Source organism: Manis pentadactyla, chromosome 10 (genome assembly GCF_030020395.1).
Source record: "Manis pentadactyla isolate mManPen7 chromosome 10, mManPen7.hap1, whole genome shotgun sequence".
Classification (NCBI taxonomy): Eukaryota; Metazoa; Chordata; class Mammalia; order Pholidota; family Manidae; genus Manis; species Manis pentadactyla.
Window position 1 is genome coordinate 38688586 of NC_080028.1, and position 60948 is coordinate 38749533.

At 40.6% G+C, this 60948-nt stretch overlaps 1 protein-coding gene and 2 pseudogenes across 1 annotated transcript; 1 reads left to right on the top strand and 2 right to left on the bottom strand.

Annotated features, from left to right (window-relative positions):
• Positions 1-27153: 27153 nt before the first annotated feature.
• On the bottom strand, positions 27154-40944 carry GTSF1 (gametocyte specific factor 1). Its single transcript, XM_036915057.2, has 9 exons — positions 40864-40944; positions 38874-38918; positions 35004-35104; positions 33014-33140; positions 32458-32541; positions 31946-32009; positions 30810-30904; positions 29849-29885; positions 27154-27882 (listed from the first exon to the last, which is right to left on the bottom strand). Exons 2-8 carry the CDS (start codon positions 38887-38889, stop codon positions 29869-29871), a joined length of 504 nt encoding a protein of 167 aa, XP_036770952.1. The 5' UTR covers positions 38890-38918; positions 40864-40944; the 3' UTR covers positions 27154-27882; positions 29849-29868.
• On the top strand, positions 35825-35926 carry LOC118927314 (small nucleolar RNA U3; annotated as a pseudogene).
• A 14017-nt stretch (positions 40945-54961) lies between the features above and the next one.
• On the bottom strand, positions 54962-57374 carry LOC130679261 (gametocyte-specific factor 1-like; annotated as a pseudogene).
• Between the last annotated feature and the right edge of the window lie 3574 nt (positions 57375-60948).

Consider the following 60948-nt stretch of genomic DNA (forward strand, 5'->3'; position numbering starts at 1 on the left):
GGGTTCTCATGGTGTTTCAGGGCTCTGAACCTAGGGATTGAGACAGTGACCAGATATCTCTGTAGGAACCAAAATTGGGGTTTTTCCAGGCTGGGCTAGGTTGGGGAGGAACACAGGGACAGGGATTAGGGGAAGGACACTAATGGGAGAGGGACAGGGATAAGGGGACCCTGGGGTAAAAATATAAGATCCAGGGGTCCAAAACAAGCAGATCAATGGGAAGGAATTTCCCCATCCCAACTAGGGTTTTTTCTTCCAAACCCACTTAAGTTTTCTATTCTTTTTTTTTGGCAACACAATTCTACAGCAAAATGTAACAACCCCAGATAAGAAATTAAAAGGAAATAAAATTCTCTGGGGTGTCCTAAATATTGACCTCATTTTATTCATTCACCTACCCAACCTCCATTACTTTCCATCCTTTTTTCTCCCCCTACTATGTACCCACCTCTGGAGAAGAAAGGGGAGCCTGAATCTTCTGGGCTCGAGGGCCTGAAAGCTAGAAGAGAGATCCATCCGGGGTGGGAGCAGTGGGCAGGAGTGTTAGTTCCTGGGATGGCCTTCCCAGATGTAAGCACATCTGGAGCCCATCAGGGAGGGACCTGGAGCACCAGGATTCCCAATACACATCCGATCGGGGCTGTGAGGGACTGAGGATGAGCCAGGCGTTCCCTCCCACCCCCACAAATTTGCCTGCCATTTCTAGTCCTTCCTTGGGAAGAATTACCCAGACAGGAAGTTAGGGCATTGGAAGGGGCCAGGAGGGGGTCAAGAGGGCCAGGGATCACACCCAAAACCCAGATGTACTGTTTCACTAGCTTCATCTCTTTCTGGTCCTTCAGAAATAACAGTATTTTTGATCAGGTAGGAATTAGGGTGTGTGTGTGTGTGTGTGTGTGTGTGTGTGTGTGTGTGTGTACAGCATAGTATTTGTCTTTAACACAATAAATTTGTGTGTGTGTGTGTGTGTGTGTGTGTGTGTGTGTGTGTGTGTGTGTGTACAGCATAGTATTTGTCTTTAACACAATAAATTTGTGTGGTATTAGGTTAGGGATGGGGGCCAGCATATCCCCCTCCTTGCTCTTCATGAAAAGGTGTAGGTCCTCTCCATGAGTTTTCTGGACCTCTGGCACTCCTCACCCCTCCACACACGCCTTCCTTGGCTGCAAATTCCTCCCTGTCCGTCATCACCTTGTAATGAGCACATTTGTTTTCCAGGGATTATGTACAGGGCTAAGAGTAGGTCTAGCCCCTTGCCCCTCCCTTCAGGGAGATCTAACCTGTTGGGGTGCTGAATTTGGGGGTAAATGGGTTATATAGTGGTCCTTGCAAGGGATCCAGGTGTCCCTAGCAGCCAGCCCCTGACTGTAAAACAGGAAGTCTCTGGGGCTGAGATTCAGGAACTCAGTGATCTGGAGCACTCCTGGGGAGCAGAGCCCTCTCTCTTTTTTCTACAGCTATAGCTTGAGGGGGAACTGACCCTTAAAAGATTATTAAACATCTTCTGGACTCCAAGCTTGTGACTTACTGAGTTGAGAAAATAATATAATAGAAAACAGTGTTGTATACAATTTACAAGTGGTTTATTTCTGGGTCTAATGTACAAAAATAAATTAAATTGGGCTTCCTGCCTTACCTGCATCAAAGGTTGAATGGGCTATGCCCTTTGAGCCTCTGCCCCTTTTTATCCCTGGCCTCAGTCCTTCGTTGGACTTAAAAGCCCCAGGGGAGAAGTCAAGGGATGGAGCTTCCTGTCCTTATAGCTTAGATTCCTTTCAATCTAAGCTGAGGGCTGTCCAGCAACTCAGCAGCTGGGCACCAGAGACCTCCCAACTCTAGTCTCTGATCCAGGCTTGGCTAGAGGGTCCCTGCTGACAGGATTTTGGGGCTGGGGGTTAGGCCTAGGGTCCACAGGTCTGTAAGACAGAGGAGAGATGCGTGATAGAGATTCGCCTGGGAAGATGGGAAGTTTGGGGTTTGGGTAGAGCGCTCGGTGGTGGGGGAAAGAAAGGTGAGATGGAGCCCAGAGCTTTCACCTCCAGGAGGTCAGCCCTTCCTTAGGCCACACCCTCACATCCAGCCTTCCGCGGCTGGCCACACCCCCACAGCTGGCTGGGAAGAGATCTCAACCCTACCCCCCTCCACTAGCCAATTGCTTACAGATGTTCTAGGAAAAGGGGGAAGAAAGGGTGGATAAGGGGTGCAGGGAAGGAAAACTGAAGGAAGGAAGGGAGACACACGGAAGAGAGAGAGAGAGAGAAGTTGTGGTCAGGTGGGGAAGCCTATGAAGATGAGGAAGAGTCAGAGGGAAACAGGGAGAGGAAAGCAAAAAGAGGATCAAATCCCCCCTGCAGAGGGCCCTTCTCGCTGCAGGCAAGCTGTTCTTAAACCAAGGCTCTGCTGATGTTACTCCTCAGCTCAAATCCTTCCATGGCTCCAGGCTTTTAGCCAATAAAGCTCTGTCTCCTCCAAAGTGCCTGGAACTGTGAAAGGCACATAGTAAGTGCCATCGACTCAATTCAGTATGTACTTTTGAGTGCTAACTATGTGGAAAGCTCAGTGGGCTATGCTGGGGGGAATAAGGTAGAAGGAGCACTGGGCTAGGATGCCCATAAATAGGAGCAAAGGAGTGGACAGAGAGAGGCCTCGAAAGAGCGAAGAGGCAGAGTGACTAGGGAGGAGGAGCCAGGGGTGAGGAGCGGTGAGCGAAAGAGAAGGGGTGGAGGAAGCAGGAAGGGGGGTCCTGGAAAGACGGTGGGAGAGAGGGAAGGGGAAAGGGAAGCAAAGGAAAGACAAGGGCGGGGGGTGGAGGGAGAGGCATGTGGACAGAGGGACGTAGGGGTGCAGAGTTGTGGAGAGTGGGTGATGATGGAAAATGGGGGGCAGGCCTTTCCTCCTGCAGGTCAGGGACTCTCCACTGCCACTGAGAGGCCGTTTGGAGCAGCCAGGAGCCTGCGGGCCCCCCCCCTTCCCATTTAGGGCCGAGCTCTCTGTGTCCTTTGCCATTTTGGGGTCCTTGAGTGGACTCTATTCCTTCTCTGGCCCCCTGCCCTCACCACCCTCACCTCTTGGGCACAGGTTTTTGAAGTCCGCTGCCTCCCCACTCATCACCCCGCAGGCTGGTCTCTGGTGTTCCTTCTCTCTGGGTTTCTTTCCCTGAAGTGGGTGGGCAGGGATGACACAGAGTGGAGGTGCTTCCAGCTCTGGTCTGCTCTTCACTCAGTGTCCCCCCTCCTCCGCCAAACCAGTCCCGGGGCTGAGATGTTTGTGCCAGAAGTCTCTTTGGCCCCTTTCCTGTTCCTGAATCTCTGGGGTGGTATTTGGGGGTGGGAGGAGGGGTAAGGTCCGAGGTGGAAAGTCTGACGCCGAGTCCAGGCCCCCAGCCCCACTCAGACTGGCTGAGCTCATCTCTCCAAGCAACCACAGCTGGACATTTTCCATGTGATCACCTCAGGAAGGGGGGTGTGTTCCAGAAATCCAGACAGAGCTGACTGGGTTTCACAGCCAGCAGGCTTGGGGATGGGCACCCTCAGGTGCCTCCACCCCACCTCTGCTGTGCTCTGCAGGGAAAGCCCTGCGGGTGGAGCGAGTGCAGAATACAGACAAGCCCGGGGAAGAGTCAAAGCTGGAAGAGAGTTTGGGCCCAAGTTGGCCCAGGTTTCTTTATCTCTGTACATGAATGCTCACCCTTTGTGCTGGCCAGGCTGGGAACAGATCCTGTGTGATGTGAATGTTTATGTGAGGTGAAAACCTGTGTGAGTGTGTGTGTGTGTGTGTTTGCGTGGTCTGAATACCTGAACATGCTTGTGTCTATGTGCATGTATTGGGGAGGCCAAAGCTGGGGTGCGTGGGTGAGGGTGTGACTGCCCTGCCTTCTTCCCAGTGCAGTGGCAGGTGGCTGCTGGGGGGATGAGGGCTGTCTGCTCTCTCCATCACCCGTGGTTTTCTCCTTCAACCACAGATAACTGGAGGGCCAGAGAAAGAAAGACATAGAACAGAGTGGAGTGGGTTACTTCACTCCCCAGTGGAAGAAATTGGGGCAAGGGGCTTCAGAGACTGGCTGAGGTGAGGTGATCACTTAGCAGTAGATGCAGGGGGTGCTCTGAGAATAGCCCCTGGTCCCCTGCCGTGACGGCTGCTGACCTGGAAGGGTTAGAGGTGTCCAGTATGGGTCTCTCCACACTCCTTTCGTCTCTCCCCAGCCTGAGATGTTGGGACAGGCTGGAGAAGGTTGGTGGGCAGTGTTAGGTGGGGAGGCAGGGAAAGGGGTGGGCAGGAAGCACTTAGCTGTTTGTTCCCTCTCTTTCCTGACTCCTTTGTGGTGGCAGACTGGCTTCCTTCCTCCGCAAGTCACCTTGGCTCCCAGATCATTTCCGCTCTTATGCCCTTGGCACAGCTCTCAGCCTGGCACAGTGGAGTTTTCCCAAGCTTGGTCTTCTGGGAAAGGGGACCCTTAGATGAGTGGGAATAGGGGCTGAGGAATGCAAATGAGATGCCATTGTGCCCCTCTCTGAACCCATTCAAGGTCAGTAGCTTCTCTTGCTTGAATGAACTGTGGGAAGGGCCCACTGGCCAGCAGAAAGAAAGCATCCAAACAACGCCAAGACCCAGGTGTTTGGTTACCTGGGGCCTGCTTCTGCTGCAGCCTGGGATGTGGAAAGAGCTGGGCTGGAGAGATACCCCACCCCTACCCCAGCCTAGCCTCCCTCTCTGTGTCCCTACTTGGCTGTCCTGCCTCAGTCTGCCCCTGCCCCACCTCCCACCTCCATCCACTGCCCTACAAGTCAAGGAATGTAAGTTTCCTCTCTCACTCTCTCATTGATTAGTCATGGGCACCCCGATCCCCACGGGAACCGTTACTCACCCTTGGGCCCCCCTTCATGGGCAGTCATCTCCCCAGAACTGGCTGAATTCCTGTAGGAGGAGCTCAGTGTTAGATATGAGGTCGGGAGGTAGTTGGGGTTGTGGGTGGTGGGCAGTGCCCTAGAGACAGCCACAGTGGGAGCCCCTCCTCCTCTCCTACACACACATATACCCAGGGTGGTCGCACCCCTGGTTCCAGCCACTCTAATGACTGCGGCATTTAGGCAGCACGGGTGGGGATCTGGTAGGGAACTGTGTGCAGTGACCTTGTAGAGAAAGGCCCAAAGCCACTGAGCATCTCATCTCTTCACCGGTGCTGGCTTTGGGGCCAGGACGAGGGCCTGGGGCCCACTCTTTGGACTTGGCTGAGTGCCCAGGCCTGGCCTCTGTCTCACAGAATCAGACAGGGGCCTTTCCCAATAAGGAGCCTCCCAACTCTGGGTCTACTCCCCTGCTGCCCCCACTCCCTCTCCCCTCTAACAGCAACTCTGCCCTAAAATGGCCACATTTTTCTTCCCTTCCTCCTTCCCTCTCGCTCACCCAGGTTTGGGCCTTGGGAGAAAAGGGGACTGGGGAAGGGTAAGAGGCCAGAAGGGCAGGTTTGGAGAAGGGTAATGGGATGTGGGAAGAGAGGGGAATGACCCAGATATGCATGGGGGTGGGAGTGGAGGTACAGTTTCCTGGGAGTTATTGTCTTGCCTAGAGTAATAATAAAAGCTTATGCTATTATTATACATTCCACATAATATATATACGATTGTACATAACATATACTGTGTATTCTAAGAGCTTTACATGTATTAACTCCTTTAATTGACACTGCCACTCTATGACAGAGGTACTGTTGATCTATTTGGTAGATGAAGAAACTGAGGCACAGAGGGGCTAAGTAATTTGCGCAGAGTAAGTAAAAGAGCTAGGATCCAACCCAAGCAGTCTGGCTTCATCCCAGGAGAGACCAACACACTAGCTTTGTCTATGGAATACTTGAACCCCACTGGCGAGGCTTAAGGAAAGGAATGCCCAAGGGGCTTTCGGGTGGTGGTGCTCACAGAAGCTCCCTGTCAAATCTGACTCACTGTGGATCCTTGGGGGTTTGCATGCATTCAGACCAAATCCTCCCAGAGAGCCACTGGTCCATTTTTTTAAAACAAATTTTTTTAAAACAAATCCATTTTTGAGTAACAGGTAAATGATATACAGGGGAGCCAATAGGTGTGACTAGAGGGTGGGGGCTGGGGTGGGGATGAAAGAACAGGCCGAAATGAGAGTTAGGGAAGCCCTGGGAGGATGAAAAAGAAACAAGTGTGTGTGGAGGGACTTCCTTGAGCCCTTTTCCAGCCTTTGCTGATGTTCCAGGCAGTTAAAGACAGTGATTCCATCTACCTACTGAGGGGGAGAATGGAAGAAGGGGATGAGAATTCATGTAGCCCTAACAGCAGATAGGGACCCCCTGGGATGCACCCAGGTGTCTGACTTGGAAGTTTCAGCTTGAGCAAGACTCTGCTCTTCTCTGGCTCTCAAATTTGTCTTTTCTAAACCCAAGGTATTGAACTAGATGATCCCTGAAGTTCCACCTCCAACACATTCATATTCCTAAGTAGGAACTCAGTGGGGAAAACTGGCGTGGGGGCTGGAGTCCTTGTGTGGGGGCTGGGACTAAACAAACACTTGGTAACTAGGATGAGCTCAGGGCTCTGGGGGAGGGCTCTGCTGGGGGTGATGGGAAGGAAGCCAGGCTAGGCCAGGCCAGACCCCAGAATAGTGAATGGAGGATGGACTCATTCATTCACTCAACATGTACATTCAGAAATTAAAATCTAGGAATCTGAGCTTCCCATCCAAGGAGGCTGTAATGAGTATATGGATTCAAGGTGTCTAGGATGAGCAAACTCTCAGATCTTGCCCTGATTTTTGATGTATTATGGGAGAAATTAGCCCACAGTTACCAAGTACCAGGTATAGATCTAAGCATTTTACACATATTACCATGTTTAACCGTAAAATAATCCTACTACGAGGCAGGCAGCATTTTATATCTTTCAAATGGATTTTTCCATTTAATCTTCCCAATAGGCCTCTATAGTTAACAAGGCCATTTGATGCTGTACCTGAAAAAGCAGGAAAAGGGAAATTGATTGCTAATAGGACTTTGTAACTGGTAAAGGTGGGAGATCTGGAAGGAGGTAGGGGATTCACTTCCTAGGAAGATTTTTTTCTGGCTCTGGGTTTCAGGACTGGCTTAGATGGAGGAAGAGTGGGGTGTATTTTTCAGCACTTGACAAATGAAAATGAAGATACGCATCAAAGTCATCTGACAAGTTACTGACAAGGAATGAGAAAATGGCACCCTGCTATCTTTGAGAATATTTCTGAAAAGCCTTTAGAGATAGAATCAGTCATAGCTTTGGGGATTACCTTAAATCTGTAAAAGGACCTGGAGGGGCCAAAGGCAGGATTCTGAGTGAACCAGCTGCCCTTTGTTTCTACCAACTACTAGCCCAACAGCAGGAGAGAAGGAAATTAGATACATAGAGGGACTTCCCTATTGTTTGGGGCTGATAGGGATATCTTGCCTCCTGCGGGTGATTGTAAAGTTAATGCATCCTTCCATCATTGGTTGGCAGGAGGTAAACTTTTGAAGGTAGTGACGGTGGTGGGGGATGGTAGAGGAGCTAGGGTAGTTCGCCTGGATGACCTCTGACAGCTAGAAGAGCCTCAGATTTCTGAGGAGGATTACGTTTGCCAAAAGGGCACTTGGGGGGAGGGTCCGTGTTTGGGCTCTAGCCTGGGGTGAAGTCAGAGACATAAATCACACCTCCCAACTGCCCGTTTCCGCTTTGAGCTCCGTTCCCAGCCAAAAGCCCAGCTATCATGCCAGAGGAGTGAGTGTGGAGCTGGGGGAGGGACCAAGGAGCTGGAAGCGGGTGGTTGGGACTAGGGATCAGCGGGGAATGTGAATCTGGTCTTGTCGACTCATGAAATGGGCTCAATGTCAGGACTGGTAGGGCAGAGATCCCGGAGATCTTAACAGAACTGGGTTGTAGATCCCTCCTTCTACTGGGGACACACCCACAGTCACACCCAATCTGCTGAATTCTCTCCCACAGATTAAAACGGCTGGGCTCTGCCTAGAGGCAGCCACCTACATAGATGACTGTCCTACCCCTGCCCCCCGGCCCGCACCCCCACCCCCACCCCCACCCCCACTCTTCTCCAACCCAGCTGTTGGCTCACTTTTGCCAAAGAACCCCAGATCCTTTGGTGGCAGTGGCAAGCAGGGGTTGAGAGAGAGAAGAGTATCCCGATCTGCATTCAGATCCAGAAACATCCTCCTCTAGTGATCTTCAAGGCCTGTGCTCTGTCGTCCCTTTTGCCCTTCCCCTCTGCTGTCCTCTTGGTGTGCAGTGGCTCCTAACCACAGGGATGGAGGAGTTGGAGCTGGAGGCCTGAGACTGACTATGCATGTGAGGTGAGGTAGGTATTTGAGGGCAGGAAGTTGAGAAAGCAACTCAGACAATGGCGTTTTCCGCTGGCTTGGGTCCCAGTTGCTGGTCCTGTCTGACCCTAACTGAGCCAACTTCCTCTTCCTTTGGTCCCCTTCCCACTCAGTGTACATTTGGGGGAAGAGCTGGGAGAGGTGGGGTTCCTCTGGAGGAAAGGTAGCCCTTACCTCAGCCCTCTTCCAGGTGACTGTTCTGGACTGATCACAGGGATTTGGGGCCATTAAGAACCTCATCCAGCCTGGGACGACCCACCATGCCTAGAGTTCTCTTCCATGTAAAGGAGCCCGTCCTAGTACACTTTAGGGGCTGTAAGCACTTTAACATCTAAGGGACACCATGATGCTTTTATTTGGGGTGAAGTTTGCCCTGTTCTGTTCTCTGTATTGTCTGTTCGCATCCCCATTAGACTGGAAGCTGTAGTGGAACAAGGATTGTGTTTGTTGGTCGGTGCAGCCCACAGACCAGTGTTAGGAAAATAATATGTACTTCTTGATAGTGTACAGTGACAGTATGATAATACTGGGGGAAGGGAGGTCTTCGGAATTCTGGAATATATATTTTTTCCTAGCAAAGGAGAGGGGGTAGGGCCACAGCTACCAGGACGGTTAAATGGGGTAAATGACGTTAAGACTTCCTCCTCCTTGTCCTATGAGAACCAGAAAAATTCTCTTTCAATACAACTGCTATTCCAGTCACTCAAGTCTGTCTTTAAGTGTCTCACTAATTTGCCCAGGTTATCTTTGGTGTTGCTCCTTTGATTCCAGTGTCTGGAATGCAGTGTCTTTTGTACCAGTCATCAAAGGCCGCCCAAGTCCTTCATAAGCTTCCCCAGATCATCCTAACTCTCAGGAATGTCCCACTCTTCTGTGCTCAGGGTCTGGACTACACAGTATAACACTTAACTATACAGGGTATTTAGAAAATCCTTGTGCAATGTAGATATTGAATACATTTGGATGTGCATATGACAGAAGCAACTGTAAATATTTTATTAGAGCATATTCCATAGAATTTTTTTTTGATGAAGACATGTAGATGGTGATCTCTTTCATTAAAAAAAAATTTTTGGTATCATTAATATACAATCACATGAGCAACAACTGTGGTTACTAGATTCCCTCCATTATCAAGTCCCCACCACATACCCCATTACAGTCACTGTCCATCAGTGTAGTAAGATGCTATAGATTCACTACTTGTTTTCTTTGTGCTATACTGCCTTCCCGGTGCCCCCCTTATGTTATGTGTGCTAATCGTAATCCCCCCTTATTCCCCTTTTCCCTCCGTTCCTGCCCACCCTCCCCAGTCCCTTTCCCTTTTGTAACTGTCAGTCCATTCTTGGGTTCTGTGAGTCTGCTGCTGTTTTGTTCCTTCAGTTTTTCCTTTGTTCTTATGCTTCACAGATGAATGATATCATTTGGTACTTGTCTTTCTCCACCTGACTTATTTCACTGAATATAATGCCTTCTAGCTCCATCCATGTTGTTGCAAATATTAGGATTTGTTTTCTTCTTATGGCTGAATAATATTCCATTATTCACTAATTTATCCATTCATCTACTGATGGACACTTAGGTTGCTTCCATTTCTTGGCTATTGTAAATAGTGTTGCGATAAACATACGGGTGCATATGTCTCTTTCAAACTCGGATCCTGTATTCTTAGGGTAAATTCCTAGATGGGGAATTCCTGGATCAAATGGTATTTCTATTTTGAGTTTTTTTAGGAACCTCCATACTGCTTTCCACAATGGTTGAACAGTTTACATTCTCACTAGCAGTGTAGGAGGGTTCCCCTTTCTCCACAGCCTTGCCAGCATTTGTTGTTCCTATTCTTTTCTATGTTGGCCATTCTAACTGGTGTGAGGTGATATCTCATTGTGGTTTTAATTTGCATTCCCTGATAATTAGCAATGTGGAGCATCTTTTCACATGCCTGTTGGCCATCTGAATTTCTTCTTTGGAGAAGTGTCTGTTCATATCCTCTGCCCATTTTTTAATAGGGTTATTTTATTTGCTTTTTGGGTATTGAGGTGTGTGAGTTCTCTATATATTTTGGATCTTAACCCTTTGTCAGATATGTCATTTCCAAATATATTCTCCACACTGTAGAATGCCTTTTTGTTCTTCTGATGGTGTCCTTTGCTGTACAGAAGCTTTTTAGCATGATATAGTCCCATTTGTTCATTTTTTATTTTGTTTCCCTTGCATGAGGAGATGCGTTCAGGAAAAAGTTGCTCATGTTTATATTCAAGAGATTTTTGCTTATGTTTTCTTCTAAGAGTTTTATGGTTTCATGACTTACATTCAGATCTTTGATCCATTTTGAGTTTACTTCTGTGTATGGGGTTAGACAACAATCCAATTTCATTCTCTTGCATTTAGCTTTCCAGTTTTGCCAACACCAGTTGTTGAAGAGGCTTTCATTTCCCCATTGTATATCCATGGCTCCTTTATCATATATTGACCATATATACTTGGGTTTATATCTAGACTCTCCAGTCTGTTCCATTGGTCTATGGGTCTGTTCTTGTGCCAGTACGAAATTGTCTTGATTACTATGGCTTTGTAGGAGAGCTTGAAGTTGGGGAGCATAATCTCCCCTGCTTTATTCTTCCTTCTCAGGATTGCTTTGGCTATTCAGGGTCTTTTGTGGTTCCATATGAATTTTAGAACTATTTGATCTAGTTTGTTGAAGAATGCTGTTGGTATTTTGATAGGGATTGCATTGAATCTGTAGGTTGCTTTAGGCAGGATGGCCATTTTGACAATAAATGTACCATACTTGCATCCCTGGAATAAATCCTACTTGATCATGATGGATGATCTTTTTGATGTATTTTTGAATTCTGTTTGCTAATATTTTGTTGAGTATTTTTGCATCTATGTTCATCAGGAATATTGGTCTGTAATTTTCTTTTTTTGTGGTGTCTTTGCCTGGGTTAGATATTAGTTATGGTGGCCTTGTAGAATGAGTTTGGGAGTATTCCCTCCTCTTCTACTTTTTGGAAAACTTTAAGGAGGATGGGTATTAGGTCTACAGTAAATGTTTGATAAAATTCAAACCTCCATAGAATTTTTAATGCTAATGTTTGCTTTTTGTTAACATGCTTTTAATTTGCACAAGGAAGGTATGTTATACTGGAAGGAAGATAGGTTTGAATGCTGCCTCCCTTATGTAATAGGTATGTGGCTTTGGCAAGTTACTTGACCTCCCTGGACCTCAGTATCTTCATCTGTGCAGATAATACCTTCCTCATAGATTTATTAGGAGAATTAAACCAATATGCTATATATACAATTACTTACCACAGTGCTTGACTACAAATATGAAAGCCTCATTCAGTCTATCTGATGAATCTGAAATCATTCAAATTCTGATGTGTTCTCTGAATGAAATTGATGTGTTTTATAGATCAGTTCTCATAACAGACATTACTTTCCCCAAGAAAAATCCTTCCTCAATTCTCCACCCAGTATCCCAGATTTCACTAGTCATTGCACTTAACCACTGCATTGTATCTCTTTGGGTAATTGTCTCCTCCACTAGACTCAGTGTTGTGGGGTAGGGATCTTGTTTACTTCTGTTTTCTCCATTGCCTAGCACATAGCCTGGGTCAGTAAATATTATTTGAATAATTTGAATTATCCTTTTTAAAAAAGCAACTATAAACATAAACAGTGATATTACAAAACCAATTTCTGAACTGTATGACAACTTTTTTTTTAACAAGATATTCTTCTAGCAAGACAACATTTCCTGCCATGGTGCTTTTAATGTACATCCAGTTCTTGAACTATACCTGGAGATGTGGTTCAATTACTTGTTAACCTTGGTCATCTGACCTGTCCCCACAGAACTATTTTGTAGTTGTGGCAGCGACCCTGTCTCCCAGCATCCAGTCTCCTCTTCTTCCTTTCAGTGATATGACCCCTCCACCCTGCCACCCACACAGAGTTTTAGCAAGGGACATGACTGCCAGCTAGATACTACTCTGCCCAGCCTCTCTTGTAGCAGGGAGTGGCCATATCACTAAGTTCTGGGCAATGGAATGTGACTGAAGCAATGTGTATAACTTATGGGACATGTTCTTAAAAAGGAAAGCTGATTGCCCTCTACTTCCTCTTTCTTCCTTCCACTTGTTGGGATATGGTGACAAACTAAGCAGCAGCCTTTGACCAAGTGACTCAAGCCTTCTCCTCCAGTGAAGAACTATTCATCCAACTCTGTTATTTATTTGAGCCATCCCATAGGTGGGTCTCTTTATTACAGCAGCATGGTCTACATTCTTTGAATAGAGATTAAGATTGCTGTGCAATCAGGAAATCTCCTAGCCTACTCTGAAGAATGTTTTCAAGCAATTCAAAAATAAATTTAACCACATTTCTATGAAACTAGGATCTGCTGAAGTCTACTTTGTGTAATGACATTCTGTGACAAACTATGAAATTTGCTCTATCATGAACATATTTAAATTTCTTGCAGGTTTACATTGTAGAAAGCAGTATGGAGGCTCCTCAAAAAACTCAAAATAGAAATACCATTTGACCCAGGAATTCCACTCCTAAGAATTTACCCTAAGAATGCAGGAGCCCAATTTCAAAAAGACATATGCACCCCTATGTTTATCGCAGCACTATTTACAATAGCCAAGATATGGAAGCAACCTAAGTGTCCATCAGTAGATGAATGGATAAAGAAGATGTGGTACATATACACAATGGAATATTATTCAGCCATAAGAAGAAAACAAATCTTAACATTTGCAAACAACATGGATGGAGCTAGAAGGTATTATGCTCAGTGAAATATGCCAGGCGGAGAAAGACAAGTATCAAATGATTTCACTCATCTGTGGAGTATAAGAACAAAGTGAACACTGAAGGAATAAAAAACAGCAGACTCACAGTACCCAAGAATGGACTAACAGTTACCAAAGGGAAAGGGACTGGGGAGGATGAGTGGGAAGGGAGGGATAAGGGGGAAAAAGGGGGATTACAATTAGCACACATAATGTAGTGGGGGGGGACATGGGAAAGGCAGTATATACAGAGAAGACAAGTAATGATTCTATAGCATCTTACTATGCTGATGGACAGTGACTGTAATGGGGTATGTGGGGGGGACTTGATAATAATAGGGGGAATCTAGTAACCGTAATGTTGTTCAATTAATTGTACATTAATGATACCAAAATAAAAAAAGGAAAAAGAAAAAAGAAAAAAATTTCTTGCAGGTTTATAAACATCCTACCTCTTTTATCTAGTGTTATATATTATTTATGATAATACTAAAAGCCCAGAGGACTTATGTGATAGCTGGCTGCCAAGATGGTATCCTCACCTCCTGGTATTCATGCCCTTTCTGTGCTCCCTTCCTACACTGAATCATGACTGGCCTGATTCAACACAATACCATGGAAGTGACATGTGTAATTTCTAAGGCTAAGTCATAAAAGACATTGCAGTTTCCACCTTGGTCTCTCTTGGATCACTTTCTCTGAGGGAAGCTAATTGCTGTATCATGGGGATACTCAAGTAGCCCTATGGACAGGCCCATGTGGAGAGGGACTGAGGCCTTCCACCAAAAGCCAGCATCAGCTCACCAGAATTTGATTTCATTCATGCAAGTGAGTCTCCCTGCAGTACAAGGAGGCCAACCCCAGTCAAGCTTTCAGATAACTGCAGCCCCATCCAATATCTTGATTCCAACTGCATGAGAGACATCAAGCCAGAGCCACTTAGCATGAACTGCTCCTGAGTTCCTGACCCACAGGAACTGTGTGAGGGAATACATATTTATCGTTGTTTTAAGTCACTATATTTTGGTGGTAATTTGTTATGCATCAGTAGATAACTATTATAGACTAGTAATTCCTTGAAAGTAGGATTCGTGTCTTACACTTATTTCACTTCAAGTTATTGCATCAGCTGCCTCCCTGCCCCCTCCTTGGGGATTAGTGCGTGCTAAATAACTTGCGGGTGTGAGAAGTGAAATGACACTCCCCTTGACATTCAGCGTAATACAACCAGATGAGGAATAACAACATGTTAATCAGTGTGACTATAATGACCATTTTTTCTTCCCTGAGGGTATTGAAGATTCCCCAGGGCGAAGTTGAGGACAAGGGAGTAGAACTCAGGTCTCAGGTGAGTATTGGTATTTGTCATTCTGGAATCTCCAAAGCTCTGTTCTCAATTCTTAAGTGGAATATTTTTTCAGGCCTGAGTATATGGTGAAGCTTTGGTAAATGGGAGTTTCCAGTATCCTATGGAAACTCACCTGGGCAAAGGAAGTGGGACAATGCCTGGAGGGAAAGTCAAGGGATGTTTCTCCTGACAACATAAATTCACACCCGGGTCCTTTCCCAGGCACAAGGCAAACACTGCACAGGCAGCCAGAACGAAAAGTCAGTCAGCCCACTGTGAATCTGAATAGGCAGAAAGGGACCCAAGTGAGCAAGGGCAACCCTGGGGGCAATGGAGCAGAGATCAGAGACAGAACTGCCTTCAGACCCAAACTCAGTACATAGTAATACAGCAGTCCGGGCCTTATCGAGGGGAATACACTCCAAGACCTCCAGTGGATGCCTGAAACTACAGATAGTACCCAACCCTAGATATACTATGTTTTCTCCTATACATGCATGCCTAAGATAAAGTTTAATTTATAAATTAAGCACAGTAAGAGATGAACAACAATAACTAATGATACAATAGAATATTATAACAATGCACTGTAATAAAAGTTATGTGAATGTGGTCTCTCTAAATATCTGACTATACTGTACTTACCTTTTTTCTTCTTGTGATGATGTGAGATGGTAAAATACCTATGCAATGAGATGAAGTGAGATGAATGATGTAGGCATTGTGATGTGCCTTTAGGCTACTACTGACCTTCTGAAAATATGTCAGAAGGAAGATCATCTGCTTTCAGACCACGGTTGACTGCGGGTAACTGAAACTGCGGAAGGTGAAACCATGGCTAAGTGGGGACTGCTGTACCATGGAAATGACCCAGCCCAGCATCACTTTCCTTTTGATACAGTAGTGTTAGATTCTCTTAGTTACAAGGTGGACTAGAGCCTCTGGCTTCTCAGTATACAGAAGATGAGGTCTAGATTTGAAGATCTTCAAATCCCTGTGGTGTTGGGTGCCTAATGTGGGAAGAGAGATATGGAGGAGTAGGGACATTGGGAACTCAGAACTTTCACTTCCTCACTCCTCTAGAACATGGTTCCTTTAGCTTAGCTATAGCTCACATCTGGGGTCACATGGGTTTCTGTGGGTGCTAGACTGGTCACCCTCAAGAAGGGAAAGTCAATCGCTTCTCAAAATTGAATAGCAGATGTCAAATGAGGAAGATATTCTAGATACCATCTTGCTCAGTGTCCTCATTTTACAGATAAGGAAATAGGCCCAGACGAAAAAAGTGACTTGCTCAATGCTGTACAGCTAATGTGGAATAGAATCCAGGTCTCCTTTTATTCCAAGTTAGCTCTTTCCACCATGCACATTTGCCTTCACCCACTACATACAGACATATCTTGGAGATATTGCGGGTTTGGCTCCAGACCGCCATGGCCAAAGCAAATATCACAACACAAATATCGCGGTAAGGCAAGTCAGATGAGTTCTTTCGTTTCTCAGGGCACATACAAGTTATATTTATACTATACTAGAGAGGACAGACTGGTGGTTGCCATAGGGACTGGTGGGAAGATGGGTGAAATAGGTAAAGGGGGAAAAATAGCTAATGAGAATGCTTGATATCTTGATCTGGGCAATGGTTACATGAGTGTATACACAAGTCAAAATTAATTGAGCTGTACACTAAGATTTGTGCACTGTATTTTATAACCTCAATAAAAAAAGTTATGTTTATACAATACTACAGTCTTTTAGGTTTGCAAAAGCATTTTCTAAAAAACAATGTATATACCTTAATTAAAAAATACTTTATTGCTAAAAAAATGTAACCATCATCTGGGCTTTCAGCAAGTTGTAATCACTGATCACAGATCATCATGACAAATATTATAATACTGAAAAAGTTTGAAATATTGTGAGAACTACCAAAAGGTGACACAGAGACATAAAGTGAGCAATGTTGTTGGAAAAATGGTGCTGGATAGACCTGCTCAATACAGGGTTTGCCACAAAACTTCCATTTCTAAAAAACACAGTATTTTCAAAGTGCAATAAAATGAGGTATGCCTGTATTCTGTTTATTCTACTAACTCCCAACTTGAAGTTCTGGGTCATATTCAGAAAGGTCCACTTTCAGACTTTTCAGAAGGGTGAAGAGCCTCTGCTACTGTTTTTAGATAGAGCATTACCCCCTTTCCCTACCCCCTTTCTTCTGTGGCTCTTAGTGAACTGAGTCCATTTCTCCATATGCAGGAGAGCTCTCAGCATTTCCAGACTCCATTCAGTTTGTGGCAGGGGAAGCTCATGGGCACAATGCCCTGAGATGCCCTCTACCTTGGCAGACTGACAGAACCCAACTAGTGTCGTGCCTAATGCCGACTGAGAGGGAAAGTGCCCATCCATGCATTAATTTGATGCCTGGCATCCACAAATATGAGATAGCTGGCTGGATACCTATGCTGCATCTTGCCTGGTCTGATGTCCTGGATTGTGTCACTTTTAGATTTGTATAACTATAGGAGTTTTAGGAGAATGGTTCCTTCATTGATTTAAGATTCTGGCATTTCCAGATTGGCAGGAAGGACACCTAACTGCACATCTTAAAAACTGTGCTAAATAGTATAGGATCTGGACTTCAGGAAAGTCCTCCAGATGTCCCTGATCCTCCTTTTCCCATCTTTCCCCCACTGTAGCGTTTTTTTGTATTTCCCTTTCCTAGCCTGATACTAGAAACTGACAGGTCTTAGTCCCAGGCCAAAGTTTCTAAGAAAGGGAAGGAAGAGAAATGGGTGTATGTGGGTTAGGATGAATGGGGAGTGGGAAGCAGCAAAGGTGCCCTGCTTACTCTCTCCCACAGGCTTCAGAAGACTCTGGAAGCTACTTATTGTCCAATAATTTCCATTGCAGTCCCAGGCAGCCTTAGACTGTATCTCCACCTGCTGGACACCAGGGAGATCTACAACCCTGTCTCAGCTCCTTTACAATATAGAAGACTAAAACCTCACTAATACGCCACCTTTATTCTAAGGTTAAATTCTTTGTCCTCAGAATCTATTAAGGCTATAGTTTTTTTCTCTTAGAAAGCTGCCTTGTCTGGACACTAGATCCTTGGTGTAATTTTCCCCATATGCTGTCCTTTCCCTATCAAAACATCTCAGCGGCTGCATGAAGAGCCTTGACCTCCGGGTTTCAGTGGCTCTAGTTGTAGGGTGATTGAAATCTATGTCCCTCCTCACACCCATTAACTATGTCCACAGATAGCACCATGTAGGTGGAGTTATACTTGGGCATAGACCACAGGGTTCCTGTTAGCCTTAGGGATAGGGAGAAAGGAATCTTAGATAAAGAATTGCCCTTATTTGCCTCTCTGTCAGCAACCTGCTTCAGATATGGGAGAGCCTGGGGGTGTCCTCTACGGTTCTCTTCAGACTCACCTGCTCTTCTCCTCCCATGCCTGCTAGCAAAGACAACTCCATTAGAACCATTAACAATCATTCAGCCCACTTTGAAACTAGGGTTTAGCTAATCCCTAAAGCCCCTGGGCTACATCTTCAGAAGCCAAGGTTATTTATAAGAAGTGACCACTCTCAAATGAATCCTTTGTTAGTGAAATGGTCCAATGTCAATGGTCCAATCTCAAAATTGATCATGATGTACAATAATATCAATCCATGGAGGCATTAGGGCTAGGAAAGCAAGTGACATCAGATCCAGAGATCTACTCTCCTTTCCCAGATGACCTAGTGATCTACCCAGGAGTAAAAAGCATTCATTTATTTTTTCTTTTTCAGATGCCCGACCTTGACTAAAATAATTCCAGTTTAAGTGCCTTTCAAATTTTTGTTTTAAGAGGAAGAAATCAAGGAGTCAAGCCAGTGTATGGGGACAATCTTGTATTGCCTGTACTTCATGTAATCTGTGTGTTAAGTATCCTTACTTCTTTGCAGCTGGGATGTACGGAGCGCTTAAAGTTAACACTCTTAAAAACAGAATGCAGTTTTTCTCCATTTATACCTTTAACTGATCTTATGATTCAGGTGCTATATCTTTTTATCCTTATGTTCTTAATCACGACTATGCTACACTCTTTACTTCGTGATTAATGTGTGGATTTTTTAACGACCTGGGTCCTTAAAAACTCAAATAGTGTAATTATCTTTGCCAATTCTTAAAAAACCTTTATTCAAAGTAATATATGGCTTCAGAAACTTTATTGCACATAATAATTATATGAAGTATATTGTGAAAAATAGATTTCTGTGTGCTGCTTCCAGATATTCTGATTCAGGAAATCTGGACCAAAGCCCAGGAATCTGCATTTTAAAGTAAGTACCCAAGTAATTATGATGTAGGTAATATTTGGATTATGCTTTGACAAACACTGCCTTTGACTATAAATGGCCTAGGGTAGGGCTGTAACTATAACAAATCTTCATGTGTACATCCCATTTAATTTGGCTGCATGGAGCAATAGATGTGACACTGGGTTTTATCATCTTTGGCTAAGAACTAAACGTTGCTCATTCACTCTAAGCATTTTTCTTTCCTGCACCAAGAAGCAGCAGCCCTCGGAGCCTCCCTGTCTGTTAGAGGCTCTTGGAAAAGAAGTTGTATTATATGTTTAAATTGGCTTTTTCTTTGGCTAACCTGAAATATCTTCTCTATGCAAGGTTTGGTGAAAGCTGTATAATTTGACATAGTGGCCCTGGTGATTCTGCAGTCTTTGGGGGAGAGGGCTTTGAAGAAGCTGTTATTTTTCTCTACCTTTTGAAATGCACAATGCAGGGGGCGGGGTGAAGGGAGGGGAGCCGAGGGACTAAGCTACAGTTGATAAACAAGCTTTGAAGCAAACTAAGAAGGCATATTAGCAGGGGAGAAATGAAGGGTTGTGTGCATGGCTGCACCAGTCGCTGCCGGGTGGCTGGTCTCCTGTGTTGGAGGAAATAACAACAAAGAAACAGGACTCGCAAACTGACCCTTGGCTAACATCTGAAGCAGTTTGTCTGGAAGTGGTGTTCTGAAAAGCAGTTTACATCAGAGAAGCAAGAGAATGAAAGACAAGTCTTGAAGGAAAAGAAAATTAGGCCAAAAAATACAGCAAGCACCTCAAATAGCCTAAAGGAGGTTGCAGGGACCTGGGGAAAGCTCTATTTAATCTCTGGCCTAGCTAACATAGCCTAGAGGATGTTTTAATGCACTTTTTATAACAAGCCTGGCTTTTAAAGTTGTGATGAGCCCTTCTAGTTCCCAGAATTAGTGACGGTTCTTTGAAGAATTTCTTTACCTGTTGGCTCCTGGGCACAGATTAACCAAAACCCCAAACTGGGAAATTTGGGATCTCCAAAGTTGCTGTGTTTTAAAAGATTATATTTGATTCAATATGGTGAAGGCAAAAACCCTGCACTTTCTAGGTTAATTTCTCTCCCCACTGTTTCACCTCATCTGGACAGCTTCAGAGAATATTTTAGGGTTGACAGGAAAATTTTACAGAATGATCAAAAGTAAAGCAAGCCCTAGAAATGGTTGCATAATCTTCCTCCTCTTTAGTTTAAAAACACTTTTTTTTTTTTTTCTCAAATGAAGAACTAAAAAAACTAAATTTTAGGGCTGGCCTGAACCTTGGAGGTCATGTAGTCCAATATCCTCACTTTAAGGAAGAGGCACAGAAAGTTTAACTGACATTTCCAAGGTTACAAGGTCTTAGACTCAAGATAAACCTGTACTGACTCCTAGTTCAATGTTACCTCTTATAAATGCTTTCATAACTACTTTTCTCAAGTAGTTTTTGCCTGTCCCTGCCCACTTAGTACTCAAGTGGTGTAACAATGCATTTTTGGCCTTTTTTTTTTAAGGAAGTGGGTGGGGATTGACTTATGCTACTTTTTCTGTGAACTTTGAAAGTAACTGTTTTCCTCAAAAAAAAAAAAAAAAAGAAAAAAGAAAAAGACTGTTATCAATCTTATAATAAAAGCAAACATTCAAGAACCCCAACACACGCTAGAGCAAACTCTCATTGCTCCAGGTATTGATGGTCTGGTTTCCTTTTTCTGTCTTCTGCTGATCATGCATTTGGATGTTTATATTGGTCAATAGCTCTGTAAAAAGTCTGATACTCTATGTGTTGTGGGATTGTTTGTGGCAGCTTCTGATGCCTGGATCCCAGATTGTAGCTATGGTGCTATATTCTCAAACTCAGTATTCCAGGGGCCATCAGAGGCTGTAGCTCTCTTAGTGGGTTAGTTCAGGAGTGTGCTAGGAGTCATTCCTAGAGGCCCTACCCATAGCCTGCTCCTCCAGCTATTCAAATGATTTTGCAAGCACTTAATAATTCTCTGTATTGTTCCTTTCTGCTTAAAAATATTGATAATGAGAGTGGTTTCTGTTTCTTATTCTAAACCTTGATTGTACAGGCATTTAGAAGATAATTACAACACAACTCAATAAATGCTATTAAAAACAGTATGAGCAGAGGACAGTAGGAACCTAAACCAGACAGACTGGAAAAATTAACCAAGGAGTTAACATCTGAGTTGGAACTTGAAGGTGGAATATGCTAAGCAGAAAAACTTTGGGAAGGAGAGGGAATAAGTGCATTTGTGCACAAATAAGATGTGCCAAGGTATGGCCATTAAAGAGCGAAATGCATGAGAGAGATGGTGAGTGCACTATGGCTAGACTATGAACAGGGTGGGGAGTGATGAGGCTGGATCAACTATAAAAGGCAGTGGGATTAAAAATGCTGCCTTTGGGGACAGAAAGCCTGACTCTAAATCTGAGTGCTCCATATAGTAACTGAGGACCTGTGGTCAAATCTTGTATATTCTGTGATCCTCAGTTTCCTTATGTACCAAATGGGAACCTAATGATAGTAGCTTTATACGGTTGTGTGGAATTAAATACGACAAAGTACTTTGAGCCGTGCTTGGCATATACTCAAAGTGCTCAGAAAGCCTTTACCATAATTATTAAGTAAATTGGCAATAGATTACTAAATATGTTGAATACTGTGCTAAGGCAGGCGGAGGATAAACTGAAATGGGGAAAACCTAGTGGCTACCATACTACTTAAAAGGCTGTAATAGCCCAGGCAGGGGTGGTAATCTGAAATAAAGCAGTGGCAGTGGACATACCAAGAACTGGTTAGTTTAAGAAGTCACCTCTGGTATTGAAATGCCAGGATTTGGTGACTAATTGAATGTGAGGAATTCTGAACAGACTGGGTGAGTAGTGGCATTAACAACCTAGATTAGGCATGTATGAGGAAGAGCAGGTCTAGGTGGCAGTGGAAGCTTGAGGCTGTAGGTGTCTTCATGCCCAAAGCCTGTGTGAGGACAGCGGCCCCAAGTGATTCTTTGGTGCGTACACTGATGTGGCTGCTATTACAGGCATCACAGAGACAACCTGTGGCTTCTTGAATGCCCAAGGGACAAGGACTAAAGTAGACCTTTGGTCTTACAAATTAGGAGGTTGAGTGGACATACTGAGGACAGAATGAGCAGACTGCAGTCGATTAGAGTAAGTGAGACCTGGAGACCAAGTACAGACAATTCTTTCAAGAAATCTGGCACTGAAGGGAAGAAGCAAGCAAACAATAGCACAAGAATGTACGTGGAGGGTTCTAAGCATTGGTGTGCTCACATGTATACTCTTCTAGTGTGCAGAAGCCAGAAAGCTAAAGTGACATCTCACATTTCCTTGTAGCTAGGGTTCAGCTGTTATTTAAGTTCTGTCAATCAGATGCACTAGTGCTATCACTTAGATTCTGGAGCCAGGGTACAGGCTAGCCTCTTGGGGATGCTGCGAGTGGCAGAGGTAGTGTGCTTTTTGATCTGGCAGCTGCCATGGCAGCTTCCCAACACTTGCGGAAGCAGCAAAGACCCCTGAGCACTCTGGGAGTTATTTATGGAAGTCCAGTCATTTGTTTCTTCAGCCTTCCCAAGGATTCTATGGTCCCAAGTCCCTTTCTGCTTAGACTAGCACAAATGGATATATTCTATGACTGGACCCGGGGCACAGGGTGTGTGCATGGTTTTAAAGAATGAAGGTAACCTTAGCAATTTTGTTATCTTTAAGACTTAAAAGATTAAAGATGACCTATTTATTAATGAAAAAATATAACACATATAAACAAAAAAAATTAAATAGAACTTTGGTAAGAGAAAAGAGGGAATAACATAGATTTTGGAGAACCGGCTAAGTTGGGTATGACAGCCAGCCTCCAAGATGGCCCCTGCTGATGCTTACTTCCTGGTATTCATGCTCTTGCGAAGCCTGCTCCTGCAAAGAAAAGGGCTCATCAGTGTAAACCGAAATGATAGAGTTTGACTTCTGAAGTTAGGTCATAAAATAATTTACAGCTTACTCACTCTGGGGGAAAGGCAGTTGACATGTTGTGAGGACACTCAAACAGGCTGTGAAGAGTCCCAAATGTGGAAGAAATGAGGCCTTCTGCCACAACCAGCACTGGCTTGCCAAACATATAACTGAGCCACCTTAGAAGCAAATCCTTCAGTCTCATTCAAGTCTTCAGAAAACTGCTTCAGAAGTCCATCTTGGACTTCATGGTCAGCCACTTCAGTGGCCTAGATCAACACCTTGAGTGCCCTTGACCTCACTGCTCTACTGTTTCCATTTCACCAGTTCCAATCAGCCATGGCTGATATCTTGACTGCAACCACATGAAAGAGCCCGAGCCAGGACTAGCAAGCTAAGTTACTCTTGAATTCCTTACCCAAAGAAACTGTGAGGATAATAAATGCTTATTATTTTTAATCCACTGTGTTTTGGAGAAATTTGTTATGAAGCAATAGATAATACACTGGTATATAGTACATATACAAGGATGAGGTTAGCCTTGGAGGGAAGTATGCCTCTGAGATAAGGGAGAAGACAGGTTTTATAAGAGTTAAGTCTAGGGATGTGACAAAGAGGAAGTTAAGTTTGATTACCAGTATTTTCTCTAGAGAGGAAGAGGCAAAGCCACCTGCTGAAAGTGGAGGTGGGCAGTAGGGACTATAGAGTTGAGAACAGTAAGAAGGGTGCCATGGTCACCAGGTAAATCTGAAAAAGCTAAACAGGAATGAGTGCCTGAGCTAAGAAACCATACATTTGCATTGGAGTCAGCTGGCATATTTGTATGATTTTCTATCACTATGCTCAATAACCCAGAAGAAACAGAGTAAGAGATGGTGGTTTTCCTTTGATTTGGGAACTGATGAAATGGAAACAGTAGAGCAATGAGGTCAAGGGCACTCAAGGTGTTGATCTAGGCCACTGAAGTGGCTGACCATGAAGTCCAAGCTGGAAGACATAGAAATGAGTTCAGGAGGAAACTCACAGCCCGGGAGCATGGGAGACTGAACTCAAAGTCAACATTTAGGGAAGCAGGATGGGTACAGAAGCCAAAAGCAGTGCATTAGAGATCAGAACTCTCAGTTATGGGCACAGTTCACTATTAACAAGTTGTGGATCCTCAGCAAAGATCCAATTTTCAAGGCCTGTTACACCCCACTCCCCAACACCAGGGGTAAAAATATGTAAGATGCCAAGTAAGAACAGTGGCTTGCCTATAGTAACCACTATTTTAGCAATTATTTCTAAAAGTTTAAAAATTATATTTAATATACACACGTGAAATGTAAGATAAACACTGGGAAACCCACTATTCAAGTTATTGGGCATACTACTACTCACACACTGTGTATCCCCTGATCCTATCCCCTCCGTTTCTCCCCTAGAGATAACTGCTAGCCTGAATGTTGTGTTTACTATTCTCTCTCCTTTAAAAAATGCCATGTTCCACATTTGTACAGGGCCTGCTTCTTCATGGGTAAGATGAAGCTTTGGAATAGGTGCTCTCTAAGCTCCCTTCCAGCTCTAAGAGTATATGAGATATGATGGGTGGATATCAAAGTTACATACCTAGTGGTACAATATCAATGCTTATTTTTCAAGGGTTTCATAAAGCTAAACCACTGACTCTTCTGCTGAAATCTCCAATTCAGCAAAAGGATATCTCAATGGAGCTTCTAACCTCAAGATCAAGACTTTCCATCACTTTCAATTTGCACCTCTGCTATAAAGTTCTACTCTAGAGAAAACCAATACAAGCTAAATAACCTAAACCCCTGGCCTTGTCCAATGAAAACCTGAATCCCATGTTTAAGGAAAATAGAACTGAAACAGATGAACTGGGAAAACATACTTTATTTCAGTGACAGGTATTTTAATAAAAATTAAGAGGCATGGTTGAATTTATATGCAGTTTTTCATACTTTTATTTTTTCCATATATGTGTGTATATATGTGGAATATATATATAAAACTAAACTTGTCTTCATGTTTCTTCTTTACACTGTTACACTACTTTCCTTTAATCTAAAACAGTCTTTAAATAAGGTAAACACAAATGCAAACCTGTTGACCACATGGTTGTTTTCTGGGGTCACTGTCTGACCTAGGGTACTGTTCTTAGTTATAAATGATCTTAGATTTCACATTTGTCTCACCAGTTACCAAGATTTTATAAATTATTTGAGTTGGACCAGGCAGTGGAATTGCTGTGTAAAGGGCAAATGCTCTGTTCGTACTCAGGTCTGCATTTATCAGATCTTAGCATGGCTGGAACAGAAAGTCAGCTGAGACTGTTGGTATGAGGTCATAGGCAAATGTGTCTTCAATGGCCTCTGAAGAGGCCGTGACTGTGAAATAGGATGTAACTATATTCCAAACCTTAACAGTACCAGGAAAGCAGTGATCAAAAGAACGAATAGTCACTACGGTATTTTTCTCATGGAATTTAGGTAGTTTTCCTTATGCTACCCATTGAACTGATATAAAAAAACGAGTATTTTCTTAAAGCTCTCTTCCCAAGGCCAGTCCTCTATTGATCATTTAAAATATAGTATACAAATCACCTTGATTTTTATAACCTGCCTCTTTGAAAACGGTAATAAGTCTAATGTTACCTCCTTGATTTCTACCTACCTTGGAGCTTTACTATGAACTGTGACAAGCACAACTAAAGGACCCCAAGCATGCCAGTGTAGGTATATACATTTTGTCTAAGAGACTAACATAAGCAGCTACTGTTCTGCCTCACTAATGAAAGTGTAGTTCAGTGCATTATTTGAAATAAATTCAAATACTCTCCTTGTTTAGCTCAGGAGAGCCAAGCATCATTTATTACCTACATTTGTATTCTTGGTAGAACATCTGCAAATCACAATGGCACTTCTAGAACCCCTACAGAGAAAGGCAATCTCCCAAAAAGCAAATCTTCTCCTTGGGGGTACAGCAGGGAAGCCCTGGATAAGATCAAAATGCAGTATTCAAAGGCTCTCTGGGCTAGACTTTTGAAACACCTCTGCATTTAACCTTTAACTGAAATTAAGGTAGAATATTCAACTGTTTATCTTGTATTGTTCACATTCCAAAGGGAGGGTATCCTCTGAAAAAGAGGGTCTCAAAGATAAGCTTCTCTTCCAACTTTCTGTTAGTAGTTGAGTTAAATAGTTATTTTTTTGTTCTAGTTTTTTGAAATCTACAAAAACCTACAGTAAACTAAACCCAGACTAGTGAATCAGAGGCTTAGTAAAAAAATCCTGATCAGTCTCTCAGAGCTCCTGGACCAGACATATTGGCTGTTTTAATCAGCATGCTAAAGAAACAACTGGATTTTCAGTTTTGTGAGCCAACAAAATTAACACAGGCATCCTCCTATAGGGAATGCTACTCACACTCTGAAAGGGCAAATGTTTTGTGGTTAAGTTCTAGCTGTCAGAAAAGAGGTATCCTTCTAAAATAATAAGTTTTTCATTTGTTGTTCATGAATGATATGTTAGCCTGTCTTACCCTACCCTTTAGATATTTAACTATCTTTTATTTAATTCCTTTGTTGAGTTGTATTCAGGTAGCTAATTCTTTGCAATGAGACTCACACTCCTGCCTTGTTTTTCCTAAACTAAGTAGAAGTTCTGGGTTTTAAGTGTAGTATAAAGAGTTTTGTTCTGTCATCACCCAGACAAAATCAGAAGGGTTTTGTATTTTCCAAATATAAGACTATTTTAAAATAAAAGTTGTTGTGAGGTGTTGATTGACACACAAACATAAGTGACCAGAATTAGGGGCATAATAGGTTATTTTTTTCCCCTCCTTAATACAGCAACACCCTCTCCGGAAGAAATGGCCTAATTATTCACTTAAGATCACATAGCTGGAAGCAGAAGTACTACTGGAGTGGGGCTTATCTTGAACCTGTTTCTGGAGATTGGAACTAAATAAACAGCTCTGCTTCATTAGGAGAGAATCCTGTTTTGTGTAAAGCTCGTGGAAGGAGGCATTCCACAAGAGCCCACTCCCGCACAAACAATGCTAGAGACCATTTTTTGAATTATTTGTCAGTATGCTTCATCCAAGTCCCTATCTACACCAGATCCCAAATCCTTCCCCATGCCAGAGAACTTTAAAACCAAACCAAACCAACCAAACGAGAAAGAAAACAAAAATAATCCAAACAAACAAGAACTTGTCTGGGAAAGCTATGAAGTCTCCTTGTAAGGGCCAACAAAATGCAAGGCTAGCCAGAGCCTTGGCTGTTCAGAAATCTAACTTATTACACACACTTCCCAAGGTATTCAGCAGGGCCCTCACACCTTTAAGCTTTGAAGATTAATCAGATTTCACACACAGGTGGAAAGCCTCTCACTTCACATGTACATTGGTTCCTTCCTTCCATTCCAATCTTCACTCTACATAAGCCACACCTCGTTTCAGCCAGTACAGTTTCTAGCCGGAATGTGGCAGTGATAAAAAAAAGAAAGGAGACATACCCTAGGTTGGAAATATTAAGGGAGCAAGATGTCCTAAGATCTACACAATGGGAGTATTTTGCTATATAAATGCTATCAATATCTTGGGAGACACTGGATAGAAAAATGCACTGATCAGAGAAGGCCCATTCGTATAAATGCTAAAAGGGATTTGGTCCACGTGTATCAGAGAACACATATGCACATTTGCTTTTCCCAACCCAAGTATCTTGCCTGCTTTAACTGAATCCTTTAAGGTAATTTTAAATGATTATGTTTCATTAATGTGGAATGGGAAGTGATTTCTGATCTTGGGGCTGCAGGTACTTAACCAAATTGTTAAGTTATCTATCTCAATGGTTTATTTGAAACAGTTCTTGTAGGTATGAAGGTTCCTTCTTGCATAAAATGAGTGAGGACTCAAAGGGGGCAGAAAAAAAAGTACTTGTCAGTTTGAAAGTCAGGCAGTTTATCTTTCTACAATTAGATTAGGATGAAAATGAAGAACCCATTGGTAGCAGGACAAAGCAAGAGTCTTCTAGGGTCTGGCATCTACAAGGAAACAAGAAAATACAAAGTTGTTAGTTCCTTTCAAAGCAACCAACCACATATGACAACAGGCCACACAACTCTGCCCTTCTTAAAATCTCTTGGTTGGCTGGAGGAATCTGCTATTGCTAATGGCAGAAAACCAAGTACCTTCTGACCTTTAGCTCTTTAGTACCACTAAGCACACAGAAGCTTATTAATTGAATGAAAAACATTCTCAAACCAAGATCATTATGTGAACAGTTTGAGGAGGGAAAATCAGAATTGACTAGGCAATTGACTCCTCCAGACAACTATGGATTAATTCCAATTACCTTATGTTGATCTTTTTCTCTTATCAGATACTCTATACACTCATTAACTCAATATTTTTTGAGTTGTTACAATGTATATTAATATACAAAAATTAATATATGACCTGCTTTTGAGGCACAGTTAAGAGTAAACTTATTGATAAAAACACGAATGAGATAAAGCATATTAAGTGCACGGTTGAACAAACCCTTTTCATGTGCGTGCATTTAAGAAATTCTCCACCCACACTTAAGTTCCTTAAGGGAATAAATCATGTCTTCTACTTCATTTGTATCTTTCCAAAGAAGCTAGAGAGTTCTGCACCAGGCTGCCAGGCATTCAAAAAATGATGCTTTACTTTTATTAGAGGAGGAGGTCTGTGACTATTTAAGGATTCTTACATAGGATAACTTTTTTTTCCTGATTACTCAGGGATTACCCAGCAAAATAAAATTTTAGAGTATAGTGTTTAACAGCAAGAAGTTCCAAAGGAGAGAACTGTGTAGTCTTCAATGAGAGCAAAAGAAGCTTCTCCTAGGTTTTTACCTTGGAGTAGTCATTTTTACTAGGTAGCTGTTCACATTGTATGAGCACCAAGCATCTTGTTCAGTGTGTCAGAGAAGCTCACCCTTTATCCAGCTCTGTGTGTGCCTTCCTGACACACCTCAGTGCAGTTGTGTCTCTTTTTTTCTTCTGGAGCCAAATCCAATTTTCTGGCTTCCAGATATATTTAACAACTTGACATGAGAACCTACTGAGAAAAATGGCCAGTATCTAGAGGCAACTGATAAATATTATTGTCTGTAGCTAAGGGGTGTTTGCTTTTAGAATCTCTTTTCTGCTTCTCACCAGAAGAAACGTCATTGTTGGTACAAAATGAGCCCTAACTCACAGAAGATCCGTCTGTTTCGCTGTCCCGAGAAAGTGAATGGACTGGAAGGCAACAGGCCAATTACTCATTCATTCAGTGAATATTCACTGAGGGCCTACTATCTGCAAGACAGTGGGGGTATAATCCCATTCCCAGACTAATAGGATTCCTTTTGCCATCAGCATTGTGGCTGCGTAACTTTAGCCAAGACAGCATATGAAGCACCAAACTTGGCTCTGCTATAGGTATGTAGGGTAATTTTAAGGAAACGCTTCACCTGTGAGAAGTAAAAGATTTCGGTTTCTTCATATAAATTTTATGAGGTTTTGCTAAATCAGATATACAGAAAAGACCAACAGTGCAAGACTGAGAGACTCAAACTTGCAAGTGCTCATTAAAAAAGAATATGAATTTTTTGATGAGTGTTTAACTGTATTGCTCAGGGAGAGAATTGCAGAGCAGTGAAGCACAGTTGCCTGATTAATCTTAGTCCATTAAAGAGGCATGATAGATCTAGAATGAAACTTTGATATAAAAAAAGGGGAAAGGAAAAGGAAAAAGGCAATGTGTACTAACGTTAGGGAAAGCAACTTGGCATGTTAACGGAATTCTAATTTAACCAGTAAATGCCTATTCATTAGTGTGTAAAGCCATAACAGAGGCAAAATACTTAAAAAACACAGGCACACACAAAGCTTTAATTTGATACCATAATCTGAAAGAAAATTGGACCCAAATTGCTTTATGTCTAGTTAAATCTTGCTACCATCTGAAGAGAGAGTGAAATAAAACTGAAACACTTACTTGATGAGATAGATATTCAGTTACTGTGCATTTTCATCTATGGAGCAGAAATATTTCAAAATAAATACACCATGTCAATTGAAATTCATTCCATCCCTATTCTTACTATAAACTCAAATGACTTATTCCTAAGGCATACTGAATTACAATATAAAAGTAGAAGAATTTAAAATTAGTGAGTGGATTCTACTCAAGAGCATGGGAAAAGAAAATAGTCCTTTGCCTCTCAAGCCTTTTGGCATATGATTTGGTGATCTCTTCTTTTGAAAATGTGAGTATCCAAAGGGAAATGTTTTAAAGGGAATCCTCTAGCCACCTAAAAATTCACTCAAACAGTAGCAAAGACTGAAGTCAAGGGAATCTTGGGGGGCAACATTAGGAAAAGAAAGTTTGTATTAAATAAAAATGACAGTATCTTGGGTTCCATATGTTCTGTATGTGGGAATCATACCACCACTGGGGTGGTATATGAATCTTCTACCTGTTTACTCAGCATGGTCTCTGATGTCTGGGGAAGACGTCTGAATACCATTCTGATGCTGGTTCTTATGACTTATGACTTTCATTTTCTTTCTACCCATTTATTTTTAAGCCCCACAATCCAATTTCTAATACCAATTCCCTATTGGTATTATGCCTTGGAAGTCAGGCACGACCTCCTCCTAGCCATACTGGTCCCCAAATGTGCCCATGGTATTTGATATTAGTGCTCACCATAACCTGAAACTATTCTTTTGGCTTCTGTGATCTTGTGCTTCCCTGTTCATAATTTTCTGTTACTAAGCAGGGCCAGGACTAGGTGAAGTGAGTGGGGTGTTTTGGGTTCAAAATTTAAGGATGGATTCACTCTCAGGATCATGTGAATGCAAGGGTTCAGACCAAACAAGTCTTCGAATAATCAAGACCAACTTCAGTTAGCACAGTGAAAAGAGTAAAAGCATTTTGCCTCTATTTCACTTACTGTTTTTCCATGGCAGAACATATGGCAGAGACTTGGGAATGCGCATGCCCGAAGCCAGGTTACTCTTGTGTTCCATAACTACGTTGCTTGCAGGGCTGCAACAAGATGAATTTGACTATGCCAGCATATTTATATTCATCAGGCAGGCACACAGAAGACAATCAAACTGTGTTTTTCATAATTTGGGAGAAAACAACTACCTACATTTTGAAATGTAAATACATTCCCATCAAAACATTCTTGCAATTAGAATGATTACCACTTCTCTGGAAAGCTCACTGTTCTGTGCAGGCATTAAAATGGGTCTAACCATTTTCATTTTCCAGAAATTGAGATAAACAGCAATGCCATCTACTGTTCAATTATATGACAGGCTCATCAACTCACTCAGTAAATATAAGAGATAAAATGCCAAGACAACCAAACCAAAGGCAAAAGATTTCACAGAACTGAGGCAGAATTAAAATCGTACCAGTGGAATTCATCTTTAAATTTTTCTTAGTGCACACAAAAAATATGGTACACTACAATTACTAACTGTCCTCAGGAGCTAAGAAATAAAAACTGAAAAGCATTCTATTTGGTGAAAAAAAATAAAGCCTCGCATTTCATTCCTTCAGTTTCCAATGCAGAAATACTCTCATGTGGGTTGGAAACTTGATCTTCTAAGGTCTAAAGATCAAGTAGTACTGACAAATTTTACAGGTTTAACTTAGAATCAAAATTAGTGGGAAGAGATACATTTTCTTCCCTACCCAACAGGTACTCTCAAGCTCAAATCAAGGAATTTAAAGATTATTTTTTCCTTAGACACCAGTTACCTAGAAACTGATCCACATGGTATAGCTGGAGAATTTTTCCCAAGTATTGAAATAATGTGAACCTAGCAAAAACCTAACAAATACATAAGAATGTCTGGTGCCACTGTCTTCTTTGCTAGACTATAAAGCTAGTATTTTTGTGTTTACACAGTTTTATGAATCAAGGAATAAATAAGGGGAAAAAATCCACCAGAACAATATCTAGACTAAGTTGCCACCAAGAAACGTCATCAAAGAAAGAAGTCAATTCATGCTTTGGTGGCTTCTTTTAGTAATGGAGCAGTTTGATTTTGGGACTGAGACTATTTTATTTACCTGTTGTTGCCACAGTAGTTGGGTGTGCCCCAGACAAATGGGGTGCTGGTCTGTTCCCACAAATCTGCCAAAGGAAGCAAAACACAGTTTGTGATACTACCAGGTGTGACACCAGTTCATCCTAGTTGAATTTGTAGGATGCAAAACAATATACCTAAGTTCAGAGAAACAAGTAAAAATTGATCAAGTACCCTGCCTAAGTGACACAGTAGCAGGAATTTAACTGAAGGACATAAACACAAGCAACATAAATAATAATAAACGTGCCTAGTAACAACCAAGCACAGATGGTACAACACAATTTATGGGAAAAAGCAGATGTAAAGAAGTGCTTTTTCCAATCAAGAGGGATGGGCTGGTTCCACGTGTCTGCACAGAGATATAAATGTGCTCATTTTGGCGTCCAATAAAAATAATAAGGCATTCAGGAACACCATGGTATGTTCATAAAAAAGGAAAATCTTCCTTCTGTCTAAAGCAAATGGCTTAAAAAAGATGAAGAGGCACTTCACCTTTATCCCAGTCTTCATCACAAGGAGGGCACTGCCATGTGCATTCAGCCTGAGTCTCTCGTCCAAGGTTCCTGGTTTGGTTGACTGAAACACAACAGAGATTCTGATTTAAGAAGGGGACACTGCCAAGTTATTGTGTTTAAAGGGATTTGTGGCTTAAAAGGTTAAATTTGTAGGATGCAAAACAATCATACAGGGTAGCCTAATGGGTCTTTGTTTCTGCAAAGTGGATGATATGAAAGTTAAACAGAGAGGACTTATCCCCTTGCTGACAGAAGAAAAGCAGAAACAAAGATGTTCACCATATTTATGGCAATAAATGGATTTTTATTTTTAGGTGAATTATTAGTAAAATGAATCTGGTTGTTGAGAACAGAAAGCAGTCTGACAAACACAACATGACAACCTTTTGCTGCTGACATAAAAATCTCAAAAGGCAGAAAAGTGTCATTTTTCTGAAATGATAAAAGCCAAAATCAAGGTGATAATGTAGCATAACACAAACGTGAAGGGGCTAACCTCTAGCACTGAAACATTCTGGCTAAGTTAGTCTTACCAACATCCTGCTCAATACAACTTTTATCATCACAGTTTGAGATATGATGACTGATTTCTGCCCGAGGAACCTGGTGGCGAGCATTGAAGGGACAAGTAGCCAATTTGTCTGCAACATCAGGATGATTCTGTGGAACAAAAATGAAGGGATCTGTTAGTTCTTCGGCTCTCTTAAAGTCCCCTGGGAGCTGCTCAGCCTTATTCTATAAATGACTCCCCTGTAGTCTCTCAATAAACTTGTGGCTTAACTATGATAGGTAATGGAAAATGAAGAGGGAATTATTTATCACTTAGACAGACCATACAGACATTACCTCAAAATCATCAAAATGTAAGCCTCTTTGTTAGGATTGTAGAGTGATAACATACATATTGAGTTTAAGGTGGCTCAGATGAAAGTGTACAGTGAATTTAGGATAGGGCATTTGAATCCTATCTTCTCCCTGTTGATTTCTCAGGGTCACAAGATTCAGGTGTCACAGTCTGTAATGGCTGAGCTCTCTGGGTGGATGTCTTTGAAAACTGATATTCTGGATGAATAGTAACACTAATACATGCTCAGTTTGCATTGCAGTCGTGCTTCTGCTATTGCAATACAATAGTGATGGAAAATAGCTATTGGAAGGGAACTGCAAACCAGTGGGTTTTCAGATTAACACAGAAATGCTTATTTAAAGTAATGATGCCTGAAATGAGGCGCTGAACAATTTGACGTTTATTTTAGCTCTCTCACTATGGAAAAGCCCAAATGATAAAAGTCCACTCTGTTGACCAAGTTCCATATTTTAAAACAAAAGAAGAAAACAAAACAAAGTGTTTAATGTCACTCAAATCCTATGGTAAACACACCAGCCATTAAGACATTTATTTATTAAGAGAAGGAAAAGATGTATCACAAATGATACTCTTAAAAGTAAAAAATAATGTGATGTGGGGAGAAGGTGGGAAAAAAAAATAGAGGATGGAAAAAATGGTGAGGGCAGTTTATTTCATGATTTTCCTAAGGGATATCAGGCATTCCAAGGCAAAGGCTTTGTGACCAGTGATTAAGAGCATTGGAAGAGGGAATTTATGACAATGTTTTTTTATTATTTGGCTTCATTTCCCAAACTCTATCCTTGGGACATGTTTAACAGCATAGGGGAGTAAGTTGTAGTGGTATCTGCTGGTCTGTATTGTCCAGGTTCAACTTTAAGGGATCCATGCTCTAAAGAATAAAAAGAGCTGGAGAAATAATCAACAATGGCATTACAATCATGTCTTCAGGACTGCAAGAGAAACATCCTTTAAAGGATGTGTTGTTAATGAATACATGAATTGTATGCAGTTTGGACTAAATACCATAACTGTTTTCCAAGCATAAATCCTGGCAGAACTTAGGCCTCTGTATCTGACATCTGTTTTCACACAATCCTCTCAAAGTACCTCAATTAAGATATCAGCATTAAAGTCGTTCACATCAGCTAAGTCTACAAAAGGGTGACCAGAGAAAAACTTGGATGAGTTGACTTTTTTTCCCCCAGAGATGTTTACTGCTGAAATTTGGAGAAAGAGTTATTTTTAGGAGTAATCTTTTTGTGGGATAACTTCTAGCTGTTCAATTTCTCTAAAATTTCTAAAAAAATCATAAGTGTATTAAAGCACTCAATCCTTATCAGGACAATGAATACATTATATTCACAAGGCAAGAGGGATGTCTCATTGCCACCAAAAATTAGTGTTTTCTCTGTTTTAAGAAGGGTGAGAAGACTCCAGAGAAGCTGTTTATAAAGGACACTTTGACACTAGTTAGAATATAAGAAAAAACGTACGCACCCAAGAAATAAATTCTTTTCTATAAATGTTGGTATTAATACAAAACTACATTCTTAAAACAATTCTGGCATTCAATTAGAACATTTATACTAAAATTACCTGAAATTTACAAAATTTGGCTTTTTAAAAGAACTCAGGAGGGCATTACAAGGAAAATTATGAAAATAATACTCTACCTTTCTGCACTTGATAAGATGATAAGGAAACCTGCAGGCCCTGATCTGGTGGTTTTTATCATAGGGGCATTGCAGTAGCTTTTCAGGGTCCAGGGAATCGACTGAAAGAAAGAATAATAGGGTAAGAATAAAGCTTAACAGGCCTTTGTAAAACTATCCAGGTAAATTGGATACTTCAACAGAATCTGTAATAATAGAACAAGATGGTCTAACAACAACTTTTAATTTTAAATAAAGGGTAACTAAACCTTTGAAAATGAAAATATAATTCTTCGGGAAGGTAAAATTTTATCATCAGCTCTTACTAAGACCAGCAAAATCAGCAGTCCTGGGATGGGGTCTTACTTCATATTTGGTTGTATATAAATACTGTTGTCTTTATTGTTGGTCATCCTTACTATAAAACAAGAAGTTAAATGAAAGGATGTCCTCTTTTCTTTTTCTAACAGTACATATTCGGGGTCATTCCCATTTCTAGCTAGTCCAACTAGAACTTCCCAACCAGTATGCTGATCAGAATGGATGGTGTGCCAATATATGGATGTGGGGTCCATGGCATGTGTACCCCCTGCCCCCACCAGTCCTGGGGCAAGTTAAGGGTAACCCCTTGGCCAGCATTCCTATTTATTAGTACGCCAAGACACAATAAAACTTGGTAAGCACTGCTCTGTATCAGTTATATGTTCTATGGAAGCTTGAGAAATATTGATAGATTTCTTTTTCATCTGTCTGCTTTAACTTAGAAAGTAGTTCCTAATCTTGGTTACTCTGTTACCTCTCAAATGAAACCAATACCTTTATCAAATAGCTGGTACCCTTACAAGACTATGCTTTCAGGAATCATTTCCATAGTTTGTTACTAGAGAAGTTTCTCTGCACGTGAATGACTACCTTCAGGCTTTACAAGATGCCCAGGCTGAGCCCCAGATTTTAACAAGCCTGATTAAGGAAGGGAAATTAAATGGTTAAGCACATTCTGAGTATATTATGATGACAAGAGGGAACCTAAGAAAATGCTGTTGCCATCACTGAAGGCAATGATAAAAGTGAAATAAGGTAAACAATTCACATTTGATAAGAACCTTATAAACCAGGCAACTGCTACGAAAATCAGAAGTCACTGGGGAATTGAAACACAGTTTCACTGGAAGAGTGGTAAATATGGAATAAATTGCTAACTATGATCATGATGCAAATGAGCCAGAAAGGTGATTTGAAGGACAGAATGAATAGGAAGGAAAAATCTTAGAGGACAGGCAGGCTTATTATGTCAACTAGGCTCATCCTGACCAGCAATCTTTGTACTTCTGAAGCTTCAGGACACCCATGGAGAGTTTTCAGGTGAAATTATTAGTTTCTCTTAATTTAATCCATTCCATCACTAGCAAATGTTAGGTCACATCAGCAGCTGACAGACTGGATGTACCTTGTGACATACACACTATACTGCCCATACACTGGCATGTATCAGAATTGATAATGATGGCTTTCCTACCATAATGCTTTACTTCCTGTTCTCTAACCTAGGTCAGCTCTAAATTGGTTTTCTAGATTCAAACAATTTTTATTTTTAATTGAAAGATTTTTAATATAAAATTTACCATCTTTTTCATTTCTAAGTGTATTTGTTCAGTAGTGCTAAGTAAATTCACACTCCTGTGCAATCCATCCAGAACTTTTTCATCTTGCAAAACTGAAACTCTATATCCATTAAACAACTCCCCATTCCCTCCTTGCCCCAGCCCCTGGCAAGCACTATTCTATTTTTTGTTTCCATGAATTTGATTATTCTAGATACTTCATGTAAGTGAAAACACAAGTAGTTGTCCTTTTGTGGCTCACTTATTTCACTTGGCATAATGTCAAGGTTCATCCATTTTGTTGCATGTGACAAGATTTCCTGTACCTATTTTGCTATTTGCCTTTTTTACTTAATACATCTTACATTTCTTTCTATGTCAGTATATGTAAGGACCACTTTATTGCTACATATGGATGCACCATAGATTCTTAATTAGTTCCCTTACTGATGGACATTTAGGCTGTTTCCAGTTTTCTTCTATTATATACAATGCTGTAACTAACTATCTAGTATATATTTCTTTGTGTACTGTGTATTTCTCTTGGGCTGATTTCTCAGTATTTCACTTGAGAGTGCTGCAATGAAGTACACATGCATTTGAAGTTGTAATAAATACTACCACACAGCTAGGCAAAAATTGTCTGAATTTCTGGGAATATAACTTAATTTGGAAAATGAAGTAGGCCCTGTGGACAAAGTCCCTCCAAAGGCATAGATTCAGATGTTCCTCAGACTTGGGTAGGGCCTAGAACCCATTGTGAGAAATGGAGGAAACTTCTTGGAAATAAGGAACTAGATATGAGAAAAGTATATGAGGTTGTACCTCATTAGCTAAGAGGTACAGCCCAAAGACAGAAGCTGGAGATCTTCAGGGATCTATCAGATTAAGGTTAGAATTTTAGGTCAATTTGGGAAAAAGGTAAAGTATATCCTAAAGTTGTGCTTCTCAAACTTTCACACGATCCCCAGGTGTTAATTCACTTGTGGACTGTGTTAAAATGCAAATTATGACTCACTAGGTCTGGGATGGGTCTAAGATTGTGCATAGTTCTAACATACTGCCAGGTGACATTTTTCTGAAAAAAGTAAAGAATGAGAGACATAAAGGGGGAAATGTTTTCTAATTTCACAGAGAGCAGTAAGCTTCCAAGAATATGTAAATATAAATAGATTTCATGGGAATTTCAGATTTAATTAGCATATTTTAAGAAAAATTAAAGGGGTGGGGCAGTGAGTCTAGACTCAGCTTTCTAGATCATTGATTTTCAAAATGTGGTCCTCAGATCAGCAGCAGAACACGATAGAGATGCAAATTATTGGGCCCCAGACCTTCAGAATGAGAAATTCTGGGGGTGTGGCCCAGTAACCTGTTTTAACAAGTCCCCCAGGTGATTTTACTGCATTCTAAGTTTGAGAAATTTGTGGATTTTTAATAAATACCATTTCCATGTAGTTTCTATATATTGGTGATGAAGATTCTTTGGATTTTTCCTTGAAGGTAGATGGGACTAAAATATCCTTTAGTTGGAACTTAAAAAGAAATTCTGAATAAGACAGCAAAGTAGGAAACAAAGTAGGTCCTTTTGCCAAATCTTATCTACTCACTGACTCAGATGTTTCTCAAATTGGTCAGATACCACAGTGCCTTGTGTTATCAAGTAGGGAACTACATAAAAACAACATTTAAGCCTCTGGTTCTGATCTGTCCTTAACTGACAATGTAACCTTGGGCAAATCAATGTGGGTTCTATTTTCTCAGCTGTAAAATTTGAGTGTTAAATGAAATGGTTTCAGGTTTCTTTCAGCTCTACACCTATATAATCCTAGATGCTGGCTCCCTTTTGATTTCTAAGAGACCATCTAAGGAATCTCAATCACTTGAGAAATAAGAATCCTCCTCAGAATTTCTGTAATCCTAAAAACAATGTAAAATAACATTATATATATTATACTATATTATCTCTCCAAATGGAAAGAAGACAGAGGTTACTACTGCTTTGTTATTAACAGGAGAAACTGAAGACCTGAGGAATTAAAATGCTTCATTTAATAAAAATATAATTTAACACAGGTGTCCCAACTGCAGCCTTTTCAAAACTCCACGACTTCTCATACCTCTTTATTTAATTTCAAGTGTCTTATTTAAAATTTGGGCACTTCTCTATATTACTACCAAACAGATCTTTTCTCCTCAGCAGTTTAGGGAGAATGTGAATCTTTCCCAATATACTAGAAGTCTTCTCAGCCATAAAACTATAATTTCTTTTCTAAAAGCAACAAGTACATACCGTAAGTTCCTTCCATGTTGGAAATGAAGGAGTTGAATCCAGGTGCTGAGAAAAAAGAAAAAGCAGTGGTTCAGGGACTGAGAAATGAAATGTACCAAAAGGTAGTTCTAAGTAACAGAGTTAAACTGGAACTGAAGCTACCCAAGCTCAGTGTAAGAAACCCTTAGCACCCACTGTCCCCCAATATTTTCACCTTTAAAGCATTCTTTACTACTTTGAAGCATTTTTAACATCATTGACTAATTCACACTCTTTCGGAATAAATGGTAGGGCTCACAAATAGTTAAAAACAAAACAAATAAGACTACTAATTAATACTGTATTCAGGTGATAAGATGTCAATCTTTTTTAAGTGCCATTACAATAGTCTGTTACTGTTTAACCATCTGTTAGGATTTGATGCTATTTAATATTAGAGGGGGCAAATCAAGAGCATAAGAATACTGTTATTTAAACTTCAGGAGAAACTAGGAGTAGGGTACTATTTTAAAGCTCTCAAATTCTTAAAACTACATCCCAAGTCTTGCTCTTCCCTGAGACCTGGGAATGCTGGAAGCCTGTGTCAGACAATATATATTTTACCATCCAATATGCATGGAGACATTCTAGTTTATTATTTCTATGACTTTTCTTAAATATGATGAAGTGTCACACTTCAGTGATGCTTCACCTCCCCACTCCTATCTATTTCTTATGCTAAAATGGATACATTAGTTTAAATAACCAAGTCTCTCTAGTTAATACTCGTTCCCTCATGCAGGGAGGGAAAACTGAATGTTAGGGCTTTAGAACTGTCCATTTTATGGATAGCACAGTAACAAAAGAACAAGTCTGTAACAAATGTGGGAGATTAAAATATAATAAATGGTTTTGTAGCTTGAATCTTCTAGTGGAGATCCCCCCCACTACTGAGCACAGTGATTTCTGGGGAAAAAACTAAATTTATATAAAACCATCCCCACAGGAAACTTCTGAAAATTGGCTAGATTTACAACTATTGTCTCTAGAGCAAGCTCTCCTTTGGCCCCTCATGTAATTCCCACCTGTTCTCCCCATTCTATGACATAAGCAGCCTTGGAACCTCTGATATGAAATACAAGTGATTACCTGGAACTCAATAGTTCAGTAATTTGCTGCAGAGCCCATTTGTTAATGTCCTAAAAATATTTTTCATGTCTCGATTAAGAAATTCTGACCTTCCTTTTGGTGTGTTTTACTTATAGCTATACTTTTTTTTTTTTTTTTAATAATTATTTTTTATTGAAGGGTAGTTGACGCACAGTATTACATTACATTAGTTTCAAGTGTACAACACAGTGGTAGAACATTTATATACATAATTCTAGGTTCCAGTATAGCTATACTTTTTCAATAAAAATAAAAGGTTTGGAAGGAAGAACCAAGTGTTATGTTCCTTGATTTTAAGGCATTTAAAAGAGTAGTCAGCACCATATTCAGCACCGTGTAGGAAGCCAGTCTGCCCTTTGGGGGCAAAAAGACTAAGCACAGTAGATGAAAGGCAGTGGAGCCACAGCCTCATCATTTGGTCGTGCCCATTTAATATCTTCTGCATCAAACTGTTAACAGGTGATTACCTTTTCCCTAGTACTAGGCTGTAGTGAACTATAGGGAACAGTCAAGTTTCGGGGCTGCATGCGGTCTTACGAAATTGGTTAAACTCTTTAACAGAGCTGGATAAAACAATCGTTTTTCTTCCTTTAAACAAAACAAGAGTACATTTAAGCAACGGGACTAAACAGTAGGTGGGTTATGGTGGATAATTTAAAAGAACGTAGATAGAGGAGCCAGGAGGCCCTTGAGGAGGCAGGGCGGTGGCAGAACCGACGGCAGCCGAAACCGGGCTGCTGGGAACCCGCGAGGCCAAAGGCTATGGGCGGAAAAGGGCAGACACTGGAGGATGAAGGCTTCCCGGGACATTAAAGGTGAGTAGTTTGAGGGCTCCAAGCCAGGGCCCAGACGCCTTTCCTACCTCTTGTGTGACACGCTCTCCCACAGGCCGCCCCTCCTCATCCGCGCCCCAGCAACGCTCACTTCCGGCCCCTGACGTTAGGCGTGGGCCCCCACTTCCTGTGACGGCACTCCGGAGGGAATGGGGGCGGGCGGCTCAGCCTGGGCTCTCTGGGCCGCATCCTTCTCAGGCCCGCAAAATGGCGGCCGCCTTGCGTGGGTGGGATTGCGCAGCCTTCCCTGGCTTTACTGCGGCCATCCTACGAAACAACGAACGCATGGAAACGGGCACTTGGGGAGGGAATAGGGCTGGTTAGAGGTGGGAGGCTGCCTGGAGAGGAGCCTTGTTTGTGGAAATTGTCCGGATAGAAGTGTAATTTAGACCTTGAGAGGAGGGAAGAAGAAAATTGTAAAGGAGATAAGCAGGCAGAACAGCCAAAAAAAAAAAAATTAAGGCAAGCATCTAGTTTTTGTTTAGCACTCATTGTAGAATGTGAAAATTCAAAAGCCAATAATAGTATCTGAGAATGTTGGTAGACTGAATGCCCTAGTCAGGTTAAAGGGAGTTTTAGTGTTGAGAGCTCAACGAAAGAGTTGGAGAAGTAAAGAGGGTCAGAAAGTTGTAACTTCATAGTGGAAACCCCAGCATACATTGTGAGCCTTTGTTCTGGTATCTGATACCAAAAAAAGTAAAATAAAATAGTTCTTGTCCTTCAGGTGCTTAGGAGAACAGGCCCCCAGAGAGAATGAAAGGTTAAATGACCGTATAACAGATGCTAAAAAGGTGGCAGAGACTGTAAATTCGTATTAGGAATAAATCAGTGGGGCTCCAAGTTACCTGGGAAGGCTTTATGGAGAAAGGGAACTTGTGGTCTTTGAAGGCTGGACAGGAAACAAGGAAGATATTGACGTTACAGGTAGTTATGGTGATACTGTTTTTCAAAATCAAGAAGTAAAAATGCAATATGACCATTTTTTGTACCATCCAAGGTGTAGGAGGCTGCCTGGGAGATCAGTCTGGGTGATGAAATATTGGGATGTTTGGAACATTGGGATGTTTAGTGGTTTATAGAACCTAAATGTGACTTAGACCAACCTATCATGACAGCAAAAACTGAGTATGGCCTTAGTGAAAAGGATTATGGCTGTGGGACATTTTATTTATATGTGAATAACTTGTAATTTTTGTGAATGAATTGTTATTTTTTAAATTATCAGCCTTTGGACTGAAGACAGTGTTTCACAGTCTTTGGTTCATATTAAGATCCTAAAAAGAACTGTTGATATGAGCTTGCCGAAGCCATTGTTTTAGGCTCATGGCTCTATAATCTTGTCTGTACATTAGAATCATCTGGGGAGCTTTAAAGCTACACTGTTCCAAGTTCCCATCCCAGACCAGTTAATCAGAAAGGGCTGGGTGAAGTTATTTTTAAAAAGCTACCAAGATGATTCTAATGTGCACTTAGCATTGAGAACCACTGACCTAGGCACTGTTTGGAATTTACAAAAGCTATTCTTTCACCTGGGTGGCCTGGATGATTCCTGTGGAGGAGCAAGCTGTTAAAGTGCTTCTTGAAAAATAATTGCTAAAAATGAAAGCTTCATTGCAAGTTTAGCATAAAACATTTTAGAAAAAGCTGCTGTTTTGGCAAATTGGTTTCAGATTGTTAGGAATATTTTAAAGTAATCTTTATGAAATCCTAAACCTTTGAAGCTATCATATTCATGCAGATTGGTCGGGCCAGTGTGATTTAAATTAAAATGTGATTTTTCAGGCTCTAAATTGCAGTAATTAGTTAAATTTTTGACACTGTTACTGTGACCCATAAGGACTTTTCAGATACCTGCAGACTGAAATTTCTGAGGAAGAAGCAGCTAAGTGCTTGAGAGATGGGGAGTTGGGTACCAAGCCAGAATCCAACAGGCTTCACTGCATTCAGTAATGGCTTGTCAGGGTGACAGGATTCTTGACTGATAAAGCTGTTCCATTTAGCACCAGTGAACAAGCCCACCAACTTTCAAACAAACAAAACCCTTGATTGTCTTTCAGTGGAGATTTTAAAATAAAAATGCACCATACATCTATTCTTTCTATTTTTAAGTGCTTTGTTCATTTCTTTGTTCAATCCAGAAAGTTCCTGCTTTATCTAAGATCCCTGCTGAGCTTTCTTTCAGATTGGTTTTCCAGTCATGTTGAATGTATTTGAAAATGAAAAAAACACACCAGGGCATGTATACAGGGCCATTCTAGGAGCTGGCTGGGATTAATACCCTAAACTGAATCTGATGTTTGCTTGTTCTATCTGGTTGTCTTGCCAAAGGGTTTCAGCCCTGGACAAAATCACTATGGATTCAGAGAGACCAAAAAAATAAAAAAAAAAGAAAGAGGCAGTGGAATGTTCTTTTTTAAAATTATTTATTTATTTATTTTTATTAAGGTGTCATTGATACACACTCTTATGAAGGTTTCACATGAAGAAACAATTCACCCATATTACTGTGTCCCCCCCATACCCCATTGCAGTCATTATCATCAGTATAGTAAGATCCAGAGCCATTATTTGCCTTCTCTGTGCTACACTGTATTCCCCATGATCCACCCTACACCATGTGTGCCAATCATAATACCCCTCAATCCCCTTCTCCCTCCCTCACCCCTCCCCTTTGATAGCCACTAGTCCCTTCTTGGAGTCTGTGAGTCCTCTGTTGTTTCGTTCTTTCAGTTTTGCTTCGTTGTTATACTCCACAAATGAGGGAAATCTTTCAGTACTTGTCTTTCTCTGGCTGGCTTATTTCACTGAGCATAATATCCTTCAGCTCCATCCATGTTGTTGCAAATGGTAGGATTTATTTCTTATGGCTGAATAGTATTCCATTTGTTTCTTTCTTATGGCTGAATATATGTACCACATCTTCTTTATCCATTCATCTACTGATGGCCACTTAGGTTGCTTCCATATCTTGGCTATTGTAAATAGTGCTGCAATAAACATAGGGGTGCATATGTCTTTTTTTAAACTTAAGTTTAAATTTAAATTTATTTTTTATTTTGGTGTCATTAATATACAATTATATGAGCAATGTTGTGGTTACCAGATTCCCCCCATTATCAATTCCCCACCACAAACCCCATTACAGTCACTATCCATAAGCATAGTAAGATGCTATAGAGTCACAACTTGTCTTCTCTGTGCTATACTGCCTTCCCCTACATTATGTGTGCTAGTCATAATGCCCCTTATTCCTCTTCTCCTTCCCTTCCCACCCACCCTCCCCAGTCCCTTTCCCTTTGGTAACTGTTAGTCCTTCTTGGGTTCTATAAATCTGCTGCTGTTTTGTTCCTTCAGTTTTTGCTTTGTTCTTATGCTCCACAAATGAATAAAATCATTTGGTACTTGTCTTTCTCTACCTGGCTTATTTCACTGAGCATGATACTTTCTAGCTCCATCCATGTTGTTGCAAATGGTAGGATTTGTTTTCTTCTTATGGCTGAATAGTATTCCACTTTGTAGATGTACCACATCTTCTTTATCCATTCATCTACTGATGGACACTTAGGTTGCTTCCATTTCTTGGCTATTGTAAATAGTGCTGCGATAAACATAGGGGTGCATATGTCTTTTTGAAACTGGGATCCTGCATTCTTAGGGTAAATTCCTAAATGGGGAATTCCTGGGTCAAATGGTATTCCTATTTTTAGTTTTTTGAGGAATCTCCATACTGCTTTCGACAATGGTTGAACTAATTTACATTCCCACCAGCAGTGTAGGAGGGTTCCCCTTTCTCCGCATCCTTGCCAGCATTTGTTGTTTCTATTCTTTTCCATGTTGGCCATCCTAACTGGTGTGAAGTGATATTGTGGTTTTAATTTGCATTTCCCTGATAGTTAGCGATGTGGAGCATCTTTTCATGTGCCTGTTGGCCAGTTGAATTTCTTCTTTGGGGAAGTGTCTGTTCATATCCTCTGTCCATTTTTTAATCAGGTTATTTGCTTTTTGGGTGTTGAGGTGTGTGAGTTCTTTATATATTTTGGATGTTAACCCCTTGTTGGATATGTTGTTTACAAATATATTCTCCCATACTGTAGGATGCCTTTTTGTTCTGTTGATGGTGTGTGCTGTATGGAAGATTTTTAGTTTGATGTAGTCCCATGTATTCATCTTTGTTTTTTTCCCCTTGCTCGAGGAGATGTGTTCAGGAAAAAGTTGCTCATGTTTACATTCAGGAGATTTTTGCCTATGTTGTCTTCTAAGAGTTTTATGGTTATGTGACTTACATTCAGGTCTTTGATCCATTTCGAGTTCATTTTTGTGTATGGTGCTAGACAATAATCCAATTTCATTCTCTTGCATGTAGCTGTCCAGTTTTGCCAACACCGGTTGTTGAAGAGGCTGTCATTTCCCCATTGTGTGTCCATGGCTCCTTTATCATATATTAATTGACCATATATGCTTGGGTTTATATCTGGGCTCTCTAGTCTTTTCCATTGATCTGAGGGTCTGTTCTTGTGCCAGTACCAAATTATCATGATTACTGTGGCTTTGTAGTAGAGCTTGAAGTCAGGGAGCATAATCCCCCCTGCTTTATTCTTCCTTCACAGGATTGCTTTGGCTTTTCAGGGTCTTGTGGTTCCATCTGAATTTTAGAACTATTTGCTCTAGTTCATTGAAGAATGCTGTTGATAATTTGAAAGGGATTGCACTGAGTCTGTAGATTGGTTTAGGCAGGATGGCCATTTTGACAATATTAATTCTTCCTATCCATGAGCATGGGATGTGTTTCCATTTATTGGTATCTTCTTTAATTTCTCTCATGAGTGTCTTGTAGTTTTCAGAGTATAAGTCTTTCACTTCCTTGGTTAGGTTTATTCCTAGATATTTTATTCTTTTTGATGCAATTGTGAATAGAATTGTTTTTCTGATTTCTCTTTCTGCTTACTTCATCATTAGTGTATAGGAATGCAATAGATTTCTGTGTATTAATTTTGTATCCTGCAACTTTGCTGAATTCAGATATTAGATCTATGTCTTTTGATTGGTGCATTCAGTCCATTGACATTTATGGTGATTATTGATGGGTATGTACTTGTTGCTATTGCAGGCTTTATTTGCAGTAGCAAAAAAATATTGCAGAGCAGCCGTATATGGATTTCATAGTTACCAAAGGTTCAAGGTTAACTTCCTTTCTATCTAAGAGTCTAACAACTCACTTATTATGCTATTGCAAACACAATATAAGGGTTCTTTTTTTTTTTCTCCTCCTCCATTCTTTATATATTAGGTATCATATTCTGTACTCTTTGTCTATCCCTTGATTGACTTTGGGGATAGTTAATTTAATTTTGCATTTGCTTAGTAATTAACTGTTCTACTTTCTTTACTGTGGTTTTATTACCTCTGGTGACAGCTATTAAACCTTAGGAACACTTCCATCTATAGCAGTCCCTCCAAAATATACTGTAGAGATGGTTTATGGGAGGTCAATTCTCTCAGCTTTTGCTTATCTGGAAATTGTTTAATTCCTCCAAATTTAAATGATAATCTAGCTGGATAGAGTATTCTTGGTTCGAGGCCCTTCTGCTTCATTGCATTAAATATATCATGCCACTCCCTTCTCGCCTGTAAGGTTTCTACTGAGAAGTCTGATGTTAGCCTGATGGGCTTTCCTTTGTATGTGATCTTATTTCTTTCTCTGGCTGCTTTTAATAGTCTTTCCTTATCCTTGATCTTTACCATTTTAATTACTGTATGTCTTGGTGTTGTCTTCCTTGGGTCCCTTGTGTTGGGAGATCTGTGCACCTCCATGGCCTGAGAGACTATCTCCTTCCCCATATTGGGGAATTTTTCAGCAATTACCTCCTCAAAGACACTTTCTATCCCTTTTTCTCTCTTTTCTTCTTCTGGTACCCCAATAATGTGAATATTGTTCTGTTTGGATTGGTCACACAGTTCTCTCAATATTCTTTCATTCTTAGAGATCCTTTTTTCTCTCTGTGCCTCAGCTTCTTTGTATTCCTCTTCCCTAATTTCTATTTCATTTATTGTCTCCTCCACTGTATCTAATCTGCTTTTAATACCCTCCCTTGTGCTCTTCAACAGTTGGATCTCCGACCACAATTCATTCCTGAGTTCTTGAATATTTTTCTATACCTCCAGGAGCATGTTAATGATTTTTATTTTGAAATCTCTTTCAGGAAGATTAATTAGTTCAGTCTCACATGATGTTTTTTCTGGTGTTTGTGAGATTTTGCTTTGAACCAGTTTCCTTTGATGTTTCATATTTGTATGTGGCTTCCTCTAGTGCCCAGAAGCTCTACTCTCTAGAGCTGCTCAGCCTCTGGAGCGATGTCGGGGGTCGCAGGAGAGCTGTACTGGTGGCTGGGGTGAGGAAAGAGCTGTTTCCTGCTTCCTGGCTGCCATGCCTGTCTACACTGCCAAAACCAGTGGGCTGAACACACAGGTGTAAGCCTCTATGCTTTGCGTTTGTAGCTGCTGTAGGTGAGCCTTCCTTCTGGCTTGCCTGATGCCAGGGCAGTGTTTGTCAGTTTGTGAGCCAGGTGTGGGCTGGCTGGGAGGAAGGCACAGTGGGGGGCCTTGGAGCTGAGTAGCCAGCCAGGGGGATGGAGCGCCTGAAGATCCTGAAAGTTCTCAACATACTGGGCAGAGTGCTCCCGGACAGTTTTATCTACCTGTCCTTTCTCCTGAGCAGTAAGCTCTGTGTAATCCTTGTCCCTTTAGCAGCCTTCTCACTTTAGGAAGTCTCTCAGACTGCCTGCCCAGAGCAGCTGTATATGGATCCCTGTTTTTCACAAGCAGCTGGAATCTCAGTCTCTCCAGGTATTCTGCCTGTGTTTTTCATTGACTTGTACGTAGTTCCTTTTCCCAAAACTGAACAACAAATAGCCCCTCAGACCCTTTCTGGTGCTGGCATCTAAAATATAAATGGTAAGTCAAAGTTTTCAAACTATTGTTAGTATCACTTTGACAAGGTTTAATGAACAGATGTAAGTAAGGAAAGGGAAACTTCTTAAAAGTTTGTTGAAAAGATGGTAGAATGGCAGAACTGTATTAAAGAAATTTTACCCACTAAAAAGTATGTAAAGGACTAACTAGTTTTGCACTGAACAGTTCTAAAATTCCCATACTGCCGTTCTTCTGTTCTGTTGTTTTAAGGAAAGTCAAATGTCTAAAACCCAAGGGTCATTGTCTTTGTGAAGCCGCCTTCTAACCTCTGCCTGGATTAAGATCTTGTGTTTTGTTATAACCTCCTTCCCTCCCAGCACTTAAACTGTGTGTCACACCAGTGGTTCTCAAAATGTGGTCCCAGACCAGTAACATCAGCATTGCTTGGGAATTTGAGGCAATGCTTTTGAGCCTTACAACAGATCTACTGAATCAGAAACTACACTCTGTTTTAATAAACCTCCAAGTAATTTTGATACCCATTAAAGTTTGAGAACCATTGCCTTCTACTATAGTTGTCAACATTATTTCCTCATACTGGACCATGGCCACCACAGCTCTTAACATAGTGCCACAAACACAGTAAATACTTGATTATTTGACCGGAGAGCACAGGTGTATTTTGCCAGGAGCTGAAACAACTATAAGATATCGTCTATCTTGTAAGAGAATATGTGGGAAGAAGAGACTAAAATATTTGAGACTTTTTATTTCCCTGTTTTATAGTACAGCTGCTTGGAAAGCTTGCACAAAAAGGCCCATAAAGTGTGACCCAACAATAGGATAAAGATGTAGAACTAATGGGGTATATTTTGATATATATCTAGGCCATGAGTAATAAGCCTTAGCAATTTTCTCCCCACAATTCATACTGTGAATAAAAGGGTAGAAACCCCAAAACCTGATTTTAGGGAAGAAACTGTATAGCTGGAAAGTCTAATTAAGTTATAAAAATTTAAATTGCCTTGATAGGACTTTTTGGTGAAGATGAATGAACCTGGTTGCCAAGGTTTTTGAAAGGTAATCAGTATAAATCTTTAGCTCAGAGTACTGAGTTTTTGTTTTTTACCTCACCATGTCTGTAAAGTATAGATTCTTCACCTGGCAATTTTGACTTTTTTATGGGTACAGGACTAGTACATAGTCAAGAATATGCCTCCCCTAAAGGATCTTATAGTTTAATAGTAATAAATCAGAATGAAAGGAGGTGGAGACATAAGCCACCTGTTATGGGAACAGGGGGAATAGTCAAGACTTTGAGGAATCTAGGTAAGTTTCCAGGCAATTACTTTTAAACTTTGCTTTTTTCTTTTTTTTAAAGAAAAAGTTTATTTGGTCTTTTTGACCAAATGTTATGGCAAAGGCCAAATAAAGTGATTTTTTTGTTTTTTAGTGTGTTTTCTTGCAAAGGGGCTTGAAGCTTCTTGATGTGAGATTTGACTGGATCTGGTACCTGTATTTTGAATGATACAACTGCCTGATAAGTGATGTTTTATCTCTTAAGACAAGGGTGACTGACCTGGTGTATCTGGTTGTCCCAGAATAATTATTCCCCCTTTGATGTTCAAGAGTACCTTGGTTTGGATATAAAATTATGTGATTATCCCAATTCAGACTACCTGTCTTTTTAGGGAAAGATTCCATATACCTAAAATATGATGAAGGCATATTTGTATTTTTGGGCCATTTTCTCTCTAGAAACATTCTCTTGTTTTCTTATAGTCTGTTAATATAGTATTAATAAACCAAAGCATAATTCAAAAAAATTCCAAATGTATGTAAGGCCTTAGATCAGGAGATAAAAATCTTATGTCAATTTAAGGGAAAAAGTCAGTAACCCTCCTTTGTACAATGTATACTAGAATGTGCTAGATACTAAAAGTGTTTTTTCTCCTTCTATTGTCTGCTTTAACTGAAATAAAAAAAGATCATTTGAAAAGGATCTATAAAACACTTAGGTATGGATACATCCCCTAAGGGCAGAAAATATTCATTTGGTTACAGCTTCTACTTTTTAATTGTTTAAATATACCTAATTAATCAGTAAACTAGCAAAAAACCCCAAAATCATTATTTTAAAATTAGCTAGGTTCGATAAAAAATTTCAGCTTAAGAGGAACTATTTTGGCCAGTTACAAGTTGGGTCTTGGTTGAATTTAAGCACCAAGTATTTGAATATCTACTAGATGCATAGCACCAGGCTAGGGGTATAGCAGATACAGAGCAGCATGTGAATCTGACTTCCTTCAGGAAGGTTTGTGGTATGGTTGAGTCTAGAGACAGGTTTAAATGAGGTGAGGATTAAGATTTAGACAGAAAAAAAAAAGCTAGAAAAGGGAGTTGAATGCTTGAAGGGGTGTGTGACATCTCTGACACCAAATGCAATGGTGTATTTTTTTTCTACATGCATATATAATGATAACAATATTATACACAATGGTAATAATGGTATGACTTCATTTGGGTACCCGGACCTGATTCCAATGTGTGTAAATATGTGGGAGGGTGTCTTCCCACACATACTTACACCAAGCAATTCTCAAACACCAGCATGGTGTCCGAGAACTCAACTCAATTCTGATGCTATCTGCCCAGAGACAGCACCAGATTCCCAGGTTAAGGGCTCTGTGCTATAAGACTGCCCTCCACCTCCCACTCCAGATGCTGGTCACAAGCCCCAAAGCAGTTCCCTCTTCTGACCTACCGGCTACAGATAGGAAGTTCCCACGACCTGTCTCTTAGATTTGATTAATTTGTTAGAGTGGCTCACAGAACTCAGAAAACACTTAACATTTACCAGTTTAATAAAGGATACTGTAGAGGATACAAATTAACAGCCAGATGGAGAAATGTAGGGCAAGGTCCCAAATAAAGAAGCTTCTATACTCGTGGAGCTTGGGGCCTGGCTCAGTGGCACGTGGAGGTGTTCTGGTTCCCCAAGCATAGAAGCTCTCTCCAACCAAGAAGCAGGGGCCAGCCGAGCAAAGCAGGGAGAGCAGAGTGAGAGAGCGAAAGAGTGAGAGCGCGAGAAAGTGCGAAAGCAAGAGCTCTTCTGATGGGTTTTGTGAGGGCTTCATTGCTTAGTCATAATTGACTAAATTATTGGCCAGTGGCTGATTCAGCCTCTAGCCCTGCCCTTGGGTGGGGAGCTCAAAAATCTCTCATTAACATGACAAAACATCTGTTTTATCTTTAAGGCTCTGTAGTGTTTTCAGGATCTGTGGATGAAGACCAGTATACCTGGGAAATATATATTTGGTCATTAAGAATGACCAAATATGTATTTCTTATAACTAATTATATTACAGGGTGACATTTTTTTTAGCTTTTAGTTATTTTTTTAATTGAAATATTGTTGATATACAATCTTGTATTGGTTTCAAATATACGACACTGTGGTTCCACAGTTCCCCATATTATTAGATCCTCACCCTCACTACTGTAGTTACTGTCTGTCAATATAGAAAGATGTTATAGAATCACTGGCTGTATTCTCCATGCTGTAATACCATCCCCATGACCAACTTATATTATGATTGAGAATTTTTGTGCCTCTTTATCCCCCTTATCCTCCCCACTTAACCCACCCCAACTCCTCCCCCATGGTAACTACCAGTCATTTTTCAGTGTCTGAGTTTACTGCTATTTTATTCATTTTGTTTTGTTTTTATATTCCACAAATAATTGAAATCATATGGTATGTCTTTCTCTACCTGGCTTATTTCACTGAGCATAATACCCTCTAGGTCCATTCATGTTGTTGCAAATGGTAGGTTTCTTTTTTTATGGCTGAATAATGTACCATTGTGTATATATATCACTTCTTTTTTTTTCAGAGTATGTAAAGAGTATAGTTTTTTTAAAATTAAGGGGTCATTGATATATAATCTTACAAAGGTTTCACATGAACAACCTTGTGGTTTCAACATTTACCCATATTAAGTCCCCCCACCACACTATTGTAGTCACTGTCTATTAGTATAGTAAGATGCTATAGAGCCATTACTTGTCTTCTCCATGCTGTAGTGCCTTCCCTGTGACCTACCTATATTGTATGTGCTAATTATAATGCCCCTTAATTCTCTTCTCTCTCCCTCCCCACCCACCCTCTCCCACCCCTTCCCTTTGGTAACCAGTATCCCTTCTTGGAGTCTGTGAGTCTGTTGTTATTTTATTCCTTCAGCTTTGCTTTGTTGTTACACTCCACAAATGAGTGAAATCACTTGGTATTTGTCCTTCTCTGCCTGGCTTATTTCACTGAGCATAATACCCTCTCGTTGCATCCATGTTGTTACAAGTGGTAGGATTTGTTTTCTTTTATGGTGAATGATATTCCATTGTGTATATGTACCACATCTTTATCCATTCATCTACTGATGGACACTTAAGTTGCTTCCATATCTCGGCTATTGTAAATAGTGCTGTGATAAATGTACGGGTGCATATGTCTTTTTGAAGATTCCCAAAGTTTTAAGAGACTTAGTAATAAATCTTCTGTCTGCTGGCTCTTTAATCTACAATTTCCCCATCAGTTTTTCTGACCTATGGGTAGAAAGAACATTGAGGTAGTGTCATTTTGATAGTATTTTTATGGAAGACCTAAGTTTGATGTGTGCTGGCAGCATTTCAGATAGAGTTCTAGACAGCTCTTTCTGTAAAGCCTGATTTAAAGTCATCAGGAATTTCCCTACATTCTACTGTGGCAGAGGAGGACTTAGCATAGAAAAAACTTTTTTTTTAAAGAAAAATTTGTCTAAGAATCTTTGAAGATTTAGAATGTAACATTAGTGATATTAAAATTATGTTAATATCATAGAACTAATGATATTAGTTTTAAAAAGTTACTCTACCTTTTCATCAGGACTTACAATTATGATGTTTATCATCCATAGTCTCTTTTTTTAAGTCTCTTGAGTCACTGTAGGAGATGACCAAAAGAGGAAAGTTGGTTGAAAACCAGAACTAGAGCATTGCTCTAGATAACCAGCTCTAGAAAATAAAGTTATTTTATCAAAAATAGTTGATATACTGAATGTCAGGGTATAGATGGGAATAGATTATTTTGTACGAGCTTCTGTTTTTTATTTTATTTTATTTTATTTTTTAGAATTGTTTCTTTTTTTTTTTTAATTTTATTTTGGTATCATTAATCTACAATTACATGAAAGACATTATGTTTACTAGGCTTCCCCCTTCACCAAGTCCCCCCCACAAACCCCTTCAGTCACTTTCCATCAGCATAGTAAGATGCTGTAAAATCACTACTTGTCTTCTCTGTGCTGCACAGCCCTCCCCGTGTCCCCCACACTCTACATGCTAATGGTAATGCCCCCTTTCTTTTTCCCCGCCCTTATGCCTCCCTTCCCACCCATCCTCCCCAGTCCCTTTCCCTTTGGTAACTGTTAGTCCATTCTTGGGTTCTGTGATTCTGCTGCTGTTTTGTTCCTTCAGTTTTCCTTTGTTCTTATACTCCACATATGAGTGAAATCATTTGGTACTTGTCTTTCTCCGCCTGGCTTATTTCACTGAGCATAATACCCTCTAGCTCCATCCATGTTGTTGCGAATGGTAGGATCTGTTTTTTTTTTATGGCTGAGTAATATTCCATTGTGTATATGTACCACATCTTCTTTATCCATTCATCTACTGATGGACACTTAGGTTGCTTCCATATCTTGGCTATTGTAAATAGTGCAGCGATAAACATAGGGGTGCATCTGTCTTTTTCAAACTGGAGTGCTGCATTCTTAGGGTAAATTCCTAGAAGTGGAATTCCTGGGTCAAATGGTATTTCTATTTTGAGCATTTTGAGGAACCTCCATACTGTTTTCCACAATGGTTGAACTAATTTACATTCCCACCAGCAGTGTAGGAGGGTTCCCCTTTCTCCACAACCTCACCAACATTTGCTGTTGTTTGTCTTTTGGATGGCAGCCATCCTTACTGGTGTGAGGTGATATCTCTTTGTGGTTTTAATTTGCATTTCTCTGATGACAAGTGATGTGGAGCATCTTTTCACGTCTGTTGGCCATCTGAATTCTTCTTTAGAGAACTGTCTATTTAGCTCCTCTGCCCATTTTTTAATTGGATTATTTGCTTTTTGTTTGTTGAGGTGCATGAGCTCTTTATGTATTTTGGATGTCAACCCTTTATCGGATCTGTCATTTATGAATATATTCTCCCATACTGTAGGATACCTTTTTGTTCTATTCATGGTGTCCTTTGCTGTACAGAAGCTTCTCACCTTGATATAGTCCCACTTGTTCATTTTTGCTTTTGTTTCTCTTGCCCGGGGAGATATGTTCAAGAAGAGGTCACTCATGTTAATGTCTAAAGAGGTTTTTGCCTATGTTTTTTTCTAAGAGTTTTATGGTTTCATGACTTGCGTTCAAGTCTTTGAACCATTTCAATTTTACTTTTGTGTATGGAGTTAGACAGTGATCCAGTTTCATTCTCTTACATGTAGCTGTCCAGTTTTGCCAGCACCATCTGTTGAAGAGGCTGTCATTTCCCCATTGTATGTCCATGGCTCCTTTATCGAATATTAGTTGACCATATATGTTTGGGTTAATGTTTGGAGTCTCTATTCTGTTCCATTGGTCTGTGGCTCTGTTCTTGTGCCAGTACCAAATTGTCTTAATTACTGTGGCTTTGTAGTAGAGCTTGAAATTGGGGATTGAGATCCCCCCCACTTTTTTCTTCCTTCTCAGGATTGCTTTTGCTATTCGGGGTCTTTGGTGTTTATCTTCTGTTTTTTAATAGTTCTCTTCCCTCAGTAGTTAACTGAGTGTGTTTAACTATGTGGTGGTTAACTCCATTGATTGTTCTTCTCTTAGATGTGCCCTTCAAGCTTGTTGGGTTGGGGATCCTGACCTTGTTTAATTCTTTCCCCTTTATATCAGTGCTTTATTCCTTGAAAATCTTACACAGAATCAAGAACCTTGTGTAATCAAGTCCTTGAGTGATTGAAGTCCTATGTGGAGATTTAGGAAAGAAATGAAGTACTCAGGGCCAATGAATACTGCTTTTTAAAAAAATTCATAATTGAAGCTTAGGCATCTGCTATATTTATGGACCTAGTGGCCATCTCACTTTAAGAGAGTCCAACTTAAAGGTATTCTGCTATTTGTTCCAGAAACTTCTATAAGATGATTTACCTTACCTTTCACGAACTAGCATTTTTGTAGGGAATGTCTTAAGAACAAATGAAGGAGAATGATACTGTGTGTTATCTAGAAAGAAGGAGACGAGGGAGAAGTAATACAAGTACAAAGCCTTTGTATATTGTTACAGAGAAGGTTAGCTGACAACAGATATGTGCCTCCCTTCTGTAGTCTGTTACTGGGAAGTGGCTGTTCTGCCACAGACTACATTCCCACCTCCCTTATGATTAGGTATGGTCATGTGACTACATTTTGCCAATGGAATGTGAGTAGAAGTATACTCCTCTGGGCTGAGGTATTGAGGAGGCAGCTGCACCACCTCCATTCTCTTTCTGTGGCAGCTTGGGAATCTTAGTATGGAAGGTGACAGTCACAAGATGAAAAGAACCTCAGATCACCAATATTTGTATCTGGTACATAAAATATAAATGTATTGTATCTTGTATATAAAATACACTGAATATTTGTACTGGCCTTGTATGCAAGGAAACTGCTGTTGTGTTAAACCATGATATTAACACAATTTGGACTTTATCTGTTAAAGGAGCTTTCATTGCTCTAACATATACATCTTTATTTAGTATTAATCCACCTTATGAGGGAGGTATTATTCCTTTTATGGATGAGGAAGATGTGTTTGAGAAGCAACTTCCTTTAAGGCCAAGGCAGATAGTTGAACATAATCTGACTGAAAAGCTAGTGAGTTCTCCATTATAACAAGCTGTGTCTTAGAGAAAGGAAATCACTTGAGATAGGATAAATCCCAGCCTTTCAGATTACAAGTTTTGGTTTATACCAGTAAATTTTTTCTATGGAGAGTGACCAGGTATTGATAAGATAAGATTCTTTAAACTGTTGTAATTTAGTTCTAATTTTCTCCTTTTTATTGAGTTGCCCTTCCAGGGACAGATGAAATTCTCAAATTTACTTTTTTGATTGTTTTGATGAATGATTTTGTGGGAGGAGTCTTAAGACTTAGGTATTAAGCAGTGTCCTGAATAACTATGAAGGACTTGGGGCCCAAGCCTTCATTTATGACTGTTCACCATTTTACCCTTGCTCACTCATGTTCCAGATGTCAGGGTCAAGAGTCTGGTTGGCAGTACTAGAAAGTTTTTCACTTGGTCCCAAATTTGGAGAGATAACCTTTGGAAGATTAAATGGCTCTGAAATAAAGCAGACCAAAAGTTATAGAAGCAGAGTAGAAACTTCCTTTATTTTTTATTTTTTTTTACTCCTCTTATTGGTTAAGACTTCTATAACTATGGAATATGGAGCTGGGGGGGGTGAGGAAATAGAACTTGATACCACTTATCTGCCCCCACTCCAAAAAAAATCTTACCATCATCTATAGCAGTTCTATTGACACAGCTAACTTCATGTTCTTCGAGCCTTTTGATTGGGACCACATGACAAGCATAATGTTTGTAGTCAGCCATTTTTTTAAAGCTGTCTTTGGATTTTTCTGAAAGGAAAAAGTTCCTCTTAAATGGCTATTAGGTTTTGCCTGTATTTTACCCTCCATTCCTTTTTGGAAATGCTGAAGATGTACCATGTTCCATCATTTAGAATTACCAGGTGCTATGTATGGCCAGAAGGTTGTTCTTTTAAAAAAAGTCTTTAACTTTTTGTATTATGAACTTATTTTTCTTCTGTAGTGACTTAACAGTTCTTATCAGGAAAGCTTACCTTTCTACATGATGCCAAGTGGTACTGTAACCTGCAGGCTGGCATCCTGTGGTTTGGGCCACAAGGACGTATTTCTAAGGCTTCTGGCTCCATGAGGCCTAAATAGCAGGAACCATGGGTTGGCAATGGACATAATGACATTTCAGATGAGGTAGTCTTTTAACATAGGCCTCTTTTCTGTTCTCAAAAGAGTGGTGTGAATGGTTTGGGTATCTTAAGTCTTAACCTTGGAAATTTTGGATAATTAGAGCAATAGTTTAGCCAGTTAGGTAATAGGAGAAAGTCACTACTTATATGCCTTGGAAGACCAAAAATTAACACTTGTATGTAATTCTTAGTCTTACTGCTTGTTTTAAATAGAGTGTTTTGCCCCCAAATCGAGTATTAAACAAGCAGGATTCCTTGGAAAACTCACAGTGCTGGGGTAAGATGAAGTTTAACACCATTAGCTTGAGTGCTAGAGAAAGCAAGGCTGGGGCAGCTGGTTCCTTTATTGTTTAGCATTGCTCCCTCCCATATCTTCGCCAAACTTATCTAAAATCAGTGCTATTCCAGACAAGGATGCTACTTGTCAGAAGGGCAGCATAGCCACTTTTGGGGAGAGGGGATCAGAAGAATGAACAGTACCACATTTAAGTTCAGGCTTTATAACTATCTGAGACTGCTGGTCTGAAATCTCTAAAGTTGTATTTTACCATATGAAGGCTCCTAGAAGTGAACTAAGAATACACCATCTCAAATCTGCTGCATTTGACTGCCAGTAGGAAGCCTACTTTTCCTATGGCTAGAAGTCTTTAGCTGTCCTAGCAGACATTCACTTCAAGGACTCCTGAGTTTCCAGGCAACAGCTACAGTTGAGATTTCTGCAAATCAGGGACAGTATAGTCTGATAGAGGGGGGAAAGATCAAGGCAGACTGGTATAAGCAGTAGGGGTAGAAAAATGCCTAGATAGCCCATTTTATTTCTCTTTGCATCATGCCTAAGGCATAGACAAAGGGCACAGAGCTAGACTGTTCAATGTCAGATTTTCCTGAGGGAATTTAGGTGATTAAGTCCAGGGATTTAGATTTAGGTACCTTTCAGGAACACAAGCCAGGGTGGTTCTTTAAAGCTTACACTGTATGTTAATGATATTATTAGAACCACAAACACTTACTATGAAGTAAATTGGCTCTCTGGAAAATAAAGGCTGCAGAATCATCCAATGTTATACAGTTATTTTTAGATTCTAAACAATAATGGGAAAAGAGCTTTAATACCTGAATGTAGTCTTCTGATAACCCCCAAGCCCTTATTTAGCCAACAGCCTGAAAAGTAGAAGTTTGACTAAATTGATAAGGCTGGTCTTCATAACAAAGAGTGCTTTAGAATAGGCAGTGAGAATTGGTGACATGGGATCATTCACCTAAATATTGATAGCTGAATATCCTATGCAGAGAAGTCAAGACTATGAAACATGTTAGACTTGGCAAGAGTATTCGAACTTTGATGCTACCTTGACAATTAAACCTAGTCTAAAGGCTTTCAAGACCTACCTTACTCTTGAAGTAGCCTAAGAGTCTGAAGGGAAGTGTCACTTAAAGAGGAAACCAATCCTTCTGTAAGGCAAAACAAGGCAAATAGCTGGAGTTTGAGGAGAGGGAAAGCACAGTAACTTTTGTCAAGTGATGTGAATCAACTCTGTTCAGTCTATTCAATTCCTCTTCTCCTACCACATGTTCTATGGTTTCTCAGAGGTTGGAAATTTTTGATGTCATAATTAAGTCTTGGACAAGTGGTTCTCAGTCCTGGTTGTGCATGAGAATCATTGAGTAGTTTTAAAGCAACGGATCCTTTGGCCTCATTCCAGAACCATTGGATTAGCATCTTCACAAATGCAGTCTGGCTAACCATGGCTTTAAAAGATTTCCACAGGGGATTCTGATTTGTAGCCAGGGTTACTAGGCCCTGCTCTGGAGTAGTTAAGCCACCTTGAGAAGGATTCCTCCAGTTTCTAGGAGGAACTGCTGCATTATCTTTGCAATGAAGTTCCTCTTCAGGGGGCATGATGAGTCTCATCTTTAAACCTGGCCTTTTTCTCTATGGGGTGCCAAATAGAATTCTGCAGAAAGCAACATAAGCTTATTACATGCTAAAAATAAATAATCATTTTACTTTATTTTTGGCATTCCTAATCCAGTGTACCAGGTCTTAAGCCAAATGTTTACAAATACCATGTCATATAATCATTTGCACAGTTATATGAGGGACTGCCACCATTTTATAGATTAGCAAACCAGCTCAGTGGTGATAGATATACTAAAGTTACAAAGCTAGTAAGTGTTTGAGGTAGTACATATAAAAGCTAGTAATTATTTGAGGTAGTACATATAAAACTCTTAACCTGGTATGTAGTAAATAACTAGGTCATCACTTTTCATGTAGTAGCTTATTTAATACACACGCTATCCCCATGGAATAGAATATTATCAACATCTTCTCCATTTTACAGACAGGGAAATCAGATCTAAATGATAGAGTTGGGATTTTAACTCAAGCCATATAGTCTAGAACCTGGGCTCTTAGCCTCTAAGTCATAAGACTCAGCCCACTGAACTCAGCTACATTTGAGCCCCAAATTATGTCTGATGCCAAAATGTAGGCTTTTCCCATATACCAAGTATAGGCAAATAAGTGTTTCCCAGCTCCGGCAATCTTACAGTGCAGTGGGGGTTGGTAATATACTATGGAATGGGCAGTTAAAGGTGGACCTAATTTAGATGTGAAATATATGGTATAGACCAAGTGCTGTGGGAGTTTAGCAAAGGCTGTACTTGGGACTATTTGAGCTAGATCCAAAAAACTGAGTAGGATTTGGGTCAACAACAGGGAAACCATGAGTAAGTGGGAAAGCCAGAACACATTCACTGTTGACTGAGAACATGGTCCCCATGAAGTTGGGGGTACATATTATGGGAGAGCAGAAAACAAGATCTCTTTGTAAGAGTCCTCAACAAAAGTTTCAGGAAGAGGTTAAAAAATGCAAGTGAAAAAGATCCAATAGAACTACACTAACCTGTAAGAAGGCTGGCTGCTGCTGTACTGCTGCCCAGCTTCCTAGATGGTGGCATCTTACTGTCTGTTCTTTATTCTTTCCCATCAAGGTGTAAAACCAGTAGAAATCCCACAAATCTCTTAAGTAGAGCCTAGGTTTCTTTGAAATAATAGTAGATGATTTAAATCTTCAGGGCCAATATCACCTAGTGCCTGGCTCATAGTTTTCTAGAGACATGATCTAGTAAATAAACCAGAAAGCAGTTCTGTATTTTCCAAAAATTCAAAGTCTCCCTTAGAGATGTTTGAAACTTCGTCTGATAAGCATTGCTATCTTCTTGTTTGTTTAAAAAAATATATTCCTTTGGGAGCAAACATATTAAGTTCCTTAAATAATAATGCTGATCAGTTCCTCCCTCCATCCTATGATTTATTGGGACAATGAGAGCCTTGGATTTGGAAAGTAGGAATGATTGAAAAGTGGAGAAAAGGTATTGGAAAGGAAGTAGATATGAAGACAACTCTGATTTAGAGTTTTTCCAAGGATCTTCTGCTTTTTGCCTTGAAAGAACCTTGAAAGCAAATTGGTTTTCTTGAGTTAGGTGGTTAATGCCTGTTTGGAATAGCAAGAATATTTTAATGCTAAAATTCACTCAGTCTTCTAAGATTTAAAGTCTATTATTAATATCTCCTTGTTAATCTCAGTTAATTTAGTTCTTCTTCATGGAACCTGTTTCCCAGTTAGTCTTAATAATTCAACAAATCAGCATATTTATTGAGTGGCTTCTGGGTCCAAGAGGTGGTGTTCTAGATCATTGTTTCTCAACAATGTGTCCAATGGAACATTTGGACCAAACCCTCTGTCTTGCCAATGGGTTTCAGCCCCGGGCAAGTTCGCTATGGATTCAATGTGACCAGAGAAACTGACAGCAAAACGTTCTTTGGGTTGAAAGGGTTTATTACCTGGCTTGTTCTCCCAGTGGTAAGTTGAGCACTAGCGTCTCTGCCTCTGGGCGAAGCTCTCTAGATAGCACAATAGCTTATTGCCTGAAGGTGTGGCAGTGGTAGCCTAGCAACAGGCCAGTTCCATCATCAGGTGTAAGTTCAGTGAGGATCCGGCCATAGGAACCCCAACTTCCCCCTACTCCACCCTCCAAAATTCTTGCCTTACAATCTACACGCTTTCAATCTTCTGCAATGGTCCTTGTGCAAGAAAGCTGGAGCACTGTAACCAGATTCCACAATAGCAACAGAGGATA

Excerpts from the sequence above, each read along its gene's own strand:
- GTSF1 (XM_036915057.2), bottom strand. Across the intron at positions 33,141-35,003 it reads ATCTTATCAAGTGCAGAAAG|AATCATCCTGATGTTGCAGA; the intron begins GTAGAGTATTAT and ends TTTGTTCCACAG. Across the intron at positions 32,542-33,013 it reads TTGTATTGAGCAGGATGTTG|TCAACCAAACCAGGAACCTT; the intron begins GTAAGACTAACT and ends GTTGTGTTTCAG.